Below are 64,158 nucleotides of genomic sequence, written 5' to 3' on the forward strand. Positions count from 1 at the left end.
ATAAGCTGTGTGTGTGTGTGTGTGTGTGTGTGTGTGTGTGTGTGTGTGTGTGTGTGTGTGTGTGTGTGTGTGTGTGTGTGTGTGTGTGTGTGTGTTTATCTGGAAGCACTTGGCTAATGGAAAAACGCTCGGACTTGGTGTTTTGTTTGTACACATCAGATTTGCTCTCACTAGAACATCTTCATCAGAGCCGGATTTTATTGGGATGTGGAGAAGTGTCTCTTTTTGTTGTCCCAGTGGCGGATTTGTTTTATTTATGAAGCCATTATTTGTGGCTTTGGACGCCTGAGGCTAATCTACAGTGACGTCTGTCCATGAAACGGTATACGTGCCTTCTGCTGGTGCTAGCTTTTCATTTGGACATGAAGCCTGTGTTGGTGGATTAAGGCTCCCAGCATGATTTCATACAGGCGGGAATATAAACTTAAAAACCTGTCAGTTATGATTAGGGCTCAGATTTTTTAGGTTGTTCTTCTAATAATTGTCTTATATATGGCTGTCAATGTTTTCCACTTCTATGGAGAGTGTGACATTTACTAATAATAGAAAAGCTCCGGGGTCGGATTCAGCATCGGGATGGTTTCATCACCGTTTCTCTGATCACTCAAAAAAATCAACCACTGACTTAAGATATTTTGTTTCTTTTCAGCAGGTCGTTAGTTGAAAGCAAAACACACTGTAAAACATTTGAAGGTGGTTTAACTTTGAGATGAAAGTCCACCTTCTGCCATGAAAATGCAAGAAAATTGTTTTGTTTTTGACTCAGAAATTAAAGTTCCTGAAGTTGATTTAACAACAAGAGACAAGTTGTCTAAACATTGGTTTTTAAGTTCATTAATCTTGAATTGTGAGTTTTAACTTAAAGCTGCAATTTAAACCAAATAATTATTTCACAATGTGCAAGAAACAAACAGTCCTCACCTGGTTAAAGAGCCACATTTCTCTGATATTTTGATTTCAAGTTAAAATAGCTACTTATTTTACTGCAGAATAATTGAAATTCTGCTGATTCTTGACAAGATTAGATATTTTGTTCTGGTTATTATTTGTTCTCTCTTTTAAAATTTGGGCTAATAATTCAACTTGAGGCTAATGCCTAAGGATAGATGAACTTCTTACCTGATGCAAACATTTAGCAACACTTAATTTATGGACTGTCTGTGATATAACACTATGCACACATGCTACAGAAATTACTGAAGTACATTCCTCTGGTGGCTGTAATTCATTGGTAGTCATCAGAGGCGGGTAGAGTACACAAAAACTGTACTTCAACGTACATTTTAAAGTAAAAAGTAGTCGTCCAAGAAATTACTCAAGTAAGAGTAAAAAAGAATTGGCTGCATAAGTTATGAAATGTTGAAAACTGATAACTTTCCTTTTTCTACACATTGCTCATATGAGTAAACCTTACATTGTTTCCCTCAGTAACAACTTACACACTGAAGAAGGTGGTTACTTGGTTTCACTCAGGAATAGACAGAATCTTTGAATTCAAGAAGCAGCCAGAAGACCTCAAAGTAAATTAGGATAAAACTAAAGTCCACCGTCTTTGTACTAATTCTGCCTCCTGTTTTTGCCTGTTTCTCCAGAGGTGGAACCTGAGCCAGCCAGGCCGCCAGGCGAGCGTCCGGCTAAGCGTCGCTGTTTCTGGGAGTACAGACGCTCCCGGGAGTCGGCCACGAAGAAGAAGCTGGGCGGCAACGTCCACTGGTCTCTGTCCTGGAGCTCCAGCACGCTGCCCAGCACGCTGTACCGCCGTGAGGGTGAGCAACATTTAGGAGAAGGAACAAAAAGGATACAACAGTGGCGACCCCAAGAGTGGGCCACGAGGGGGCCAAGGCCCCCTCATGAAAAATGTTGACCAGATCCCGGGATTCATTTAGTCATCGTCCTAAAGGAATGACTTATACATTTTGCCTAAATCATCTCTAGGCAAAAGAAAATAAAGGGGGTGATTTTTTTTTACCCTGCCAAATTCACTTTTTTCAAAGAAAAATTACTTAGTGACTCCAGCTATTATTTTGGTATTTTAGGAAAGTGACAATTTTTAGGTCATAGAAATTAATACAAGTTCAATCAAGACAAAAATGTAAAACCCAATAAATAAATAAATAAATGTATAAAATTAAATATTATATATTTGTATATTTATAATAAATAAATAAATGTATAAAATTATACATAATTATATATTATCATTATTATATATTCAAAATATAATTTTATAAATAAAAATACAAATATTATTTATTTATTTATTTGTTTATGTCTATTTTCATAGAGGTGCCCACCTCTAAAATCTTTCTATGAGCACCACTGGGATTTTGTGTGTCAAACTGGGAGCCAGTTATGAATTGTGATGAAGTAACTGGTTAATCAGTTGGTAATTGCAGACGTAATTACTGAGGTGAAACCAGAACTGTGAGTTTAAGCTCCACTAAAGGAAAGCAGCAAGAGTCTTTACACTGACAGCTGTAATCGCCCCGGTTCCTCCTTCTCACATTCAGCCTGTGTCCTACATGCAACTTTTATGTCAAGCTTTGAATATTTTAGTACTCACTGATAAGTGAGTCTTACATCAGACCCAACTGTTGCAGAGCATTAGCTTAGCAGTCCCTGATCTCAAGCACAAGGCAGTGTGATACAGGCCATTAATCTAATTTAGGTCACTGAAGTCACAGCCTACTAACGGCTGAAGTTCAGGGATGTTTTCACAGCTACCATCAGGGCCGGATTTAGAAAAATAAGGGCCCCTGGGCTGGAGCCAGTTTTGGTTCCCAATCTCAGAACAAAAAATAAAAAATATCTTTTACTCAGGCAAAATGCAGAACATTAACAGGTAAACCTACATATCTGCAGATATGATTTTATGGATAGTTGGTTAAAAATGTCTGGCAAATGGCACCATGTTGGTCACAAAACCCTAATATTCAAATATTTGAGTGTAGTTTAAATGAATGAAAATCGAAAAATATTTTTTTTAGAAAACACCACCTGCCAAAGGAGCTCATTACTTTACTGTAAAGAGTATTGTTTTGTAAAATTCACATTTTGCACGTTTTTACACGTCCATTTGGATCTCTACTGCTTCTAAAAACTGACCAAGCACTTAAAAAAAACAGCCAGTTTTTGGCAATACGTTCATATTTTTTGGTGTTGGGGAAATGAGCAGTTTAAAAAACAAATGACTGTTGAGTCATAATCGACAAGCACTTTGCCGTCACCTAGCAACCCCAGTGGAGCTCCATTACGTTTGGTCAGCTGGTTTTACCGCTGTACGTGGTGTACAATGGCTGCTGGAAAAGACAAGTGTTTTGTTGTTGACTTATACTTACTGCATTTTTGTTGATTGTGCAGGAGGCCCACTTCTGCTTTTCAAAGATGTACAGATTGCAGCCATTTTAATGTGCGAGTTGGGTTGAGTTGGGTTGCGTGGCAAGCAGCAGCTTATTTGCATTTAAAGTGATAGGACACCCCAGAACATCTCAGAATAGACGGAATGGAGAGTTAAAACCTCATTATCTAAGAATGATTTTGTGCAAAAAATGTAATGAACATGCTTTGTAAAGCCCATAGACCTATACCAGCTCAAGGAAACCAAAACCACCATGTAATTTCTTTGCAAACTGCTAACAGCAATTGACCTAATATTAGTATTTCTATATATTTTAAATTTGTGCGCCCAATTCTTTTAAACATCAGAGGATGTGTGTTGTATCATCATTTCATCAGGAAGAAAGATTCTGATGCTTTAACAATCAGGCCACGAGTTGATTCCAATGTTCCTTGTTCAGGCAAGAAAGGGCGCCGCAAAGCGCGAAAGACGGACGCCAGCGACCTGACGCCCAACCCTCAGAAGCTGCACAACATCGGGGAGCAGCTGCAGAAGCTCAACGCCGCCATCAAGGGCATGGGCCCAGTCAACGACCTGCCCGCCGTGGCTCGAGCGCGATCCCGCAAGGAGAAGAACAAGCTGGCGTCCAGGTGAGACGATCCTCACTGTGACGTCGTCTGTGGGGTTCGGGGGGTTTCCATCTGATGTAATTTTTAAATATTAAATGTTTGATAATTTCATCAGTTACTCAGCAGGTGAGTCGACTTTTTACCAAATACTTTAATACTCTTACTTGAGTAATTTCCATGTTTTACTTTTACCTTTGTAAAAATATACTGAAGTAGTGCTACTCTTACTTGAGTTGAGTACAAATACAGTATATTTACTTAAGTAAAGTAAAAAGTTGAAATTACTCAAGTAAGAGTCAAAAAGTATTTGATACAAAGTCTATTCAGGTACTGAGTAACTTTTACTGTGGATAAAAGTGCAAACCCCGCGTTCAGGTTTGTTAAGGCAGCTTTTCTTCTGTTCAAAGTTACTTAAGATTGAGCTTTTCCAACAGAATTGGAAAAGATGTCACTCATATTTCTTCTGAAGCCTAAATATGTTGAGATTTAAGTAAGTCAAATGTTGATATCATCATGAAAAACGTCGGGGGAAGAAGAAACAATGGAGAGATGAAGCATGAAAGGAAATAAACCAGGCCGGAGTTACAGACAAGAAGAGACAGCCGGGTCATGGGAAGTTCATTTCTGCAGTAAGGGAGGGGCAAAATTCAGAATTTGGGTCGGTAATAATGTAGAGCATAGAGATTCCAGGCTCATCTTTTACTCTCACACAAAAACCTGCATTAAGACATAGTGCTTTTGTTGAAAACTTGCTTCTCTTTTCTTTTAACATGTCAGCGGGTTCATGTTTTATGTGAACATGCAGGTATTTCATGTGAGAAGAATCTTGTCTTTTTGTGAATTCGTATTGTGGCTGTCTGATCTGAGGTCAAAGGTCAGCAGCATAATCCTGACCGCTTGCAGTCCTTCCCTCTGGTGCTCAGTTACACCAAAGTAAAGCTGTTTCCTACTGTATCAGGGAAATATTAACTGTAACCTTTAGTATGTTCACCCCTTTTACTGGCCAAATTGTGTATTGTCATTGCTTAAAACAGGGGTTCTCAAAGTTGGGGTCGGGGCCTCCCTTAGGGCCGCGAGTATTCAACTTTGGGGTCCTCTTCAGAAATGAACCAAAAATGACAAGAACAAAGCAAATGCATTTGAGTAAAGTTGCAAAATGTGGAAAGCAGGACTTGAAAATAACCTGAACAGCAACATCTGGGCTGTTGATGCTGATTGTGTTGTGATCGCTCCACTTTTTAACTCACTATTCGCTCATATCCTCAACCACGTGTCACAGTTGTGATCGTTTCACATTTCTGTTTTGTCGCCTCAGCTAAGACCCGCCTCCTGGCTCTGATTGGTTGTTTCTAGTTGGCACTGGGAGAGGCGGAGGATCGCGATCGTTCCACAGATCATCTGTATCGTACCGACATAGTGACAGTTTCAACAAATATGTAAAAATTTAATTTAGTTTCTATTGTTAGATTTGTTCGTATAAACTTCCTCCCTGTAAACACAGAAGTATAAATATTAAATCTCCAGGAATCCTGAGCTATTATCAGCAGTTCTGATCTGCAAGTTGATTTAACTGAGTCATGGCTGCAAGACGGCAGGAAGCGCTCTGCTTTCTGAGGAGGCTGATCCCCACGAGGCTGCTCAATCTGTTTGTTTTAGTCTCGTCTTCAAACGCTCTGATGTCCCCTCCCGAGGACGGCGAGTCAGGAGAACAAGGCAGGGTTAAGGAACACCTCTTTGTTTAGTTTGCTTCTCCTGCTAAATCCCACCAGCTGCTCGGTAATGGGATCATGCGATGAAAGGAAAGCCTGTAGCGGAGTTAGCGGTTCCAGTGGATGACGGTCTTATTTCCCTCGGTTTCAGGGCCTGCCGGCTGAAGAAGAAGGCCCAGCATGAAGCCAACAAGATCAAGCTGTGGGGGCTCAACCAGGAGTACGGTGAGCAAAGTGGCCACTTTAATGCTCATGTTTTCTGCTGAGCCTGTTAAACGTCTTGAAAATCTATATTTGTGTTCAAAATAGTAGTGAGTAAAGCTTAAAACATAAACCCAGTGGAAACACTGCAGCCTCTGATCTAAATAAAACACGAAGGAAACTTTATCCTATTGATTCGTCCTCTGCAGAAAGTATATGGTAGGCTGTTGGGGTTTTTTTTATTTAAAGTGCATATTTCTAAAAAAAATGCAACCTTTAGGGCTTTAGTCAAACTCATTTTCATTTTTGGTCATATCTTTCAGTATATTTTAAGTTCTGATATGGTTGAAAATAGGATTTTTCTCATGTCTTTTCATAATGTTTGTAAGTTATTGAACCAGTTGGTTTAAATTTTATGTTTAATTCAACTTCCTTTGTGTCTTAAGAAATACCTTTATGTTTTTTAGGAATGTTTGTGAAGGATTTGCATAGTAACGCTAATGTGAACCACAGGAAAAATACTACAGTAGACTAATGGATCCTTAAATACACAAATACATTAATCAAGATCATGAGTTTCCTCATAGGGCCGGTCAGTTAGACTGGGGGGAAAAACTGTGCAAAGTTTTTTATTTTATTTATCTTTTTCTGGTTTGCTGCCATGATTCTAACACACATCTGATCTTAGAGCTTATGTTGCATTTAAAGGCGGCTTGGAAAACCACATTATGGGACGGTAACAGTGGATTAAACTGTTGTAATGGCTGAAAAGAGAGCAGGAGGCAGAGGGAACAGAAACAGGAGGTACTGGAGTTCATACTGCAGCAAACTGAGATAAGAACAATAAGTTAACTTTTTATTAATTTAGTCAAACCTCCAAGAGTTGAATAAACTAGAGTTTTTAGGTTTGCACTTAAAAAACTGAAAGGAGAAAAAGACAGGAGTGGGAACTATTTCCCAGAATGCTTAGCGGCATGATTCTGTATCCTGAGATGGAAGTGCGTTACATTGATCTGACTCTGGTGTTTTATTAAGGAAAATGTTCATTTTAAAGCTTGAGGATAAAGTCCTGATCACACTGAATGTTTCTGAGCTGAATTCATTGTGATGTTTAATAAAATTCATTATCAGGTCAGAAATTTTGTTCATGCAGTTTGAAACAAGAATTTAAATTATTCTGAAGTAAAACAAGTAGATATTTTAACTCGATACTGAGAGTAAAATAACAGAGAAATGCGGCTCTTTAATTTTTTTTCTTACATATTATGAAATAAATATTTAGTTTAAATTGCATCATTAAGTTAAAACTCACAATTCAAGATTAACAAACTTAAAAAACAACATTTAGACAACTTGTCTCTTGTTGTTAAATCAACTCCGTGAACTTTAATTTCTGAGTTAAAACCAAAACAATTTTCTTGTCGACTTAAATTGCAGCAGGTGGCTTTTGTTTTCAAGTTAAACCACCTTCACATGTTTTACAGTGTATAGTCTTAGATTGCATAGAGCAGCCTATTTATTCATAGGCAGAACAAACAAACAGGAAAATTAAATTCCTTCATCAGTTATTGATTCTGTGACGCTGAATCAGCAGCTTTCTGTCGGATCGGCTGGTTCTGTTATTGCAGATTGTAAATAATTCACCACAACCGCGGAGTGATTGGTCAACAACGCTGAACTATTTTGAGCACAACTGTGAAATTCGAAGCAAGACTTCAACCTTCCTCTAAATATGGACTCTTAGCTTTTTAAAGCCTCCTGAGTGCATACCCATAATCCTTCACTCTGTGTGTGTGGCTACAGTAATGCAGACGGTGGCACACAGACGTCTCCACAAAGCCTAATAGCTTTTATCCAGGCTGATCCTCTGACATGCAGCAGATGATGAGCGGTAGCTCGGCTAACATATGCGAAGAATCCGTCGCTGTAGTAATGAAATAAAAGGCGCAGAGATGCCATCTGCTTTGAAAACGCCCCGTTTAGGAAATCCACCCAGAGCAGAAAGCTGATAGTAACAGGGCCACTCCGGAGCATGTAAACACACAGAGTGAGGAAAAACCTGAGAAGTGTGACTTCACCTCCTTCCTGCTAATCAACACCTCTCCTCTGCCAAGTTTCCCGCCCGAGTCCTCCTCTTCCTCCTCTTCGTCCTCCTCCTCGTTTAGTTGAGCCTTTTTTTTTTTTTACTTTTTTTTTTACAGCCTAGCCACGTTCTGACTTCCTTAGGTTTCCTCTTCCTCTAATTTTTCAGCATTCCTCTCATTCCTGATCTTTGTCCAGCGTTTCTTTGCTTCAGTTTTGGCTTCATGAAATAGTTTGTATTTTTGGTAAAAGGCCTAAACAAACACAGCTAAACCTCACGTGGTACTTTGCTTCCTTTCGCCTCTCCGCCATCGTTTCAGAAGTGAGGGGGACAGAAAATCCTGGAAAAACAAGAATCTTCAGACAATAAAACGTTTTTTGAGGATGTGAATACGGTTGCGGTTTTCGAAATGGGCAGTTGAACTGGAAAATAAAATATATCTTATCAGTCAGCTGTCCCCAGAACAAGTTTGCTGCTACTTGTGTGCATGTGTAATGGAGTAAGTTTCCCTCAGTTGATTTTGAGTACATAGAGACAACATTACCTGCTTTCTACTAAAAAAAATCTGATAAAAAGATTAAATAAAACCCCGTTGGACCTGCATTTTAATTGGTTTACAGTTTGACAAAAGGAAGAGCTTGCAGAAACCACAACTGTGTCTGCATTTGTATTTCAAACAAATAGACACAATTTATGCATTGTGATTAATTTAATTTTTAAATTTATGCGTGAAATATTCTGCCGGTGGAAAACTAGCAATTTTTAAATCAATTTTAAGTCATTATTGAGTTAAAACAATCTTACTAAACGGTACTTGTGATTTAGTTTTGCCTTATTTTAAGTGTACCAAGATATTTGCTCTAGAAACTAAGCCAAAAATGCTTGGTAATGTTTCAGCAGTGCATTATCTAGACCTGCATATTCAAGGATTCAAGGATTTTTTTTTTATTGGCATATCACACTGCAAAAGGTCCTCTTTCAAAAACAAGAAAGAGGACCTTTATTTTCTTAAAATAAGAAAATAAATTGTAACAGCAACAGCTTATAGTAAGAAAAATATCTTATCAAAAAAAAAATACAAGAAAAAAATCAACTTAATTTAAGATATTTTATCTTAAGATTTCAGTTTTTGCAGTGCAACTTTGTTTGTGGCACAAAATTCAAACACAGGTCCAATATTAAGAAATCTACCACACAAATAAAAAATAAAAATAAATAAAGTAATTTATGTGATATGTAGATATGCACATTACAAACTGTGTGTAAATAATTCATGAGATGAAGCTGAAGTCTGAAGGGAAGAAACCGTTTCTCAGGCCGCTGGTCTCCCTCTGGATGCTCCTCTTCTGCACTCTGGACACCAAAAGACATCAGAAACTTACAAATTCACTGCCTGATTCCGTGTCATAAATACTTAAACTTTCCACCAAAGACAAGCAGGTTACAGAAATTTTATCCCATCCGTGTGGAAAAAGCGCAGCCTGGCAGAAGATGTTTACTCGGGTCAGGTGACCTGACAGAAGGCGAAGTCAGAATCGCAGGCGGCGCTTATGTTTCGCCCCGTCAGCGGCAGAGTTAAACCACGGCCCGCGGTTTTGTAGATGCACAGAAAAGCAGCTGATGCAGAGAAACTGTGCGTGAGTGAAAGCCGAACCTTTGTTGTGCAGACGGGGAGACACTCAGCTGACTAATTAGAGAGAATCCAGTTTGGTGCTGGAGGCTCTTCCCGCCCTGCAGGGGGATTAGATGCAGTTTCTGAATGTGATTTGTGGAGCAGCCAGATGTCAGCAGCTGCACTGCTGCGCTCCTGTTACGTCTTTCTTCCTGCAGTGCAGACATATGTCAGCATCTTCCTGCACCGCGTCGTTCCTCTACAGCACATGCGTCAAACTCAAGGCCCGTGGGCCAAATCCGGCCCGCCGTAGCTTTCTATGTGGCCCTCCAGATTCTAGACTAAACACTAAGTGTGCTTAAATATTATGTAATCAATCAAATCAATGCAGTTTTTATCTGTTTACTGCCAAATTATATCAATCAGTCCCTCCAGTTTCTTGAGAATTATAGTGGAAATTCACACAAAATCAACAAATCCCCGCACTAATACATAATTTGGAGTTTGCTGCAGATTATGAATGCCTCAATCTTAATAGGTGTCAGATTATAGTCCATAATCTACACAGCGAGTAATAAAAAGTCTAATTTATTGTTATAAATAAGCGCAAATATTTCCAAATTAGGGGCTGCACAGTGGCGCAGTTGGTAGAGCTGTTGCCTTGCAGCAAGAAGGTTCTGGGTTCAATTCCCGGCCTGGGGTCTTTCTGCATGGAGTTTGCATGTTCTCCCTGTGCATGCGTGGGTTTTCTCCAGGTACTCCGGTTTCCTCCCACAGTCCAAAAACATGACTGTCAGGTTAATTGGTCTGTCTAAATTGCCCCTAGGTGTGAGTGTGTGTGTGCATGGTTGTGTGTCCTGTGTGTCTCTGTGTTGCCCTGCGACAGACTGGCGACCTGTCCAGGGTGACCCCGCCTCTCGCCCGAAACGTTGGCTGGAGATGGGCACCAGCAACCCTCCCGACCCCACTGAGGCAAAAAGGGTGCAAGAAAATGGATGGATGGATGGATTTCCAAATTAGTACCCAAACACTTTGATTTTCATTACAAAAATCACAAAAAGAATCACGAAATCCTGGAAAAGATGCTCAATAATATTATTTAATTTTAAGAATTCATTGATGTTTTAATAGTATGTGAACAGGTTTTATCAATACATTCTGGCACAACCGGCCCTTTAAGAGCATTCACGATCTTGATTTGGCCCAAAGCAAAAATGAGTTTCACACCCTTGATCTACATTTATTCAAGATTCACGATTTACTTTAAAGACAATGGAGAAAAAAATTATGTTCCCAGTAAAAACACAAAATATTCCAAAGTTTTTCTGTCTTGTTTCTACAGCAAATATCTCACTGCACTTTAAATAAGACTTCTTTTAAGTCAATAATTCTCTAATATTGTTACAAAAAAATACAAATTTCACTCCCAGATTTTTCACTTACAATGCAGGGAAAAATGTTTTGTTATAAGTGAAATGACCTGACAGTAAAACAAGCAATTGTTTAAATTTTTAAAGATTTATTTACTTAAAACAAACTCATAAAAGTTGCTTGTTTAGTTTGTCTCATTTCAATGGTACTAAGATATTTCCACTAGAAACTAGACGAAAATACTTGGTCAGATTTTGTGTTTCTGTTGCTCAAGCTCATAAATACATTTTTTAAAAATGACAGTGTAGTTAAAAAAATAGACATGTTTGACAGATAAATACTCATATTAATGCATAATAAAAAACACATAAAACGGGCAATTTTTGCAGAAGAGAAATTTTGATTGCACTGAAAATTTTACTCTTATTTTATACAGGTCATCTCATTTGATATAAAAACAAAAACACAGAAACAGTACAAGTAATTAAGATTGATTAAATTTAAATAAACTAATAAGAGGTAAAAATAGGGTCAAGTTTCATAAGAAAATTTCTCTTTTTCTGTCTGAAGTATTAAAAATGTTTTTGACAGTTTTGAAGAATGTGATAATTTTTACAAAAAATACCTTCAGTCTGTTGGACAGAGAAACCAAAGGTCACAGAAAGGATTGAAGACAGAAAATGAGTCATTAAATAACGTTACAAATTGTTTCTGTGGCTGCAAACGGGTTGCAGTTTCGACATGCAAGAAGAAGAAATTGACCTTTATCCGAGATTTCCAGGAATCCGCCAGCATTTCCCAATCCAGGATCTTCCACAACAGACCAACAGAATAAATTACAGGAAATCTTCTGCTGTAATCTGCTCTGGTATCTGCTGAAGTCAGATGCAGGTCATTCTGCCCCCCATCAGTTTCACAAAACGACCCGAACGTTGGTCATAGAAAGGTCCTGTTTTATTTCAAATAACTGCCGTCAGCTTTTTATGCTTTTTCCATGCGAGACGGGAGTTTCTGCAGGTTTCTTGTTGAGCTTAAAGTGGAGAAGAGTTTAGATTGCTGCTTAACTTTAGAAAAGCTTTCGATCTGCTGATCATTGTCTTTGTGCCCTGGATAATTAATTCAGAAAGATTTCCGGCTTCATGTGATTGTTTGTGTCGTAGAAAGTTTCTGTCAAGAGTTTTTCCGCGCCTGATAGTCCGGTAGACTCGGTTCAACTGGTGATAAAAGTTGCAACATTTGTTACATTTTCAGCTGGAGTGGTTCGCTTTCACACTGCACCGTGTCAAACGATTCAAACTAATTCACCTAGTTCACCTCCACGCCAGTGAACAAAACGGCACAAAAACCTCAGAAGAAGCAAAACTTCCTTTTTCACAGAAGAAACATAAATGAAATGCCGTCAAATTTTAGCAGTTGCAGGTTTTCTCTTCTGGCTTTGGTAAAAAAATCATGAGCCATTTCTCCTGTTAGCGCTAGACTCTTATGTTTGTTTTGGTTGTATTTACCCAGAATGCCCTGCGCTACAGTCCGTTTCCTGCTTCTGGAGCAAGCTACTTGGTATTCACATATGCATTCAAACAGCGCCAGGGTTCACTTGAACCAAACCGGGACCAAAGTTTTTATCACTGACAAAAGAGAAGCCCTACTGACCGCATCTTGTGAAGAAGGAGGTTTTGCTCGTGTCTTCTTCTGGGGTTTTTGTGTCGTTTCCTTCAGTAGTTCTAAGTGTAGCGCCACCTCCGGGTGAGGAGGTGAACAGGTTCTTCACTTGGTTTGGATTGTTTGACACCTTGCAGTGCGTAAGCGAACTGCACCACCTGAAAATGTAACAAATGTTGCAGTTTTGCCCTCTAACCGAACCGACGCCACCAGACTCTCAGGAGCGAAACCACCCTGAGAAACTCGTCTTCAGAATTTGACCTTTGCTCACCTTTGGATCTCGATATTCCATGTTTCAGAAAACCTGTTGGGAGCCCTGCTGCGGATCAAGGAGGTGATCCGACGGCGGGTGGAAAGCAGTGAGGAGGAAGACGGAGACGAACGTGGAATGACCCAACGTCTCGAAGACATCCTGAAAGAGTCCAGCGGTGAGATGCTGGAATGTTCCCAGATTCATCATCTTAGGTTGTTGTTGCTATTAACAATGAAAATCTGGCACATTCTGCAGATTTGGCATTTTAGAAATATGTTAAAAGATTCAAATAAACAAATAATTAAATTCTTTTTTAGATAAGGAAATAAGTGTTTTATTTCCTAAAATGCTATAACTTATTATTCCTTTAGTATTTTCATTTGTAGCAAATATTTTATCTAACATCAGCGTTTGGAAAGTTCAACCATTTCAGCGCAACATAAAATAAATACAGTGTCGCGCTGATCTGGGGATTATTATCTTTACAGAGTTTGAATCAGGTGACGCTACATTTATGCCACTTGAGGAGCGCAAGGTTTTTTTAATGCAAAATGTTGTTTTTTTGTTGTTGTTTTTTTACAGTTTTGGCTTAATTACAGCTTTTGGGTTCACCAAATGACCCATACTTAGAGTTTATATCTGTCAGTTAAGGATTAACGATCACTAAATTATCTGATGATTATTTCATTAATTAATTGATCAGGATTAATCTGTTTTATTTAAATGCGAAATGCAAAGTTTTTGGTCTGAGGCCTTTGTTCTTTCAGCAAATGACCTTTTTAGATTTTATATGTCTTAGTTAACGATTTATCAATTACTAAGTTAGTTGATGATTATTTCATTAGTTGATTAATCTGATTAATCATTTAAGACTATGTTTTGTAATTTTCTGGTACAAGTAAATTCTGACAGTTATTTCAAAAGTAAATGGACTTTTGTAGATTTATTAATGATTAATCAATTATTAAATTGGTTGATGATTATTTTGTTAATCAACTCTTCACATTTAATTTCTTCAAGTTCTTTTATTACTTTTAAAAGTAAAATGTGATTTTTTTGGCTTACAGCTTTGAGTGTTATTCTTTCAGCAAATGCCTTTTATCAGTTAATGATTAATCGATTACTAAATTAGTTGATGATTACTTCATTAATCAATCGTTTCAGACCTAGTTTTTTTGTTTTAAATGCTAAATGTAATTTTTTGGTTTAACTTCTGCTCTTACTCTGCTGTACTTTCAGCAAAAGGCCTTTTTTTTAAAGTTTATATACATCAGTTGATGATTATTTTGTTAATCGATTTATCACAATTAATTGTTTCCACCCTAGTTTTTTTTTTCACTTTTAAATGCAGAATGTAATTTTTGTTGGCTTTCAGCCAATGGCATTATTTTGAGTTTATATTCGTCAGTTAAGAATTAATTGATTACTACATTAGCTGACAATTACTTCATTAATTGATTCATCATGATTAATCTGATTAATCGTTTTGGCAGCCGCAGTTTTTTTTCTTTTCTTTTAAATGTAACATGGTCATTTTTTACTTGGAGTTCTAGGAGTGTTGTCTTTTAGCAAAAGGCCTTTTTTAGAGTTTATTAACGATTAACTGATTACTAAATTACTTGACCATTATTTCAATAATCGATTAATCAGATTAATCGTTGTAGCCCTAGATCTGTTGTTCGTTTTCTTTCCTTCTTGCTTTAATTGGTGTCGTCTGTCACATGTAGGTCCCCTAGTCGCTGGGCGGACCAAAGACTTTGTGCAAAGGATTCTGGATGCCAGCGCCAGCGGTCAGAACCAGCGTAAGGAGTCGCTGCAGGGCGGAGACGAGGCGGCGGGTTAAACTACCCAGCGCCTGTGGTTTTTTTCTCCACGTCTTCCCATCCCAGCACCCACCTGGCCAAGCACCTCCTCTGCTCTCACCCTGCGCACATCGGAGTGAGAGCTGAGCCGAGAAGAGGCTGGGAAAGAAGAAACCAAGACGGGGGATTGTTTCCATCCTGCTCTCCTTCAACAGCAGCTGCAGGCTGCACCGCAAACACCACCAGGCTAGAACTGCTGCTGATGTCTTTACTGTCCGTCTGCGTGTGTGTGTGTGTGTGTGTGTGTGTGTGTGTGTGTGTGTGTGTGTGTGTGTGTGTGTGTGTGTGTGTGTGTGTGTGTGTGTGNGTGTGTGTGTGTGTGTGTGTGTGTGTGTGTGTGTGTGTGTGTGTGTGTGTGTGTGTGTGTGGGTGTGGGTGTATGTGTAACATACTGTATGAGAGTGCATAGTGCTTCTGTTTCCCTCCCTGTGCTGTATTTGTATCCCATTGTGCCTATGAATAGACATTGCACTGTTTTGTAGATAGTCGTAGTTTTTGGCGGGTGAGTGAGCCGAGGGCACGGAGGCATCCGAGGACACAGGAAGCTCAGAAACCAGGAAGTGAGAGGAGCCCCGTTTCACAAAACAAAGAGGTGGATGGATGTGTTTTCTCATTCCTCTGGGCTCCGATGAAATCACTTGAGGGGCCCGGAAACAGAGGCCCGTTTGTTAGAGAAACCTCTGGAGCTTTAATAAACCGCCGTCTCTCCGAAGTCACTTTTCTTTCAGTTCGTCTCCACTGCATCAAAACGAAAGCAGAGCTAAAAACGAAAGTGAGAATGGCACCTTAATTTAAGCTGACCAAAGACAACTGTAACTACTGCAATGCTGAAGCATCACAACCAGACCAGCCGCGTCACAAACCCATCACAAAAAGCTATCAGAATACTGTGACTGTTGTCATATTTCTACAAGTTATTTTTAAGTCATAATATTAAAACAGTAAAGATGCAGTTAGGGGTAGGCGTTTATCGTATGTTTACAAATTTTGATTTATTGTTGGTCACGATAAATTTCAGTTAATGCTAAAAAAAACTGACTGAAATGGTGTTTTTACTATTTTATCCCATTTTTTTCCAACAGCAGAAACAAATATCAGTAAATTCAAAAATCTAATGAATTGCAGCCTCCGTGTGCAGCTTAGTGATAAAAATCAGACGTTTATTTGAAATAGGAATATTTTTCATTTGTGGCGCCATCAGTTCTGTCCCTTCCAGTTACCTAAAGAATAATAAATAATATTTTACCATCTTTTTTATGGTTATCACAATATTAGTACCATAAAATCTAACATCACCAACCTGATGCAATATCACCAGAATAAAGTCGTTATTGAAGATGTTTCTTTCTTCTGTTGTGTTTAAAGAATCGTTTCCTGCTACTGATAATAATTTTATGCTGCTGTTAAAAATTATTTTCTTATTGTACCAAAGTATAACTTTTATTTTTTTTTATTTTCGTAGAAGTTCTCATAAAATGTCTACTTCTTTCTCCTAGTGTTACAACCTTGACTTTATTCTCTTATTATTTCAAATTTATTGCTATACAATTTTTTTTCTTATAATATTATGACAAGAGAAGAAAACCCTTCAGTTTCTAGCAATCGATTAAATTCGATTACAATTTTTAGGGTTACATTGAATTCAAAAACGATTTTTAATTCAGAAATCAATTTTTTTTACTCAAACAGTTTTGCGATTGTTTAAATTATGTGACTTGTAAGAAGAAACGACAGTGCAATCAAATGTAACATTTATTTAAAACAACTTCCATCAGTTTATATTTGCACTAAAATAATTAAACGACCTGTTTCAGGTTAGCTTAACTTCTTATTCAATAAAAAAATACCAAAGAATCATTTAACTTGAGTGCGGTGGCCGAGCGACGCGTAACGCGATGTTTAGCTTATAAATAGGAGCAACAAAGACGCACAACTGAAACGCAGAATGAGTTTGTCTTCATCGAACGAAGTGTAATAAAAGAATAAACAAAAATATGCAAAGAAAATGAATTTAAAACAAAAGCAGCAGAAAGAAGCTTATTTCATATTTGAGCGTTTTGAATCGTCTGCACCTGATTGTAACTTTATCGATATGTATTTTATTAGCCTGGCTAATTCTCCATCTGTCGCTGTGAAGCCTGATGCTTCTCCGGTTTGTCTGCAGTGGCTTCATTTGAAAAAGGGAAAACGTCTCCGCGCTGCCCCCCTCGCCCTCGGCTCAACCCCTGGCCTGGTTATGTAGCGCAACTCCCTGAATTGCAATGACCAATAGAGAAAACTCTTGTAGATCTAGACAGCAAATAAGTCTATTTTTTTGTTTGTTGCTGTCGATGTTTTGATTCTGTTGTTATCTTGACGACGACGCGGCGGCGGCCCACTAAGTGGGTGCTGCTCTTGAGGATTTTTGAAATCTGCCTTTGTCTGTGGTCTTTGCTGAAGCTGTAGACCAACCTGTCCAAGCTCTCTAAAAACTATTGGACACACAACAAAAAGAAAAGATAGTCAATGACCCTTTGAATTGCACTGTGGTAAGAGCAAATAAGCACCTTTGAGGAGGGTTTTAAATCCTCGAAAAGAGAAAAAAAAAAAGACTTTTTGGCACCTTTCTGCAAAAACAGATATCGATTCAAAGACTTGAAGGTGCCTGCTGCTTCCGAGCAAAAGACAGTTTGGGTTTGTCTCAGTATGGTGCTACTATATGATGAAAAATATTTTACAGAAATGCAAATCTAGCATGGAAGCATGAGGCAGTAACTGCTGACTGGGTTTTTGTCCTGCGAGCACACGCTGTTGGTGGCGGCTTGCTTGCATAATAATGCCTTTCTGAAGTGCCTGGAGCTTAAAGCCACAGGGGCCTGTGTTATTACAGCTGATCCTGATTCCTGTGAGCGTCACAAACCTCACCTGCGACTGCTGCGCCACGCTTAACGCTCCTGAGAAAGGAGAAGGAATGTCTGGTGTCTCATCGCCTGTCAGCCAAAACAGTAAAACAAAAAGGTTTCATGAAACCTGCAGTCTCTGGAACATCACATGTGGTAGGAAAGACGTTTTCTTCCTCCATAGCTGCTGTGTTCCAACTCGGTGTGCTCCCCTCCTGACTGAAAAGCATAGAGAAACATTTCCCCTCCTGCAGAGCTTGATGTTGGTCATTAGAGAGCTGTGGTGGAGGAGTTCATTACGCTGCAGGAAAGGCCCAAAATGCAAATTTAAATCTAATTTTTATTCATGCAAGTTTTTTTTTTCTTGGATGGAAGCAGAAATAATTAAGTGATATTATGATCAAAGTTATATTTGATATACACGGCATTCAAGTTAATGTGGTTACTGGATGGTGCTGGAAAATGGCTGGAAAATGTAAATATTTACATTTAAAAACAGCTTCTGGAAACGTTTAAGCTGTTATCAGGATTGGATTAAGCAGGTATTTACAGAATCCAGTGTTTATTTATAAAGGAAATGGAGGTTGGAGGCGGTGCATCACCAATAATCTTCCTGTGTCAAACGAATACCGGGAACGTAAATGTTTGCTACAAAAGTAAGGCAGTGCAGAAATCAATAAATCAGGACTCACCAAAGCCGCTTTAAGCTTTAATCTGATGTTTTTATAGCTTACAATGACGTATTAGAGCCAGTAAAAAAATAAAATCACAAGACTAAAGTAACAATATTTTGAGAATAAACTAACATGAGAATAAAGTCGCAGCTGAACGAGAAAAAAGTTACAATATTATGAGAATAAAACCAAAATAACAATAATGAAGTCACAGCATTACGAGAATAAAGTCTTAAAATTATGACTTTATTCTCGTAATTCGGTAACTTTATTCAATCTTGTTCTCATACAATTATATCCTCATCATATTGTAAGTTCTTGTACTTTTATTGTTTTTATTTTTTCTTATTATGTCCCTAATATTTACTAAAACGCCTGAATTCATGGCAGAGTTTTAAAGTGCTGCTCAGCCTCCAGCCATGTGGGAGTTTTAAGTTTCAGGTTCCAGTTTCTCCTGATGACTTCATTCCTCCACAGCCGCAACACAAAAATCCATCTGCTGCGTGCATTTATAGTTATGTGCCAAAAACTAAACAGAGAAAGAATAACTCCAGATTTACACTGTAAAACATTTGAGCTGCATGTAGTTGTTTCTGCTGTCTTCTACTCTTCAAGTCAAATAAATTTAAAGTTTTAGATTTTGAGCCTAAATGTGAGTTTGTGGAAGATAAACTTACAGCAGTAAGTTGTTAACTTTTTATTAATTTAGTCAAAACCCCAGTAGTTGAATAAACTAGTTTTTAGGTTAAAAAACTGAAAGGAGAAGAAGACAGGAGTGGGAACCATTTCCCAGAATGCTTAGCGGCATGTTTCTGTATCCTGAGATGGAAGTGTGTTACATTGATCTGACTCTGGGGTTTTATTAAGGTAAATGTTTATTTTAAAGCCTGAGGATAAAGTCCTGATCACACTGAATGTTTCTGAGCTGAATTCATTGTGAAGTTTAATAAAAATCATCATCAGGTCAGAAATTTTGTTCATGCAATTTGAAACAAGAATTTAGATTATTCTAAAGTAAAATAAGTAGATATTTTATCTTAATATTTTGAGTGAAATAATAGAGAAATGTGGCTCTTTAACTGGGTGAGGAGTTTTTTTCTGCATATTGTGAAATATTTGGTTTAAATTGCAGCATTAAGTTAAAACTCACAATTCAAGATTAATGAACTTAGAAAACAATGTTTAGACAATATCCATCCATCCATCCATTTTCTGTACACCCTTGTCCCTCAGTGGGGTCGGGAGGGTTGCTGGTGCCTCTCCAGCTAGCGTACTGGGCGAGAGGTGGGGTCACCCTGGACAGGTCGCCAGTCTGTCGCAGGGCAACACAGAGACACACAGGACAAACAACCACACACTCACACCTAGGGGCAATTTGGAGAGGCCAATTAACCTGACAGTCATGTTTTTGGACTGTGGGAGGAAACCGGAGTACCTGGAGAAAACCCACGCATGCACAGGGAGAACATGCAAACTCCATGCAGAAAGACCGGGAATCGAACCCAGAACCTTCTTGCTGCAAGGCAACAGCTCTACCAACTGCACCACTGTGCAGCCCTGTTTAGACAACTTGTCTCTTATTAAATTTACTTCATGAACTTTAATTTCTGAGTTAAAACCAAAACAATTTTCTTGTCGACTTAAATTGCATTTTCAAGGCAGCAGGTGAACTTTTGATTTCAAATGTTTTACAGTGTAAACATGGCAGCAGATTTTATGCGTCTGAAGGCATCATCATCATCATCATGCGGAGGGTTTTCGTCTCACCGACTGTTTTGTAACTTTGAATATCCCTTTAACGGGGAGGAGCCTCGGTTGGCGAGGCTTCTTGTCTCCGCTCACATTCCTCAGCTACTTTTCCTGAAATGTTCCTGTTTATGTGTGACTGAAAAGGAAAGAAAGGAAAAAAAAACACAGCACTTTTCTGATGCGGTTCTCCTGACGCTCACATCTGAGCCACAGACTCGCGCTGCAGCTCAGACCTTATAAGGACTGTGACTCTGCAGAAACTGGACAGTTCCTGCTTCCTGGTTGGATGCCACTGTCAGGCAGGGACACAGAGATGTAAACAGTTTGGAAATCTCAGATTCTCACATGCACGGGAAAACCGAGTCCGAGTTACATCTCCTAAAAATGTTGAGGTGACGGAGTGTGAAGCTGCTGAAATCACTCCTACGTTTGTTTATATTTGCATAGATATTGAACTGAGCTCATCGGTGAGGAAACCTGCTGCTGTTTGGTTGTTACCATCACAAAGCAACAGATGATCTGAGTTTAGGAACTACAGCAAACAAAAGAAATTAGTTCAGATATGTGAACACATCTGAACTACATAACTCTTAATTTTGTAAAAATCAATGTTAGTTTGTCCTGAAAGCTAAAGCTAACGGCTAGTCTGAGCAAGTCCAGTCTGAAAAACATCATGGTGGTTCAATCAACCCACATTTTTTTACTATTTAAACCTTCATCATGTTCCCATTGGGTGGTTATTTGGAGAGATGCCAGTGTTTATATACACAGGAAATGGAGTAGAAGGCCGTGTGCCACCAGTGATGGGGAAACAAAACACATATACACTGAAAAAAATAAAATCTCACCAAGTATTTCTGTCTAGTTTCCAGTGCAAATATCTCAGAACACGTCAGACAAAACTAACTTACAACTAACCTTTTTGCACAATGTGGGAGCTTGTTTTAAGTTCTGAATATTGATACGGTATTATTTCTACTGCAGATTATTTCACTTATAAAAACACATTTTTATCTCAAGTGAAATAATCTGCCAGTGGAACTAAAATTTTTCATCAATATTCAAGAATTATTTACTTAAAACAAGCTCCTATATTGTTACTTGCAAGTTAGTTTTGCCTCATTTCATGTGCAACAGAGATTTGCACTGGAAACTAGACCGAAATACTTGGTAAGATATTTTTATTTTTGCAGTGTAAAATGTTTCTAGTTCAGGAGTTTTAGAAGTTTTATATTTTCACACTTCCTTACTTTTCTACTAATTTCTTACTTTTACAGAAGAAGCTTTATGAGTTCAGTGTTTCACATAGGAGGATTATTGGTGGTGCACCGCCTCCAGCCTCTGTTTCTCATGTAGATACTCCTCTTCCTCTCTCCCAACGTGAATGTTGCTGCTTTGAAATGATTGATATTGGCTTTTTCCATCCTCTATTTTGGATTTACACTAAATAAAAGCACAAAGACAGTGATCTACTCCTAGGGCGCGTTCACAGCAGCCATGTTTAATCCGCTCCAATCAAATTCCAGTTCCTTTGTCTAGAAAGTTTGGTTCCTTTGGGGAGGTGTGAACGCGCAATCAAACTGCTGCGGACCAAAAAAAGCGAACTCCGGTCCTCTTACAAACCTCAGTCTCGGTTCGACTGAAGTGAACTCTGATGGGCTTTAAAAGCACGTGTGAAGGCTAAGCGGAACCAAAGACCGTTCCAAAAGCAGGAAGCAAACTGTAGCGCATGGCATTCTGGGTAAATACAACCAAAACAAACCAGACAGTTCAGCGCTAGCGGGAGAAATGTTACATGATCTTTTACCAAAGACAAAACAGAAATCCTACAACTGCTACTCCATTTTTGTTTACATTTTGTGAAGAAGGAATTTACACTCAGTGTCTTCTTCTGAGGTTTTCTTCCAGTGGTTTTTGTGGCAGCGCCCCCACAGGCAAGGAGGGGAACGGGTTTTTCAGTTGGTTTTGGAACCACTCTAGCTGAAAATGTAACAAATGTAGCTGCTTTGGTCCCCAAGCGAACAAAATCTAGTACCCGTCTATAACTTTTTAACAGAAAATCACCTAAAGAAGTCCTGAGCTCACCCCTGGTTGGACTGATGGCTCAGCGGGTTTTTAGCACCAGTAGAGCCAGTGGGCTGAATAGACATATCAGTAAGATTACACTGGTGGGACGCCACTGACCTCCGGGTGGCTGTCCCCTCTCTGCTCCAGCGCTCTCATTGTCACAGACGCTTAGGCTTCTCTGGTTTCAAAGGAGCCGCCTCCTCCCCCCCACGCTCAGGCTCGGCCTTTGAGTAGGAACCTTTTAATCCGCAGCATCGCCTCTGCTCTGACAGCTATGGAGGAGCGCTGCTGCCACCTGCTGCGATGGTGGTCCGCATCGCTGTCAGCTTAGACCCACGGCTCCTCGTGGCGTCTGCTGAGTTTCATCTCTGTTCCTGGTCGTTACCCTGAAACGCCTGGCATCTGTTTCTACGTCTTTCTGAAGTCAGATCGCGGCTTTAACACTTTGAACATTTTCTTAGTATTACTGTTGACTCTCTTGAAAGTTTAAAATTTTACCCAGTGGCTAATTGTTGGCGCATGTAATGCGCCTGCGGCCAACAATGACTGAACAACTTTATTCCGTTCCTTTAGTATAATTAGAAAACATAATGTCGACGTCATCGATCAGAACTTCTTCTGTTCGCTGATTGGTCCTGTTGAAATTCTACCGGAGACAATCCAAGTCAATGGGAGAAAGTATGACAGTGTGTTTGCCTCGTTGTAGATAGGAAACAAAAAGTAGCTGTAAATTTCCTAGAAAAGAAAAATGCTTTAGATTAATCTCAGAAATATTCTAGAAACAATTTGGACATTTCTGAGTTTTAATAGATGAAAAATTACACAGCAAAAAACTGGAAATCTGCACAAAAAAAGAGAAAAGTAAATAATTTTTTTTACTTTTGAATCTCAGACATTTCTTAGTCTTGTTTGCGAATTTCTGAGATTAATCTTGAAATTTCTGAGTTCTTTTCTAGCAAATTTTCACCTTTTGGAGCTCAGAAATGCTCGTTTTTCTAGAGTTTTTTGTTTCAGATCTTCGACTTTTGGTGACATTTCATTGCTTTTTCCATAAAATTTCTGAGGACAATCTCCAAATTTGAGATTTTAGCTTAGAATTACAAATTTTTTCTATCTACAATGTCCCTAATTTGCCCAGAGCCAAGATTAGAAACCAGGAGAAATGTGTCGTAAAGCAGAATCCAGCTGCTTTTCCGCTTAACTAACAGCATCTTCATTTTTTCAGTCTTTCCTTACACATTTCCTTCACCTTTCTCACCAGCAACTGCTTGTGAGTTTGTGCTAATTTGTGGCCAGAGTGTTGAAAACGCAGGCGCTGGTCCTGCTGATTACCGTGCAGGCAGGCAGCAGAGGCTCCTGGTGGCTTTAACCAGAACCAAGTCAGTGGTTTCTGTCCAGATGGACTGTGTGACGGCTAGCTGCGTGTGTCCTGCAGAGAGCGAATCATCCCAAAGCTGTTTGGTTGTCTGAAAACACACTGAACGGCGGGAGGGAAGGAAAACCGAGAATTAAACTTACATTCCACTGTCTAAAACTGTACAGCAAACGCGTTTGACATTACACCCTCTGTCTGTCAGTAACCAGTAATACAATATTCCAGTAACACATCGGACCTGGTAACACATTAACACACCTTTATGTACAACTTGTTCATCAGTAAATAACCTTTAAGAAAATGGTTGAAAGAAAAAAAAAAGTGCCGTACAAATAGAAGCCTAATATTTTTTGTTCTTGTTTTGTGTGAGTGTACTGTACACCTGTATAATGTATATTTTAATATTTATATGCAGCTGTTGTATTAAAGTATATTTTTAAAATAAAAATCTGGAGTTGGGTTTTTCCTGTGTGTTTAATTAAAGTCTATATTATGTGTTAAAGTTTGAATTTAATTACTGTTTAGTGATAATTCGAGAAGCACATTATGTGGAATTCAAAAATAAATAAATCCTTCTTGACTTGCTAATTTATTTTGAGGAGTTTCAATGTGTGAAACCGAGAGGTGAGAGTGAAGAAGAAGAAGTGCTTCATATTTAAGGAATCGGGATTAAAATGTTCACCTGGAGCTCAGGAGCGCAGCGGAGCTCCTCCTGCAGGTGTTATGGGGTACTGCACCCGCCTCATATTTCAATTACAAATAAAAATCGCTCCTCTTAGAAAATGTTTAGCTGATTTTTATAAACGCGGGACAAAAAATATAATTTGGACAGTGGAACAGTCTGGTTCAGCACTGGAGGAGAAAAATAAATTGTTATTGCTTCTTTTTATAGCAAGTGTGGGAAAAATAATATATTTCTGAGGGGAAAATATTCAAATACAAATCCAGAGTACTTTAGAATCCTTTAAAAAAAATAAATAAAAACTACATAAAATACATTACATAGTTCTGTCATGACTAAACCCAAGACCTGTAATGAATTAAAAATATTTTCAAGCTTAAATTTTAGATACATTAATTTAAAAAATAGATCCTGGTTGATAACATTTTGATTTTTTTCTATAAAATCCAAATGATCCTGTGGAATAATTCAGCAAACACGGCGACAAAACACCAGTTTCTCCTCGTTTTTATTGGATTGGAAATGTTTAAATTCACATTTATGTTACCTCAATTAAAAACATTAAAAAGGAAACACTTTCTCCTTACTTTCTAAAATTGCACAATGCCCAGCTGAGAGTAAAGAGCGGTCCTTTGGGAGGAGGCAAAATTAAGAATGTTCTCAAAAAAACTTTGGACTTTTCTGAGTTTGAAAAGTCAAACAATTCAGAGAATTTTTTTATTTTTTGACTTTTGAATCTCAGAAAATTTCATGTTTTTTTCTCTCACAAATTTCTGAGAAAAAAGAAGCAGATGAACCAGAAAATCCCCGTCATGACGGTGATGGACGTGAAAAAAGACAACAAAGAGTCAGAAGATGACAGAACAGCTTCTGTTTGTCCTTTAGCCAAACGCTGACCAGCGGGATCATCACCTGGATGAATCATTCCCGCGTTTCTGAGAGAAAACGACCAGATTGTCTCCAGACGGCAGAAGGAAAACGCCGTTCTCCCACTGTGTGGTCAACACAGAACACAACTTATCAGGAAGCGTTCCTGGCTCCATATTTACATCATCCATCAAGACAAGAAGCACTCACTTTATATCAAAACACAAACAAAATGCGGCCCATGTGGAGACTGGAGAAGGAAACGTTCTTTCCTGAGGGTTAGGCTTGTTTTCCTTAAACAAAATAAAACATGTTGGTGCCACAGACAAGTTCCCCACCAACAGCATCAGTTCACTGCAAAAACAAAACATTTCAAAGTATTTCTGTCTAGTTTCTAGTGCAAATATCTTGGTACACTTGAAATAAGACAAAACTAACTTACAAGTAACTTTTCAGCAATAGAAGTTTAAGTAAATAATTCCTTAAAGTTGGAGGTAAAGTCATTTTTCCACTGGCAGATTATTTCACTAATGAGACGGTTTTGCCCTGTTATGAGTGAAATCTGCCAACAGAACAAGGATACTATATTTAGTGACATGCTTCTGGAGTCAGACTTTGCTCTAAATGAAATGGATGAGGAGGAGGAGGAGGAGGAAGAAGAAGAAGATGGCTCTGAAAGGTCGTTCAAGTATCAGGGGGTCGTTTTGTTTTTGTTCTTTCTTTCCAGGGAATCTGGTTTTCGTTTCCGAAGCCTCGTCGTTTCTTTCTGCTGGAATGGAGGGAAATGAAACGGAGGTCGCAGACCGACGGCTGCAGCTGAAGGAATGATGGTCGCATGTCTTGGTCAACATAAGACAACAGCAATAGCAGTTAGAACAGCCCCGTCTTCCTAAATGAGCACAACATGGCCGACCCTCGTTGACATTTTAACGTTTAAAACGATGAAAACGACGGTAAAAGAGTCGGAACCGAATCTGGTTCTGATCTCTTCCTCCTTCTTCAGACGATGCTGTGGTCAGAAGTTTACATACACCCACTGCTGTGCACGACCTTAGATGATTTATTTCAGCTGTTTACTGGTGATAGAAGAATAAACAACTTCAGCAACAATTGCAACTACTTTGAATTAATTGTGATTCTGTTTGAGCACCACTAGTAGCCATTAAGAGGTTTCTATTGGACCACACTTCTTTTTATAAATGTTAGAACTCATTAAATTGCGTCCAAACTTCAGCCGTTCAGTTGCTGATTGAAGTTTTGCTTCTTTATTATTTAGTCAACATTATGTAATGCACCAGTTTGATGCTTCCAAATATGTTTATGCAAATTTGACCCAAAGATTTTTGTCTACAACTTCTACCAAGAAGAGTGATCAAATGTGCAGAAGCCTCTAAAGAACATTAAACCAGCGTGAAGGTGTGTGCTTATGTTTAAGCCTGTTTGAGTTAGAGGAAAACAACAAAATCAAACCTGTTCCCCTAATTTCTAATTAATTAAAGACTAACATGAATCATTAAAAGTTTATGCTGATGAGTGGATGCAAACTTCTGACCAGAACTGTTGATCATGTTAAGGAGTCATTAAAACTGAGGTTGTACCAAAGCCAGGTTTATAAAACACTCGTCCTGTTTGTGAAGGGAATGAAGATCAGAAAGAGGAAAAAACTCTGAAATGTGGCTCTGATGCAGCCGTTCAGGTGATTCTGTTCATGCAGGAAAAGAAGGTGAACCTGGACAACGTCTGCACCGCAGCGCGATCAAAAGTCTGAATATCCAGGCGACTTTGGCCTCTTGGCTCATCGGGTTTTGGACCAACTCCGTCCCGCCACGTTTTCCTCGACACCCACGGCGAGTTGAGGGCGCTGCGGCGCGCCGCCGCGTCTCTCAGGGCAGCAGCGCCTCTCCCTCCTCGACCCAGAGGAGATCCAGCACCTCCACCTGCCGCAGCCCCCGCTGGTGGATCCTCCGCAGGCGCAGGATGTAGAGCAGGATGGCCAGAACCACCACCAGGAGGCAGAGCGAGAACAGGTGGTGGTTGTAGACGAAGGAGGGCCGCAGCCAGCCGGGGTGGCCCTGCCGCAGCGACTCCTGCTGCAGATCCCTGCACAGACACAGCGGTACTGAAATATCCAATACTCCGATCGATTCCCAAATCTACGTTTCAATACTTCAATACTTCAGTCAAGTATTAACAAGAGCATGTTAGAAAGTAACTAAATTATTGAGATCTTGACTAAATGGGAACTACTTTTTCTTCCGCTTGGTAAGTGTGTGATGTGTGAGGACGTAAAGCCCAAACAGGGATTTATTTTAGTAGGGTTATTACTTCACACATTTTATTTTAGTTTGCAACGTTCTCACATATTGTGTACGACTTTTTGCTGTTGTTAAAATAGCCTGGCTGTAGTAAATGAAGCTGCTATGTGAGTTTTAAATAAACACACTACAGCAGTGTTTCTCAACCTTTTTTGGCCCAGCGCCCCCCCCAGCCTTCATCCAGGTCCCTCACCGCCCCCCACCAAAGAATTTGCAGGCTACTTTGCACTGACTATTATTTTATCATTAATATAACTATCACTATTGTAGATGTTTTGATTTTTATGCTTGTTTCTGTATTTATCATCAAAAATAATTTCCCAGAGAACAAAAAACAATTTGCAAAATGACTGAGCTCTGCAACATTAAAACATGGATAAACTGTAACTACATTAATCATAGCTCTTCTTCTCTTCAGTGTTTGTCAGTTTCTGGTGGTGCAGCTCTGTGCTGCCTTCAGGAGAATGGGACATCAGAGTATCATCCATAAAATTTCACCCACATGGCATTTATTGTGCAAACCAGAGCTTTCAGTGCACCGTGTTAACTCTATAAAATGAACGCTCTCTATCGTGGTGTCACTCATGGAGGGATTTCTTTATTTCTTTATTTAAATGGGTTCATTTTTCAGAGGGATACAAAGTGAGGGTATCGGGATTTTAGCTACCAGTAGCAGGAGAACGAAGCTGCGCCAAGAAGCTAACAGAAGCTAACAAACACTGAATAGAAGAAGAGCTGCCATCGATACAGTTGCAGCCAAGCATGATTTAATGTTACACAATACAGTTTTACCAAGTTGCTCAAAGTCTAAACGGGTATTGTTGTGCATTTAAGGTGTAAAGTTTACCTTCTACTAAACGCCCCCCATAGGCATCCCAGCGCCCCCCTTTTGTAAAAATGTCCGCCAGCGCCCCCTGCCGTCCTCTGAACGCCCCCTGGGGGGCGGTACCGCCCACGTTGAGAACCGCTACACTAGAGTGATGCGCCATGTTGTTTTTAGGAAGATTTGAATTTAGGACTCTAATGATTCCTCAATTATCTGCCTTGAAGCTTCATTAAATTGTGGTTTTTTTTATTTAGCGCTCCGTGTTCCGGCCTGGTGATTGATTATGTTGCGCAGCGATCTCACTTCCACCTCTGGGCTGTTGCTAAGTGCTAACAGCATAATGCCCAATTTTCCAGTTTGTTCAGTGAGGATTTAATTGATTGATGATAATGTCCAGGTTTATCATTTATGGGGGATCAATAAACATCCATAAAATAAAAATACTGATTTATAGACATTTTTTATAGGCGTTTTTGTGAGCATGATGATTGAATATCATGTCGTAGTTTTTCCATCATTTTGTCCAGGTTAACTTAAAAAGTGAGTCATTGTTGTTATAGGTTAATTCTCTATATAGCAGAAAAGTAAAAATTATGTACAAATATGAAAATCGGGCCAATGTTGATATCCGATATTAATATTGCTGTTATGGTAGAATTTCCCAATATTTCACTTTTTCTAATTTTTTATCTAATTACTCGATTAATCGTAAGAACAATCAATAGAATACTCAGTTACTATAATAATTAATCGTTTACAACAGCCCTATTTGAACTACAGCTTTTTTTATTTAACAGGAAAATTAAGAGCTTTTACACAAAGTATCGGATCGGCATCGCCAATACCAGCTTCAATTTTACTCAGTGTTGGATCGAAAAGGGATTCGGCGACATCGAACATCACAGACGGACGGATGTGAAGAGGCGGCCCTGCGTCCGCTGTAACGAAGGCAGCAGCTCTGACTTAAATACCTGAGAGGCAGGAAGCGCGTCTTGAACAAGATGGCCCCCAGAGTCCACTGCACCTCCTTGTCGTAAACGAGCTGCGCCGTTTTCAGGCTGGCGTAGTCGGAGGGGAAGCGGAAGCCGGAGTGCAGGACTTCATACATCCAGGCTGACTTGAAGCACTGATACCTGAGGAAGAGGAGGAGAGCAGAGCCACACCTGTAAAGTCAAGCCTGGGTTTTAACATCCTTTCATTATAGTTTAATTTTATTTTGTTGTGACTTACTTTTTATTTGTCTTTTTCACTTAGTTTTTAGAGTGTGTTTGCTACTTTTTATTAGCTACATGTTGTTTAGTTTTAGTTCAGTTGTCATTAGTTGTTAGTAGTTTTAGTTTTTACACCCTGGTTCATTTTTGGGTGCAAAATTCAAAAACATCAAAGTATTGTGATTATATTTACATCGACTGGGTGATGAATAATCAACAGAAGATACTAGTTTTAAAAATATTTTTAATTACTGTTGAACAACCAACTCATTGGTGTTTCTAACTTCTTGCAGCCTAACCCTAACCAGGAGGAGCATCGAGTGCCGTAATTTGCCAACAGCTGACGTAAACAGATTGTCTGTGAAAAAAATAATAGATTTCACATCAGTACGAAAGACTGTTAAATAGATTAATAAACACAAAAACAAATATTATACCCAATTCTACCTATAATTTCAGGATGTTTTAGTTAGTTTTAGAAACACGCAATATAGTTAGTTATAGTCTTCACCCTTTAATTACCATTTTTATGTATTTCAGTTAACAAAAATGTTTCCTTAATTTCAGTTTTTGTTATTTTGTTAGTTTTATTTCATCATAATAATCTTGGTTCAAACCTGCAGCCCAGGATGTTGATGTTCAACAGTTAGGAAGAGTTTGGATTTGTTGCTAAACTTTATTCCAAAGTGCAAAACATGTTTACTGAGCCCCACTGTAACCCAGCAATGATCATGCTCATGCAGGCGCTGCCCACATCCTGCCCCTCTCAAGCTTAAGATCGCAGGTTTGCTGCAGCCTAACGCCACTGGTGACCATGCGAACTAGCATTAGCATCCACAGCAGGTGCTGCAGGCTGCCTGGACACGGTAATACAAACAACCTGCGCTTCTTTTCTTTTAAGGTTTCAGTGTTTTGTTTTCCCAGTGAAACAAAGATTAATCCCACCAGAGCTGAAACGTGACAGAAAACACAGCGACAGCTGAGACTGAGTCAGCTGCTTACTTCAGCCTGGTGATGTCCGCCTGCTGGGAGAAAAGCTGATTGTCGAGACGCTGTTTCAAGGTTGACCACTTGGTGGAGCAGTAGTCCTGTTAAAAATGATAAAAATAGATATTCAGCTAAATAATCCAGTGCGCTGCTTGCTTATTTAGCTTGTGTGTGTCAGCACCTTTGCAGCCTGAGCGTATTTGTCGCTGCTGTACTGTCCGCCGATCCGCAGCACGTCCTCCATGCAGTAGAAAAACTCAGAGAAACCGTAAAACTCACTGTTGCTGAAGTTGATGGGAGCCTGCAGAGCAAAGCGTCAACATTTAGCCATCGCTCATTTCTGCTCCAGGAACAGATCAGAACAGACTGTTCAGTGAGAGGAACGAAAACAGCATGAAGGGAAACATGAACTGAGGGAACCTTAACAGACTTTATTCATATTCTCATGTTAAAAGTTCACATTTTCCCAAAAAGCAACAAAAAAGTCACAGCTTTTCCATAAATTTATGAGAATACTTTTAGACAGATGGATCTTCAGACAGTACTATCGTAAATAAAGTCTGTATATATAAATATTTTGCCACAAAATTCCAGAACAAAATAGTTAAATCGACCTTTATACTTTTCCAAACCTTGAGTAAAAATCCTGCATTAAAGGGGCAGTATTGTGTATTTTCCAGGCACAAATTTTCAATTTATGGCACAACCAAGTAACTGTTACCTTCACTTGACTCAAAAGAAATGTTACTTTGCAAATTGACGGTTTGAAATTGGGCCTCTGTCTCTTTAAGACAGCTCCTCTTTCCAACACACTGCCTTCGGAACGTCATCACAACAAAATCTCTCCATTAATGCTTTGACTTTGTTCTTAGGAATGTTGCACTCAAAAGTAGCTTGTATGATGAGTTTAGCAGACGCACAGTTCCACCAGCAGTTTGCTAATAGCTGCTGCTGCTGCTGCTAGTCTGAAGGGTCAGAGTGGAGGAGGTGCAGTGGAGGGATGAACTGTGAGGCGGAAACTCAGCTGGAGACTTGAGGAAAAAGGCAGCATTTCTACGAACAGTGGTTGTCATGGGAGATTAAAGGATTTCTAGAACATGCATAAAACATTTTAACATAATGTAAAGCTCAAAAAAAGTCAATTTTACATAACACTGTCCCTTTTACGTCCGACAACCCAAACGCACAACTGTTATGTGCCGTACACATTGATCAGTAGTACCTGGTAGATCCCCTGTGGAGACATGGTGCCGTTGTGGAGGCCCAGGAAGGGTCGTACTGCCTCCTGACACCGACTCCAGTCGCCGCGGCCCCGCAGGTACACGGTGTGGTTGCCCCGGGTGATGGTGTCAGACATGCTGACCGGAAGACAGGGGTCCAGGTAGGGCTTCTCCTCACTCAGGCCCGTCTCTGTGGCCAGAAACCTGAACAGGAACATGGAAGCATCACCTGACCTGGAAGCTGAATATTTCATCAGCACTCAGCCTGAGTCCTAATCCTGGTGCTACTAGGAAAATATTTTTGTTACCATATGTACAAAGTAGAGCATAACTGTGAAGTTGATGCATAAATGCAGAACAAATCAATGTGTGGACGTGCCATAATTTAGTGAACAGAAACAAACGTGAAATTATTATTTGAAGATTACAGTTTTCTTTATTACAGTGAAAATCAGGCTGAAAATCTAAGCATAGTGATGAACTCAGAACTGTACCTTCAAAACCACATAAAGACAGTTACAAAGCCGGCCTTCCATATCCTGCAGAACATTTCCAGGATTAAAGAACTAATGTCTCAGCAAAATCTAGAGAAACTCTACCGGGCGTTTATCTCTTGATTACTGCAACAATGTCTCCTTAGGTCTGTCCAACAAATCAATACTCCAGCTGCTGCTTGTGTCCTGACTAAAACCAGAAAAACGGAGCATAAATAACTAAATGGTTTAGCACCAAAATACCACTCAGATCTTCTGGGTCTAATCTGCTCTGCCCCCCAGAATCAGAACCAAACATGAAGAAGCAGAATTCAATTTTTATGCTCTTCTAATGTGGAACAAACTTCTAGAAAACAGCAGAACTGCTGAAACACTGAATTCCCTTGAAGCAAGGCTAAAAACTAGCTCATTTTAATGGAAGGTGAAGTAAAGGCAGCTCCTCAGTGATTTCCTGCTCTCTTACCATTGATACTATTTTATCAAACAGCACAGAGGAAGTTTCTTTGTGGTAACAAATCAACACCTTTTGTCTCTCACCTGTTTTTGGAAATTGTGCTGTTGGCCAGCTGGTCCTCGTAGCGCTGCCGGGCCATGTTGCCTCCGAAGCCCAGGAATGTGGTGACATAAACTCTGTAAACATGCTGCGTTTGCTCAACGTCGCAGCCGAGGTTAAACTCGGCGAGAACGCTCTTTCCTGCCTCCTCCTGGAAAACACGGGGAAGCGTCAAACTGAATCACAGGACATCAAACGTCTGGGTCGGACCGGTCCAGCTTCTGCTTTTCCTTACTTCTTGTGGTGAGCTGAAGGTGATGGCACCGGGCACCTCGTAGGCGATCTGCAGCGACGCTCCGCCCATATCCATGATGCCCACCGTGCGGCGCCTGCTGATTGGCGGCTGGTTTTCCGACCCAGTTGTCACCTCAACTGTTGCGTCCTCTGATTGACAGAAGATTTTTAGATTTTTTATAAAAATCGGTCATCGTCTCCATCTGATTACATTAATATCTCCAACTCACCCTCGTCAGGATGATCAAAGCGACCGAGGACAAAATTAATGCCAATCCATGCGTACACTCCTAATGTCGTCAAGGCGACAGGAACATGTCACCACAACAAGATGAGAAAATAAAACAGTCAGGGAATACACAGAAGTTTACAGAGCAACGTGCACCTTCAACTGTTTCTCTGTCTGCTAAGATGTGAACAAACATGGCAACCGTACCTTCCTGCTTCCCAGAGATGACCTCAGCGTGTGAACGGGAAAACAGGAAGTCAAACTCCAGAGGAACGTCCATGACTAGGTCCTCCAAGATGGCCGCCTGCTGGCTACAAAGGCACAGCTTTGAATTAAACACCGACGGTTCCAAGAGATGGAATATTAGCAAATAAAGACAGTAAGAAAACAGATTTTCGTTATGAACTAAGTGCTGGCTGAAACGATTATTTGTTTTAATCATGATTAATCAATTGTTGAAATAATTGTCAACTAATTTAGTAGTTGATTAATTGTTAACTGGAGTACACCGACTCAAACTGAAAGAACAACATACTCAGAGCAGCAAATAAGCCAAAACTGAACTAAATATATTATATATTTTATTATCAATATATATCCATGTTTAGAAACCTTCTGAAAAATGTGTTCCACCCAAAACTCCTCCGTTTTTGCTTCATCTGGTTCAAATTCTGTTTAAAAAATCTCCTGCTAAGCACCTTTTCCTAACCAATTATTAATGAAAAACACAAACAGATCAGCCTCACACTGTATTGATGTTAAGCAGAACAAAATGAACTTTTCACATGTTAATGGTAAAAGGATTGTTTTGTTGCAGATCCGTCCGTTCCTATAAATGATCAAATGTGAACTAAAGAAATATTTTATTACATTTTAGGCAGTAGGCCTTTTACTTTCCTATCTAGAAAGGGAATCTAATTACTTCTTATGCATTTTTAATATTGCATAAAAAATGCTTACGTGCAATAAGTCACATCTGCAGAATGTGACTTATTTTTTTATCTGATTACTCGATTAATTGTTTGACTTACTAAAATAATCGTTAGTTGCAGCCCTTAAGTAAACTAGTTAAGATTAGAAATAAATCTGCATTTAGTCACTGTAATAATTATACATTCATATAACAGGACAAAATGGTAATTAATTCTGGGTTTTGAGAGAAAGCTCTTAGTTTTCCCCTGATGTAGTGGGGAGGGGAAACTAGGAACCCTTTCTTTATACAAACACAGTAAAGGTTTTGCATATCACAAACTGCATTTTAAATATTTGTACTTATGCATTCAGTTATCTAGGTCTGGTCTGATCAGCAGTCGTCACTCTCTCTACCTGTCAGGCAGCAGCCGCATGCCAGCGGTGCAGAGGATGTAGAGCGGCGTCTCCTTATGTTTGCTTTGTGGGACGTGAGCAGCAGCAAAGCTGAGGAGAGGCTCCAGGTAGTCGCTGGCTTTTGTTGGTGTGTTTGCCAGAGTGGAAATACCTGAGGGAGAAAAAAAACACGCATTTTAAAACAACAAAAAGAAAACATCTAAAGTGTAACTTTGTTCATTATTTTGTGTGCACTTTGGATGTCAAGGTTTCCCCCACAAAACTCGCTAAGCCTGGTGGTTGAGGCGCTCGGCAGTCGTTCATTCAGCGATCCGCCGTGTTTTTAAGTTAAAAAAAAGTGTTTAAAGTTGACAGAAAATTTGTGTTAGTGGAAGATCAATATCTGAACACCAACTATAAAGTCTTAAAAAACGCAAACATTAAATAAAACTTAAATAAATAAGCAATGCTAAGCCTGGTGGCCTGCCAGGTTTATAATACACTGAGGGAAACCCTGGATGTTATACTTCTAATTGCACTGACTGAACAATTAAAGTTGTGTTTTAATATCATGTTGGTCCAAGCTTGTGAAGATATTGGTGTATTTTAGTTCCAGTGCAGAGTTATCAAATAAACGTGTTATTCAGTACATTTTATGTCTGTGTTTTAAAAAAAAAAGAAACGTCAAGTAGAGAAACGGTGATTATACAATTTCCTGGTCGGTTGCTGATTACCTGCCGATTCCGATTTTAGCCAATACTGATTTTTATGGTCTGAAATCCAGACATCTTCCTCCCACTACAACAAGGAAGTAAGTAAAGTACAGAAATAATGAAGCTGACCAGGTTTAATCTTTTTGACAACAGGTTTACTGTCGCTGTCCCTCATCTGCCGGATGTCCAGCAGGGTGTGTGGGTTCCCGTTGTGAGGGGGCCAGTAGTACACAAACACCCTGGAGCCGCTGCTGCCGCAGTCCACCACAATCCCATAATTCAGAGCAGAGTTGAGGATATCAGTGGCCTCCATGGACTCTTCAAGGGAGAGGTACCTGGAGGAAAGACGATGAGACATTCACACACTGCAAAAACACAAAATTGTACCAAGTATTTTTGGTCCAGCTTCTAGTGCTAATATTTTTGTTACACTTGAAATGAGACAAATTAACTTAAACGTTACGTTTCAGGCTAATTTTAAGTTAATAATTCCTTAATATTGATTGGAAAATCCTTAACTTATAACATAAATTAATTCATAAGCTGGGGAAATGACTTGTTATAAGTTAAATAATCTGCCAATGGAACTAGAACTTTTTCATCAGTATTAGGGAATTATTTGAATAAAATAAGCTCCTATAGTTAGTTTGGTCTCACTTTAAGTTTACTAAGATATTTGCATAAAGAAAATAGACCAAAAATACTTGGTAAGATTTTATTTTACAGTGCAGACATTATATCTATTTTAGGGCTGAAACTATTAAATTATTTTAATAAATCGACTATTTTCTTCCCACAGTCCAAAAACATGACTGTCAGGTTAATTGGCCTCTCCAAATTGTCCCTAGGTGTGTGTGTGTGTGTGTGTGTGTGCATGGTTGTGTGTCCTGTGTGCCTCTATGTTGTCCTGCGACAGACTGGCGACCTGTCCAGGGTGACCCCACCTCTCACCCGGAACGTTAGCTGGAGATGGGAACCAGCAACCCTCCCGACCCCACTAAGGGACAAGGGTGTAAAGAAAATTGATGGATGGACTATTTTGACAATCTAATAAAAGAAAACATTAGATGTCTTATTCACCAATTAGACTTTTTAAATTCAGTATTAGAAAGACTTTAAAATATTCAAATTAATTAATAATTGAATTCCTTTTTAAATCAGAAAACAAACATGTTATTGCCTTAAATGTAATAGCAGGACTCCTTTAATGGACGCCTCATCATTTGTAGCAAAGGATTAAAAAATACTAACATTATGTGAAAAGTTCAGCCTTTTCTGCTTTACTGACCATCAACAGCATCAGTTGATTATTTTAGATTAACTGGTTAATAATTGGATAGGGAAAAGTGCTTAAATAGGAGATTATTGTCTTTTTACCGAATTTGTACCGAGTTCTGTTTTTTTTTTATTAATCTTCAATGCAAAATCTATATATTTTTTATGTAATGTTGGCTTAATTACTGCTCTGAGGTTTTCGCTCTTTGAGCAAATTGCCTTTTTTAAGTCTGTATACTCCAGCTAACAATTAATCAATTACTAAATTGGTTGACGATTATTTCAATAATCCACTCGTCGCGATTAATTTAATTAATTGTTTCAGTCCAAGTGTATTTCAACTCTTTCTGAAGTCCAGTTGCTCAACTTCAATGTTTCCTTTCTGAACATTCTGCACACGGTGTGAGAAAACGGCCGATGTGGAACATCTGAGGTACTGGAAGTAATCTATTTATGTAGAATGATGAGAAACAAACAGATGCTTCTGCTTTTTATCGCCACTCAAACAAAAACAGGCTGATAAACAAACAAAACTTAAAGTCTCTCACTCTGCAGCTGCACATTTATGCTAGAAAACCTAAGCTACTGCTTTCACACGAATGCAGTTTTCAGAAATCTGCATTCAACATGCAACTCTCAAAAGCTCAAATTTCCTAGCGAGAGCAGAACTCAAAGGCAGCATTTCTTCAGTTCCCTCATCTCTTTAATTCCACATTTTCCACTCACTTCTTGACTCGGGCCCCTGGCCGGCGCTGGGGGCCCCACAGCTGCCTCTGGTAGGTCGCCAGCAGGAGAACGGAGGTGATGAACAGCAGCAGCAGGAAGAGGAGCCTCTGCTTGGTCGCACAGTTCAGAGACAGCAAGGACACGCTGCAGTACCAGGAGGCTGGCAAGCAGGACAGCGTGATCCTGCAGAGACGGAAAGCAGCAAAAACTGAGCTTCGGCTGAATTAAAAAAGGAAAATATACACGCCACACCTCACAACTGATCAGTTTGTTACCTTGCCATGTGTCCCAGTGAGGTGAAGCACAAGATGTCACAATCGTCACCTCATGGCGGCAGCAGTCGGACCGGGATCCTGTTGAGGAAAGAAAAACAAGACTCGACTAAGAACGTATTCATCCCATGAAGTTTAATCTGAATGCAAATAAACTGAAAACAGACAAGAAAGCCAGAACTTGTTATGTTCCGTTTGTTATGAAATCTTGTTCAGCACTGAGTCAAGCCTCCCATCATGGCTTATCTATAAACTATACAAAGCACAACCTGTTAATCAATGAAAAGGATTAATAAATGCAATACTTTCCAGAAGTATTCATACCATGAGCTTTTTCAGATGCTGTCACATTACGACAGCAATACTTAAAGTCATTTACTGTGACAGATCGACACAAGCCAAGGTTTGATTATGAATAAAGAAGATTACAAGGTTCCAGAATTGATTCTGTTGAACCACCTTTTGAATTTATAGCTGCAAGTAAGCACGTCGTAATAAGCGATTAATAAATTAATTGCCCATTAATTAAAATAAGCTCAATTACTTCCATTCTGATTTAATATCTTTTGAAGGGTAAATTTGTTTACACATTTCATTAAATATTTTCTTTTACGGTTTTTATCTCATGTCGATTTTATTTCTGTTTTACTTACCGTTTTTGGTTGTTGCATTTCATTTTGGATATTTAAGATCTCTTACAGTTCCAGTGTGAAGTGTTCCTTACTTAATGTTCTTATTATTGTGCCACTATGTATCACTTAAAGATGGTCTCAAAACAACAATATTATCTTCATTTATCGCAATCACTTCTGGGACAATTTATCATCTCACAAAACTTGTTATTGTGTCAGACCTATCTGAGTATGTCTCTCCCAGATTTGCATAATTGATCAATTCCATTAACCGGTTTCTAAAATCTGGCTTACACTACAAAAACAAATAAAACACTTTAAAGTGCAAGAAGAAAAAACAACATCTACCAGGCTGTTTTGTTGCAGATATGGCAAATTAATCTGACACATTTTAATAGGATTTTATGTAGTTTACTCACATTCACTGCAAAAACACAAAACCTTAAGAATTTCTGGTCTAACTTGTAGTGTGAACATCTTAATTTCAAGTTTACTAACAGACAAGTAACTGTTGTGCAGATCTAGGGACTGGGTTTTTAGGACTTTGTGTTATTCTAAAACTTCAAAATGCCGTCTGAACCTCTCTGTGTATTTGTTGTCCTGCTGTTTGAGGTATTTATTCACCTCTAACAGGTGCCTGACCAGAGCCTGTTAGACATGTCAGCTGTGTCTACAGAAGTGTTAGTCAACCCTATGCTGCATGCTTCAGGCTGCAACCAGGTGTGTTAAAGCAGGTAAACATCTAAAACATGCAGGTCAGTCTGCCTGAGGACCAGGGTTGGGAAAATCTCTTCTGCATAGCCTGTGACAAACCTTAAAATATTTTTTTTATGCATTTTGACTTCTTATTAACTTCTATAAAGCCAGGTGCATGACTAATAGTTATCCTATTGGTTTTTTCTCTGATTGATTCTCCCAGTTTAAATGGGAAGATGTTCAAATGCTGCTTTAGTTGAATACAATAGTCTCTCATTGATCCCACTAAACTTACACCAATGAAAATAAACATGTAAAAAAACAATATAAAACAACCGTGTATTAATGATGTAGCGAACATAAAATAAAATTTTAAATAGAAACCTGAACATCTGGGAGATTTTTTTAATGCAGAATAAATAAATACAGAATATGTTGATCAATTTTCTCCTTGAACTCTCTGCTGTGCTTCTTGGTCTTCAAGATGCTGTTTAGATTAATGGTGTCAAACAAACCTGAGACCTGGGTTTGTACAGATATTCGTGTACAGATTAAATTTATTTTGTTGATTTCTGATGGCCACTGGAATATTTATTTTCAAATTCACATCACACGTTTTACCTATCAAGATTTGGAAAAATCTTATAATAATAAATGACACTGTTACATAACAAAACGTAGAGTTAAAGGGTTATGAATACTTTTTTAAAGCACAGCATAGACATACCTGACTGAACAAAGTACATTCTGGACTGTGACACGTTTCATTTATTAGTCAAATCAAATCAATTAGTGGAATGAAATGTTGTATTAGTTTAAAGTTGAGATACTAACTGTTCAAATCTCTAACAAAATCGCCTTATTAACTCCCAAAATAAGCTCTGTGCGTACTGCCAGTAATTTCTGTTCGTGTTAGCGCAGCATGGCTTTATTGGTGTTGCTACTGTAGTATTAGCTCTGCTTTCTTCAGTAAAGGGCCTCATAAAGACGCCTTATATCGTGGTTACTAACCTACAACTGTTGCATGAAGGCAAAACAGGTGTCAGTCAAAACGGATCGAAGCCGATTAAAACGGGAGAAGGTAGAACTTAACACTCGTTTATACTTGTATAGCTTTATAAACTGAATAACATCCCTGCCGGCTAGCAGTGAGTTTATAAGCAACTGCTGTGAACGGTGTCCGTATGCTATCGGTAACAGTGGCATTAACCTACCTAAAGGAGCCTCCTCTTGCCAATGACGGTCAATTCCAGCAATAAAATATGCCACATGTTCCAGAATGGAATTACAAAAGGTAAAATTCAACCCTCTTCCTTCTGGGAGACGGTTTTAAAGGAACACGACGAACAGAGGAGGAGGAAATGACCGATTATGTACGGAGCTTCCGGTGACAGGCAACCCGTTGGCGACGTCATCCAATCCTTGTGGTGCCTTCAGGTACTGCAGTAATATTCAGGACTGAGGATATGAAAGGATTCTTTTTACTGTATTTCCGCGTACTGTTTTTGTTAAAGTATTTTAATATATAATTTTAGCTTAATATTATATTTATGTTTTTAATTGTGGAATTTTTAGCTGTGGATTTGTCTGTGTTTTGGTCGGCAATCGATATCACTCACGATCTCTCTTGGTCCCTAAACAACACACGTTATTAAAGGAATAGATCATAATTTTTGGAGCGCGACTCTGCTAAAAGGTTATAAGAAGGGCCGTGCAGAGACCACTAAAGGGGCAGGTGCTCAACAAAATAAGGGCACATCTAACCGCCTTCTAGGACAGAATATGAACAAACAGCTTTCAGAGTTTAATAAACAATGAGAAATAACAAAATTGTGAGATATACAATCAAAGCTAAGGAAAATCTCCATATAAAGCATACAACTATGCATATGTAAAATATTTTATTAGTAATTTCTTTCTGCAGGTCTATTTTGTTATAGGAAAGTATTGCCATATTCAAACCCGCAATTTAGCAAGATATGTAAATCAGAGCTAGAAAACCAGACATATTTTGTCTTTACAGAATTATAGTATTAAAAATATAAACAAGGGCACAATGCAACCTTTTAGTGGACTGTAATCTATAAAAGAGCTGCCTGTTTGCTTCACTGGCAGTGGAGATGAAGATGGTCCATTCAGGAAAGCAGAGCTGCATCAAACTTTAACGTGGAACTGCAGAAAAAAGAGAAAATTTAAACCAAAAATGTAATTGTTAATGCATGTCACCATGAGAAAAGCCTACTGAGTTTTGCTTAAAAAACTTTTTTCTCACATGACGTCATGGGCGGGGCCCAAAATCACAACAAAATATTTCTGCTGTGTGCAAATAAATGTTTATGTTTGGCAAATAACTTTTTAAGTTCATGAAACAAAAATGAGTTATTTTATTTAGAAAAAAGTTATTTAAACAAAACATTTTGTTTTTAAAAATGAAATCATTACAATTCCAAAAGTTTTGATTACAATTTTATTTTACTTAACTGAGGTTCATTTTTTTCCCCATTGAATAATTGGGGAAAAAATATATAACTTCATACTCTGCGAACCAGACCCTAAACTTACTTAAAGTCTGGATTGAGTTTTTTCCCCTTCATTAATGACACTTTTATTACATTCATTATATCTATCATGGTAATTCAGGGYGAGTTATTTTTAATTCTAAATGAATATCCTTGTTGGACTTTTATTTAAGTGCTATTCTCCTTCAAGATACATGTACCTAACGCTGGAATAAATGAAATGTACATTATGCAGCAAAAGGAAATTAGAAAACATATATCCATTATGGAGATGATAAGTTTTGGACGGGCAATGTGCCCTTATTAAGCAATACTGAAGAATGACCACGATACAGGGAAGAAGCTTTTAGTTATCTTGCTTTGCTAGCAAAGTCGTTAGCTATCAGCTAGCTAATAGCACAACAACAGCCTAATGTCTGTATGATAAAAATACTGAATCGATAGATAAGAACAGTTTCTCCTCACCTGGCTGTCTCCTCCCGCTCAGTAGTTCTTCAGAGAAAGGCAGACTCAGAGGCCTGTCAGTGTCTGTTGTATTTCATCACCTCTCTGCTTAAACCGCAACTCCGAGCTGAAGCAGAAACGATACTTCAACGTTCACCAAAAACGGTTTTTTTATTCACCAAAAACTGTTCTGTAATCTGGAACGTTCGCTACGTTGAGCGCCAGTTAGCCGCCTTATCTCACTGCGCGAGAGGCAACTGCGTCATGCTTCACGGGCAAAAGGTCAAAGGTAACAAAGTGACCGGGGGCTTATTATGTTGTACAAAAAAAACCCCTAACAAAAAACAAATATTTTTAGTACATGTTATTATGTGTCAGAAGAGGGCTTAGGAAATAATAATACCAAAGGGAAAAAAAAATTTGACCGAAAGGGCACTTGGGGGCAAGGAGCAAAAGGGGCAGGTGCTCAAGTCCCCCCCCCCTCTGCACGTGCACGTGCCTGGTTATAAGCAGGTAGTATCCTATCTACTGTGGATAACTCTCTTAAGATCATCAATACGTATAAATGCAGATTACTTGATCACAGATGTTAAAGCTAATGGCTCGTCAGAAAGAAGCCCAAGGCCAAATGGTCTGCCTTTGTCTTTAAATAACTCCAGTCTACAAGAGAAATGACAGCGGTTAATGCTAATGTTATTTAGCATTTTGAAATATAAGTTGTATGATCATGTGCTTCAGCAACAGAGGCAGTGCGCCACCAATGAGCTTCCTGCAGGGAAATAACACAATGAACAGAACATAACAGCAATCCAGGTCAGAGAAATTGTCTGACATAAAAGTGAAATAATTTTATCTGTGTAAGTGAAATTATTTTATTCATTTTTCTAGTAAGTAGTTATTCTGTTTGGAATAATTTTACATCCTATATTCTTGAAGATGTTTTACATGGGAAGATTTACATGGGCGGCGCTGCACCGCCTCCACCTTCAAGTTTCATAGATCTGCTCCTGCAACATGGAAGGATTCAATATTATTATACGGGACATGCAAAAACCGTGACATCCCACTGTTACAAAACCGTCAACGCCCACTTTTTAAAGCCCCGCCTACTTACCCAATCGAATTGAGTTATCTAAATATTGACAGAAATCTTATCCAATAAGATTCGTTTTTGGGGATGGTCACGCCGATCAACATTCTAATTCCCGGATCTTTTCAGCTGCCGCCAAGTGTCTGCCTTAACCGCCGGCCGGCGGGGACGAGGAGGTGAACAACCGGGAACATTACATCAACAGTAGGCCCTCCGGTGTTCTCGGTACAAACACATCTAACGGATTTAACACGTTCGCCTGCGTAATGGAAGCGGACGGGTTTGTCCCCTCCTCGACCCTGGAATCGCCAGCTGTTGAAAGGCGGGTCACGGGTACTATAGCCGCGACGGGATTTGGGATTCTTGGCAACAGCGTCTTGGATGCCACGGGGGGCTTTGTCGGGACCTTCACTCCGAGAATGACGGGGGAGCCGGATTTTATCTCCATGTTGCACCGAGCAACTCCCGAGCCCTCGGCCTCCGTTGAGCCAGAAGCAGACTATGAAGGACTGCCTCAAGGAGCAGCTAGCAGCACACACATGCTGGCTGGAGCTGTGGCTGGAATCATGGAGCACTGTCTTATGTATCCTGTCGACTGTGTCAAGGTACCACAACAATTATTAACAAAATATAGTGTATCTTGAAACTTTTTGGGGAGTTCGTTATGTCACGCTGTGCGCAGTCCCCGCGGTTGCGTAAAGCTGGAGTCGGTGTAGGCCGCAAAACAAGCCTGCTTAGTTGTTAGTTAGCTTCTAAGCTAACCGATGCAACCTTGCTAACTGAGGTCAGCTAACCGTATGACGCATAAAACGAAACACAGGAGAAGAAATTTATGTTTTTAAAAGCAATTTAAACCACTAGTATGCGGTAAAAATGCTAATTGTTGTAGTTTATGACGTTTAATGATCATTAGCAGTCACTAAATGTCTGTCCTCCAACATGTATGTAATGTTGTATGTAATGTAATGTTCCATCTCCAGCTTAAATCTTTTATCAGCCTCTCTAAACCCTGCTTGAAATCAAATTGCTCACTGTGCACACGCATACAGCATTTTAAGTTAAATACAACTTTTTGCCATTTAATTATTTTCAAGTGAAATTCGTGTAAGTACATAACGGGGGGAATTTGGTTTCGGTTTTATTTCTGAGGTTGGAGCCTATTAAAACTGATCAGATTATGAACACCCTTTTACACAACAGGGAAGCTAATCTGGAAAGTCCAATGTGACGAGATAGACAGAGGTTGTATTGGGTAACTGGGATTGAATAAGCAGCCTCTAGACACAGTGGAGACTCCAGCTGCATAAATTCTCCAAAATTAGTCATCATTTGATTATTTAAGTCTGTTGCTGTGCAGTTATTTTAAACAACTTGTGAGAAAATGAAAAGGGCAATTTCATTAATTACTGCTTCAAGCAATTTATATCACTTAAAACAGCACTTGGACTATTTCTGTCCATTGCCCAGCATGTTTAGACATTGAGTTGATTTATGTTCTATGAATACATTTGAAGCAAAGATGCTTAGGAGACAGATTTCCTAGAGGTGTTGCAGGCCACTTTGCAATGCCTCCAAATTGATCCTGCTATCTGTCGCCTTGATTACATATTAGAAAAGCTTTCGTAAAAAACTAAACATCTCTTCTTTTTGTTGTGGGTCCATGAATAAAATTGATCTTTTTGACCTTTCAAACATGTGATATTAGTGTTAGAAGTGACGGGCAGCTGTTTAATGTTGGTTATTGTACAGAACTATAAATGTGTTGACATTCAAGTTATCTTAATGTTACTATTTGTTTTTGGCTGAATTGCCTCAAACTTTTTCCCCCAATATTTACGGTGTATTGATTGATGTGCTTTGGTGCATCAATTTTATGATTCACAAATCTGTAGAAAACTTTCGACTGCTCGCTTAAATGCTCTCTAATTTATTTTATCATTATAGTAACTTATGTGTTTTTTGTCCACTAAAAGTCTAAAAGAAAAATACTTACAATGCTGAAAATGTCTATTTGGACGCCATTAAACCGCATAGTGCAAAAATCATGCAAACTGTTTATCAACTTTCGATTTCTAAGCTGAAAAAAATAGTTTGGTGAAAAAACGGAAATTATAAACATTTTTCTGTAGCTGAAACTTTAAATGAGACATAAAAGTTATTTTAACATTGAAGCAGAATGAGGAAGTTCCTCCCTAATAATCTTCTTTTTAATCATCTTTACGGTTTAAGGAAATCAGTCGGACGTGTTTTACCGTAAAACTCCACAAAGAAGCTTCCTGTTGGCCGTGGCTGCTCCGTTTTAGGGTTTTAGTTTCCTGTTGTCTTACGCTGTGAACACCCTGCCCTCTAACTGGGAATTTATCTGTAGTTAATTGCATTTTTCTAATTTTATCAGTTTCTTTGTGCCTTCAGAGATCATTGTGTTTGGCTAAGTAATTAGCTTTATTGAATTTTAAAGATGTTTGTTACTTTGCCTAAATTATTGACTAGATTAGCTCAGATTATACTTAACTGTGAGACTGGGTGAAACAAAAATATTGTGCTCTAGAGGCTTTTTTAAATTTCTAAAATAATTAAAGTCATCTTTTGTTTGAGCATTTCTCTTATAAGGAAGCACCTGAGTAACCCACAGTTTACTACTTGCTAATATGAGTAGCCTACTGATCTCTGTACTAATTAATCTCATTAAAGTGATTTGAAAATGTTTATTTTGAGTAACATTTTACTTAGACTACGTCTTCAGAGCATGTTACATGTGAAGAATTGCACTTTTAATGAGTAATAATAGTAAGTTTTAACATTTACTGTATCTTTTAATTGTCAACAAAGGTCTTTATGACAATTGTCACCTAAACACAGCTATTAATTTTAACTCTGCCTCGATGCTTTAACTTGTTTGTCTGAATATCAGTGATGAAACTAAGAGGTGAAACACTTTGCAACAGGTGACAAACATGTCCTGAATCTCTAACTTCTGTTTTTATTTTGTTTTTTATCCACTTTGTAAAGAAGTATGCAATAATTTGCTGTAGTGTTGGAAATCCACGTCAGTCCTCGCATGCTTTCCAGCTGTTCTTAGAAGAGGGGAAAAAAACCACAGATCTGATTATTTCCACTGCTCACATGGGAGATGTGTGATTCAGACCCGTTTTCCTACATTTTCACTGTTTTTCCAGCTGTTAAGTCATTTATAATGACGATGATGCCGCTATCATCAGCAAATGTAGAACAAAATGTCTGAGGAAAAAATGTACGGTAATCTGGGTGTTGCAACAGTTCAAAGTTCAGACCTTGATCTGATTGTTCACGAACCCGTCTGCCAAACGGCGACGAACTGAACCAGTGTTAACAGGTTAAAGTTCATCATGAGGGAAACTGATTAGGACAGAAGTATTTCTGTGAATTGGCTTCTAAATGTGCTTCCACTAAACTTTGAATTATAGAACAAATCAGAGGTTTTTATGTCCTGTTTTGAAAGATTAGAGAAGTTAAACATTTTTAGTCAATATTTGCAGAAAAAAATTTTCATTAATGTTCAGAAATACATGGATCCTGGGTATCCATGTGTGCTCACGATGCTGCTGTCATGTTTTTCTTTTACACTAAAAGATATTTTAGTGTAAAATATCTACACTAAAGATGTTTAGTGTAGATTTTCCTAAAATGTAATGACATGGCATTCTTTTAGTAATTCTGAACTGAGTGAAGCTAAAACTTTGCCACTTTGAGTTTTGACTAAAACATATTTTACTAGAGATGTGCCGATCAGGTTTTTTCCTGCTGATTCCGATCACCCATGAGGGCCGATACCGATCACGTAATTGGCACTACCGGTTACATTATGTGGAAAAAGGAACCATAAATTCACCTTAATTTAGACAAAAACTTGTTTTTAGTAACTTTTTCCAAGAAGAAAACTAAACAGGCATTCTGCAAATTGTACTCCTATCGATAATACTATCTTTAACAGACTGATAACATATGGAGGCTCTGAAGAGGCTAAATAATGCAAAGAGCCAAAATAAAACCTCTCAACATTGCCAAAGAAATTCAAGTATTAAACTTAATATTCAAAGGCAAATACAGGATCCATTACAGGATCCATTACAATAAACAATCCAGAGTTACTGAATGAAAACTTCCTGTTAGCATGGCGGCTAGCTGATTACTGCTAGCTTTGATTGGCTGTTTCTGACTGAGTGGAGTAATTATGCAGAGCAGGGAGGAGATCGATTATTTTTTAGAGATTATCTGTCTCATGTTAGGACAGCAAAAGTTTTAATACGTATGTAAAATACATTTTTTTAGGTTAGATGCTGCAGCTTTAAGCAGAGGTTCGGTGTGAGAGTCACTACCAGGTGGAGCAGAAGCGGCGCTCCGTCTGTCAAATATTACTACCTGTAGCGTAGCAGCTGTTCAACAGCGAGAGCAGAACCAGCGTCTTACATCGCAGCTCGAAGACTTAAATAATTTTGCTGGTCATTTGTTTAGCTTTCTGACCGTCATGCTAATCCGGGTGAGTGTTTGTAGCTGTGCGCTGCTTTACCTGCTATCTGATCCTCCATATGTCTTTTTACTGCAGTGAGCCTCGATGTAGCCAAACTCTGTCAAGTATGGCGCTGTTTTTATGTCGTATTAGCTTCGTCGTGTTGATGCGTTTTGACTTGCTTCAATTTTCCGCCGCAACACGCAAACTTCCCCATTCACTCAGTGCGTGTTATAGCTCCACATCCCTTAGGATTTGTTGCTGCGCGTTTGTGCAGAGTGAAGAAAAGAGGAGACCAGCTGCACAGGCAGGCTGAGAAATGAGGTGATCGGTATCGGCAACAAGAGCCAATGATCGCCAATCACCGATCATACATTTTTTCACGGAAATCGGCAGATTATGATCGGTGGCCGATCGATAAGCACACCTCTAGTATTTACAGGCAATCTTAAGTATATATTTGTTGCCTTATATTCTGCTCTGAATGTTTTATTTTCAGAAGATGGCCTTCTTTGACTCTGGATACTCCAGTAACAGATAAACCAATTGCTGAATTAGTTGATCATTCTTTCAGTCAATTAATCTGATTAATTGTTTCAGCCTTACACTAGTGTGTAAGTAGTTCAAACTAATGGTATCATACAGTAATGAGTGATAAATAAGCCTGCAGTGCTTCTTGCAGCTCCAGGTGGTTGTAAACGACCCATTAACGTCTGAGGAGGTGGAAACTTTTTCTGCCGTGTTTGATGAACATTTGTAGTATTTCTGCTGCAACGATTAAGCAGTAACGAGGAAACCGGTGTGATGGCGTCTGAGATGTGTCAGTCTGAACACTTCGGTTCCTTTCCTGATGCACCTGCTGGTCGTATCTCCAGGTTGCTTTTACGTAATTGAACGGCTGCTCTGATAGTCGCTGCAGGGTGTGGACAGAAAAGTCTCCTTCAATCCAGGTTTGATTCTGTTCTTGCAAAGAAATGATCAGTTGATTTTTAACAGTCACACGGACTGTTTGAAGTGTGCATCAATGCAGAAGAAACACAATGCAGCATATTTCATATTTCAGCCTGGACTATAAATGCTGACCAGAGCCCTTTGACCTGGTTCAGTTGCTACCTGTGAATCAAAAGTAACTCACAGGTCACTGGTTTGATAGCAGAAGTCACTGATTAGCGATGACGTTTCGAAAATGTTTTAACACATGATGATACAGCTCAGTATGTTTTTAGGTCGGGACTTTAACCTTTTGTGCTTTTAGACCACGAACGTCGGAACGTGTGTTTTCTTAGGGGGGTCCAGAGCAACTAACCCTAAAGTTCATGTAAGAATCAGAACGAAGAAGCGGAAATAAATGTAGACGCAAAAGAAAAGTTTAATAAAGGTTCAATTTAATTATTTTTACTGATTAAAGATTCAGTCTAAATCTGAACAACAATCCCAAGTGCTTCAAATCTTCTCGTATAAAGAGATGTGTAATTCAGGCCAGCAGGGGGCGGCATTGTACAGGTCTGGATTCAGGCTCTTTCATTATAGGAGCCAAAATCAGATTCTGTATTAAACAGCATTTTAAAGTTGGTATGAACAGATGTACAGACGTAATGTAAAGCCGTTTGGTTGATTTTCAGATTCATTGTGATGTAATGTGACCCTTGAGGTTTATTTAGGACCAAAACAGGGGGGAAAAACTAAATAAATAACAATATACTTAAAGTAATAAAATGTGAATGTACTATGAAATAAATGTACCAATAAATATGCTATTAAATATTTAAATATACCTTTCAAATGATAAAATTCAATTATAACATTTCACAATAAATGTGCATCATGATTATATCACTCTGTATTTATTAATTCAATTAAAATAAAGTGAAATAATTATGGGTATTTTGTAGGAGGGCTGGCGCTTTGACCCTGTTTTTTTTTTGTCTTGGTCTCTGTTTTAAGAGTAAAAAGATCAGGGCTTCTGAAATATTTTACACATTATTAATCTCTAAAGCGGTTTGACAAAAAATATCAGAATACAGTCATTCAATAAATTAAAATGTGCCAACATGTGAGGCTCATCTGTCAGATTAAAAGCACCTTTTGAAAATAACCGTAAAGATGGTATTTTGTTGTTGTTGTTTTGTCTAACCTAATTTAAATGTCATGTTTTCTTTAACTGTAGCAGAAAAACATAATTAACACAAATAAAGGCTGGAAAACCTCAATCTATTGATAAAGTTCCTGAAATGAGTGGACTTTCCAATAATATTCTTCTGCTTATTGAACGAATCTGTAAGTACATTTAAAAAGAGCAGTACTTTCCCTACAGCAGCAGCTAATCTGTACGTGTTTGTTGTGTTTTTCTGCAGACCCGTATGCAGAGTTTGCACCCGGAGCCGGGGGCGCGCTACCGGAACGTGATGGACGCCCTGCAGCAGATCGTACGGACAGAGGGGCTGTGGCGCCCCATCAGGGGGGTCAACGTGCTGGCCGTGGGGGCCGGACCCGCACACGCTCTTTACTTCGCTTGCTACGAGAAAATAAAGTTTTCACTCAGCGACGCAGTTCATCCGGGCGCAAACAGCCACTTTGCAAACGGTGAGATTATCCAGAAAGTTACATTTTTACTTTAATTTCAGATATTATGGAGGGAGATTCATCGTATTTGTTTATGATTTGTAGGTGTAGCAGGTTGTGCAGCTACTGTTCTACATGACGCCATCATGAACCCAGCTGAAGGTAAAAATCAATTTCAGCCTCTTTTTGTTTACATGACACACATACTACTTCAAAGTGTCTTTTCAACTTTCGAAACTTTTAATATTTCCACGTTTCTTCTAGAAAATAACTGGGAATTTTTGGCTTAAATTTCCTATTTTTAAAAGTTTTTTTTTTCTTTTTTCTATCTACAATGGCCCTAATTCTCAGTCGTATAGTTTGAACCGTTTCTCTTTTCTGTTCTGGAATTGCACGCAGCCATCTTTGTTTCTGTATCAGCTGACTCTGCGTAAGAATGACCAGTGGCGCCCTCTGCTGGCCATCCTTAAGATCAGCACCAAAACAGTAAAAGAAGGTCTAAGCAGACGGTATTAGTTTTGGTGAACTGATTTTCTTAATTTTGGGAAATCGATGATCGGCTGATAATTACATGTGAAGCTGATCTTATCTACCTCAGCAAATCAAATCAGACGCTTTCTCCTTCTGCTTTTCTGTTGGAGCGGTTTGACTGACAGACCAGCCTGCCAGGTCATGTCTGCACCTTAGCAGTTAACAATATTTAATGTATCCAACTCAGCAACTTTATTACTATATTTAGCAACATTTCAGACAAAAACTGGAAAATCGGCAGGTCGTGCTCTGTAAAGATCGGCCAGAAAAAAGGAATCGGTGCACCCGTAGTTTGCTTTCATTCTGTGTATTTTTCCGTCTGTCACATAAAATCAGACAAACGTGTTAAAGTTTGTGTTTGTGATGAGACGGAGTGTGTAGTGGTTGTGTTTCTCTTTCCTTCCTGGCCCGGAGAATCTTATAAATCCTGTCATTTCCAACATCCCTCCTCAGTTGTAAAGCAGCGGATGCAGATGTTCAACTCGCCCTACCGCGGCGTTCTGGACTGCATGGGCTCTCTGCTGAGACAGGAGGGTCCGGCAGCCTTCTACCGCAGCTACACCACGCAGCTGACCATGAACGTGCCGTTCCAGGCGCTGCACTTCATGACCTACGAGTATCTGCAGGAGCTGCTGAACCCGCACAGACAGTACAACCCGTCCTCGCACGTCGTGTCGGGCGCTCTCGCCGGCGCCCTGGCTGCCGCCGTCACCACTCCCCTCGACGTCTGTAAGACGCTGCTCAACACGCAGGAAGCTCAGGCCGTCCATGTGATCCCAGCTGGAGCGGCGGCGGCGGCCTCGGGTCCGGAGAGCCGCTACATCTCCGGGCTGAGCGAGGCGTTCCGGACTGTGTACCGGACCGGAGGCGTGCCGGCGTTCTTTAAAGGCGTCCAGGCCAGAGTCATCTACCAGATGCCTTCCACCGCCATCAGCTGGTCGGTCTACGAGTTCTTCAAGTACATCATCACGAAGCGGCAGCACGAGAAGAGGCTGCGTGGCGATCGGGACGGAGACAAATGAACCACATCTGGTGTTGCTAATGGATCCTCAGCATCGCATTCGGTTCACAAACGAAGGCGGGTTAAGGTTCTTAGTGCAAAAAAAGTCAACTTTATTTTGTTTACAGAAATAATGTGTAGTTCATATGAAAGCCCAGGGAAGGCAAGTTGACCTTCAAGTTGAGTTCAACTCGGCACCTGGAGGAAGCAGGAAGTTGTGACTCCAGCTGTGTTTTATTCTAGCGCTCAGCTTGATGAGCATCTCCTAAGTGGCTTTTTAAAGAAAAACAGGAAACATCACGCACATGTATAGGATGTAAAAGGTGCTGCTATTTTCTGACCACCAGAGGGCGCAGTGTTGCACAGCTGCAACAGAAACGACCCTGGAAACGCTGAGAAGGAGAGCGTTTGAGTTTGACCCGTTTTTGCACATTTTTGAATGTTATTAGCAGGTGGCTGGAAGTCGAACAGTTCAGAGCAAAAAATAAAGAAGTGAAAACAGGAAAAATATCAGTGTGGAGCCGACAGAGAGAAATGATCACTGGCAAAAGGAATGGGCCAGCGAGAGACGCTTGGTGTTGTGGTGTCACGGCTTTAACACAAAACATGATATAAATGCTTTTTTCTGATTCAATAATATAATTTTATCAGTTTATAAAACGACTCATTAGGGCTGAAATGATTCAAATCATCAACTAGTTTAGTAATTCACTGAAAAACAAAACCATACAAACAAAATACATTTTGCATTTAAAATGTAAATAAATCTATTTGTAAAAATATTCTACCCAAAACTCCTCGATAATTTATTAAGTTTACATAGTTATACCTAATATCTCTATGCTGAGATTGAAATTGAAGTCACAATTTTAGACTTTAAATCTGATTTTGAAAAAATTCATAGTTTCTAACTTAAATTCACTTTATTTTGGTGAATTAGCGTTACAAAAAAAGAGAAAACGGAACAAAATGCTACTTTATAAACCAATAAATTACTAAAAAACCTCAAACTTGTTCCTGGTTGATTTGAAGTCCTTTTCCTGATATTTAGGAAATAATTTCATCAAAAAAACTCTGAAAAGCTGCATTTGTTGTGTCTTTATTTAAATACATTAACTGGAGTTAAGAGCCGCTGTGAAAGGCCTACAGGGCCACTTCTGGGTCCGGAGCCGCAGGTTGCAGACCGCTGGTTTAAACCATGATGCTGTTTAATCGTTTAATGGTCGTCGATACGCCGGCCCGGCCCTACCTGACTTTGAAAAACGTTCTCTCTGTCTGTCTTCAGGATCCATTCGGTCTGGCACATTGCATTCTTCCTAAGTGAGTTTTAAACACTGTATTTATGTATATCCCACAAAAAAGGTGATGAGAGTCTTTATTTTTGTCAGTATTTTGTACTTGCACTACAGTAGCACTCACAGGCAGATATTTTATCCAATTTAGTAACAAAACCGCTCGCAGGATGAGGAAATTACTGATGCACGCCTCAGCTAGCCGCAATGCAGCCAGCGCACAACTCAACATGTTCTTGTTTTGAAGCCATAAACTGGACATAAGATGTAGAAAATGTATTTAAAGATATTTAACCCCCCCCCTGAAACTTTTATTTTGAAAAGAAATCTAATTTGTACGATGTGCTGTAAATACTCTGAGCTTTGCACCTTGACAGAAAGCCTGTATGTGTGGCGAGTTTTAACTCCTGGAAAGCCAAAGACTGAGAGCTAGTAAAGGACAGGAAGTAGTTTGTCGGTTGAACACACTTACTTACTTACTTACTTACTATGAAATGCTTGAACAGTGTTTGGAAGAGACACCTGTTTTTTGTGAATTGTAAATAAACGTGCTCAAGGCAGCTCCTCGCAGAAGCAGGGTCTTCTCTTGGTGCTGGCTGGCCAAGCGCTGAGAGACCAGAAACGCGTCTGCTTGTCTTTCTTTCCTCACCTTCTCTCCTGTCCGCAAGACGCAGCCACAAATACCCGACAAGAGGTTTTATCTAGCAGACGGCTGTTATTTTAGCCCTGCAGGCCGTCGGCTGCTTTAACACTTAATTTAGAAACACCAACTGCAGCAGGATGTTGAAGAAGGGAGGTAAGTATTTTAGAGCTTTCTTAGAGTTTATAGGGAAAAAAATGAGTGTGTTGCATTTTCCTCTTGATGTTTCCTCAAATGCCGAGTTGGTACTAACTACATTTACTTAAGAAAAAAAAAAGTATTTTTACTATTCTGTACTTTTTTACTATTCTGTACTTTTTACTTATGAAGTATTTTTACTCTTGAGTAAAATTTCTGGATTTCTTTGCCCACTGAATGAAAAACATGTTTTAGCCAAAAAAACACCAGACACACGCAGACCTGCAGATTTTGTTAGTTTAATCAGTTTTTTTATTGAAAGTGATTTGGAAAAATGTAATTTTGCCTGATTTTGTTATTTTTGGTTACTTGTATAAATTGTCATTTTTGTTCCTTAAAAGACCAAAATTTACATTTAACTTTATGTTTTGGTCAATCTGATGATGTAATTTGTAAACATTAAATTATTGATAATTTGATCAGTTACTCAGTACTGGAGCAAACCTTTCACTGGATACTTTTTTTTTACTTGAGTAATTTCTTGGACAACGATTTTTAACTTGAGTAAAATTATGTTGAAGTAGTGCAACTCTTGTGTACAATTTTTGTATTTCTGCAAATGACAATAGAAAATTTATAAATATGTGTGTTATTTGAAAGATGGATGCACGTGTGAGGAACCAAACGTATTTAATTCACTTTTTGGTCTCATGATGTTGCTATGGAAAGACTCAGAGTATTGATTGCATAAAGGAAACGAATCAAAATAATTTTTTGCGTATAGCTGAGGGAGTTGTACCTCAAACCATTGCAGCCGTGAGGCACTGAAAGCTGCAGTATGCAACTTTAATAAGAAATATGTTGCTTTATTTGTTAAAACTGTCACCATGTTGTGGCAGCATGTTCTGAGAAAGATAATCTGAAAAAACAGCCTCTGCCTTTTCCCAGTTTGCCCAGTGGTGATAAGAAGCAGCCAATCAGCCAGGAGGCGGGTCTTAGCGTTGTCAATCAAATCAGGCTCATTCTCCCTAATCCTCTCGCTGTTTGCTACTCTGCAGCTAGCATAGCCTGCCAATGCTTATGCTAGTTAGTTAGCATGACCACTGATGACGGCAGATGTACAGTTTTCCTACAAATGTCTGTTTCTCTGCCACATTTAGTAGCGAGTACATGAGATGAGTGACAGCGCTAAGACCCTCCTCCTGGCTCTGATTGGTTGTTTTTGCATTTTTTGCATCCCAGGGACGAAGTGGAGGAGACCGATCTTTCACAGATTATTATACTTTTATGACATGGTGGCAGTTTTGACAAAGAAACATATTTTTAATAATAGTTACATACTCTACCTTTAATCAGAGAAAATCCACAATACTTTCCAATTCATGCAGAGATTTTTTGGTGTTTTTTGTACAGTTGATGCAGGTTATTTTATATTCTCTTATATTCTGGCATTTCGTCTTTTATTACGGTAGATGTTTATCATTGATTGTTTTCAGCATTTTGAGAATCATCCACCATTCTGTCCTTCAGGACCTCGAAGCTCTGCAGCAGTTCAGCTGCCTAAACTTTCCTCCCTAACAAACTGTTTGTTTGGAGACAGTTTGAACTTCAACGCCTCACTGGAAACAGAAGGGAATCATTCAAAGTCAACATGGTTAAAAGGGCATGCGTCTCTGATTTAGATGCATTTAGTTGATCTTACATTATAATATGTTAGATCAGTGGTTCTTAACCTGGGTTCGATCGARCCYCAGGGGTTCGRTGAGTCGGTCTCAGGGGTTCGGCGGAGCCTCTGCCGCGGAGGTAAAGACACACTTGTGTAAAGTCGTGATGACGCCCCGCTTTGCCATCACTTGCTGCAGAGGATCACGTTACATTGGTTAACCAATCAGAGGATCACGTTACATTGCTTAGCCAATCAGAGGATCACGTTACATTGCTGAGCCAATCAGTGCTGCGGAGGAGCCCTGATTGAAGGAGCTCCACTCTCAGCATGGATTTGAACTTTTGTCTTTAATTATTTCAGCAAAACTCACAGTTTTTACCAAATACTGTAGCTTTCGGTGAACTTCTAAATCTGCTCGTTAGTCACATCTTTTTGGGCTTGCTACTGCCTCTAGTGGTGTGGAGGTGGTAACACAACTAATATAATTACATTACTAAATCAGAATACCGCAAAGTCTTTATTATTTATTATTAATTTTCATTCTCTTAAGAATGTAGAGCTAATTAAATGATCTAAACAAGACCTTAAAGTGGTTCCAGTTTCTCTTGATGGCCAACCTGTTGAAACTGTGGCAAATTTTAAATACCTTGGGACAGTCAGCTCAACTTTGCTGAAAACACAGACTCTATCTTTTAAGAAGACTTAGTGATCATGGGGTGACCCAACTAGACTCTAGTTGAGTCACCCCTATGTCTTGAATTTGGGGGAAAAAAAACATTTGTCACTACAGAAGGGTTCAGTGAATGCGCATATGAAACTGGTGGGTTCGGTACCTCAAAAAACGTTTGAGGTACCGACGTTTGTGTTAGATTATAAAAGCCTCTCAAAAGAGAAAACTGTACATTAGTTCTAGTTAGTAGATTTTATTAGTTTGTCTTTCCTTCTTTAGCCAAACTAATAAGTGTCATTGATCTGCTGATGATGATTTCATCGGATTGTAAATGATTGGGGGGAAAAAAACGAAAAAAGTGGTTTTAGAAGTAACATCTTGTCCTGCCTGATCTTTAGTTTCTCAAAATTACAGGATGCATCTAAATGGGATATAAACTACAATTCATCAAACTGATTTTTGTTTCCGTTTTACCTGCTCAACAAGTACAATTTTTATCAAATCAATTTATAATTAAAGATCCAAAGCATTAGAAGAGCTTCAGACTTTATCTTATTAAAAGCAAAAACAATTTCCACATTTTGGAGGATCATCTGTTAGTTGTTTCCTATTTTGTTGGCCAGATTTTGACCATTATTGTTTTGTGGCCAGGGCCGAACAAGGTCATGTCAAGCGCCAGAAATGGACCCCAGGCCACATTTTGGACAGCCCTGAATTAAACCGTCGGCTTGGTGAGCTGAAGTAAAGTATCTTTGTTGCTGCTCTGTCAATAAATCCAAAATAATTGCAGACGCTCACAAGAAACATGCCAGGATTCAAACCCAGAGCTTTCTTGCTCAAAGGCAGCCCCAGTTTGTTTATGTGAAACATTTTCCCTGTAATCTTGGAATTCCTCAGGGTTCAGTGCTTGAACCAAAACTCTTTAAGTGGGCTTCCATTGTGCATTAAGAGCTTTGTCTGTGTTTTTGTGCTGTCAGCCCCCAGCCTGTCAGAGGAGCCGCTAACGCAGCCGTCCTGCTGCAGGCTGGAGCTGCTGCAGGACACGCTGACCATGTTTACTCATTCTGCTGCTCCACGCATGCATTATCTGCATCTGCTGCTGCCATTTTCTGTCTTTGGTTTGTCTTTTTCTTTTGATTAAAGTTACATATTTACTGGCATTTTGGTTCAAATGTGACACAATAACATGTTATTTTGTTAACCTGTTATGCTTCCTTGCACAGGTTGGGATTCGTCTGTGGGCTCTACAATGTTAATGAGATTTTTGTTTACTCAGTTCTGCAAAACAAAACAAAAACAAAGGAAACCAACAAAAAGATACTGTAAACTAAATGTTTAGTTGACCCGTAGACATAGCACATGTAATCAGATTTGGGTAGTTAGTAACTACTAGTTACTAGTTACATTTACTTGAGTAAAATATTTGGATTTTCTTCCCACTGAATGAAAAACAAAACATGTTTTAACCAAAAATTCACCAGACAGAGACACACACCTGCAGTTTTTGTTAAAGTTTCTTAAGTTTTTTATTGAAAGAAAATGATTTGAAAATTATTATTTTTTTGCCTGATTTTACTATTGTTTGTAACTTTTATAAATTATTGTCGTTTTGGTTCTTAAAATATCAACATTTCCATTTAACTTTATGTTTTGGTCCATCTTTCTAAATATTAAATAACTGATAATTTGATCAGTAACTCAGTAGTTGAGTAGACGTTTCACTAAATACTTTTGAGTGATTTCTTTGATGGCTACTTTTTATTTTACTTGAGGAAAATACCCTTAAGCTGCGCTGCACTTACTTGAGTAAAATGTTTGTGTCCTCTGCCCACCAGCAGACAATCCATTTCCATCTCCTCCATCTTCCAAACACAAACTGTTAGCATGAACGTAAACAAAAACATACAATTTCAAATTAAACTCAACTGACTTGACTTTCCCATAAACAATCGTTTTAGTTTCTATATCAAGATGCCTCGATTAAAGGTTGATTTTTAGCTATTTGGTTGAAGTGGGAGTGGATTAGCACGGCCTCCATCTTGTCTCTACATCAGGTCCCGTTTCCTCCTGGCGCCTCGTGTTTGTTGTGGTTGCCTCTGGCCTACAAGCAGAAATGTCGTCTTTTCATGTCTGTCAGCTCAATTTACCGCCCTGCTCTGCTTCCCCTCCTCTCTGCTGCTGCTCAGCGGCAGCGGCGTGAATGTGAGGGGATCCATTCAGTTGGGCGGAAACGCCTCAACAAGGAAGGTCACGGCCTTGTCTTGGAGGCACATGGCGGCGTGCCTGGTCAGAGCCAAGGTCAACTCTATGCAAGCGTGTATCGCTGCAGTACAAAGACAAATGAGGTAAAAAAAAAAAAAAAAAGACCCTAATCACGTTCTGAAACCCCCTGAGTTGATAAATTAGACAAAAGGTTTGTCTATGTTTAGTTCATAAAGACAGAACATGTTGAGCTTTGCACCAACACACACTTCACCTATAAGTTTGGCATGTTTTGTATGAATCTGTTTGAAAATACAGTTCTGGAAACAGAAAGTGCCCACTGCACTGAACCGTGATGAAAACCTCCCGGTTATTTCACCAAACATTGATCTCTGAGCCGAGTTAAAACATCAGTGTTGTTGTTTCTAAACGACTATCAACTTGTTTTCTTTGCATTATTTGATTTCTAATCATTTTTGTTATTTTGACCATTTCACTTTTCTGCAAATAAATACTACATTTTTGCTTGGAATTTTGGAGGTCTGATAAATTTATGATCTGATAATGAATTTTATTAAATTCAGCTCAAAAACATTTAGTCTGAGCAGGACTTTATCCTCAAGCTTTAAGATAAACATTTGCTTTAATAAAACACCAGAGTCAGATCAATGTAACGCACTTCCATCTCAGGACACAGAAACATGCCGCTAAGCATTCTGGGAAATGGTTCCCACTCCTGTCTTTTTCTTCTTCCAGTTTTTTTAACTCTAGTTTATTAAACTCTTGGAGGTTTGACTAAATTAATAAAAAGTTAACACAACTTACTGCTGTAAGTTTATCTTTCACAAACTCACATTTAGGTTCAAAATCTAAAACTGGATTAATTTATTTGACTTAAAGAGAAGAAGACAGTAAACACGACTACATGCGGCTCAGATGTTTTACAGTGAACCTTTAAGCTTATGCCACTTTTTCTCATTTATATTTCTGATTCCAGAATTTCCAGCTTTTGCGAGACGCGTATTAACGATTTTTAGTCAGACCCACACACACCACAATTTATGGGTGTTATTGTACGCAGTGACAGTTTAGGACAAATCTCAGTGGGTAGCACTGGATAAACATGGTGTGGTTGTGTATCTTCCCAGAAACATAATGTTTTAGCCCCAGAAAGCGGTACCACTGAACGGATAAATGTGGATCACAGGATAAATATTTAGATTTCTGGGGCTGATGGACGAGCTGAAGCCGCTCCGTTGGCCGGCCTTCCTCCCATCTTCCACCCCAGCACACGGGAAACGAGTTAAAAAACACATTTCCAAACATCCCCATTCATTACAAAATCTATTAAGCTGACGTCAAAATGCATTACACGTCTAAGGCCTGAGACAGAGAAGACACTGTCCAGCCTCCACTGAGCACTTCTATAAAGGTTTTGCATGTGTCAGTTTTTCAGATTGGTGGATATCTCATTGTGGAGCTCGACTCCCACAGGCTGTGATCATGGAGATCAGCTCAGAGCTTTCTCCACTGACGCTTAGCAGTTGGCTGCTGATAAGCTCCTCACTTTATATCTCTGTATTAGACTGATAATTCAGAGCTTACAGACAAATCCTGGTGCAGATCAGGTCCAAGGCTGATCTAAGACGGACACAAACCGCCCTCCCAAAAATAAACGAATAACCTTTTGTAAATGGAAATCATTGTGTTTTATATTCAGCCTGATGTTGCTAAATCAGGGGCGTCAAACTCAGTTTTGTTTTGGGCCAAATGAAAATCTGGCTGCTCTTAAAGGGCCGGTTGCACCAGAATGTATTGATAAAACATGTTAAACTGTTAAAATATCAATAAATAGCTGTTTGTTTCAGCATTCAGTAAGTGTATCTTATAATACTGAGCATTTTTCACACTAATCAGTCCATCCAGGATTTTGACTGCTTTTTTTTATTTTGTGGTGCTAATTTAAGAATATTTGAAGGGAATTTTTAAGATTTCTGTGCTAATGTGTGAGGCTAAATGTGACTTTTTGTTAATCGTCGTATTGGTCACAGACGACAGCTTGACATCAAGTAAGGTTGAGGTAGCAGCCACTTAAACCCCATGTTGTTGCCTAATTTTGAAAATAATCCGCAATAAAAATAATTCGGATGTTTTGCAAAGTAAAACAGAACAAAATTCAGCCTGCAGATGTACGAAGTTCAATCGTGACAAATAAAGTTCGTGGGGTTTATGTGCTTTGAAAGTAAACAGTGTAGCTGCTTTTGCCTCCTTCATCCTGAAATCTCAATCCAGCCAGTCGCTAAAAGGTCAATGCCATCAAGATTTATCGCTGCTAAGCAAAAGTTCAAGTTCAGCCGTCGCATTCTTGCAGAACAGCTTCATCCTTTCCAGCCAAGGCTCTGTGAGCTGCAGTCACATGTGACCCTGAAGATCCTTAAACCAAAAATCAGACAGAAATTAACTATATTTTAAATGAAGGCTGTAACAAAAGCTAACTCGTCTAGTTTTATCGGTATCTTCATAGGACTCCTGCAAATAGAGCATGCTATTATTACAAGGTTACTTTTATTTTTCAAAGCAATACTTTTCATTTTCGACAAATATTGTAAAGATTTAACAAAATGTATCCATCGGATTGTTTTTCATTAAGCTAAAACCAGCCAAAAGGTGCAGCATTATGTAAAATTGACTTTTTTTTTTGTTTTATATCACATTATAAAGTCATTCCCTCATCCAAAACATACCTGGAGTGTTGCCTTGATCTTTCATGCATGTTTCAGAAATCAAAACGCCTGGGTGGACTTAGCCCCACCTACAAGGCACAGCACCTCCTCATAGCTGCAGTTTCCATTTTCTGAGCTTCCACCTAAAAGCAGCCCTCCCCTGTGACTCTCCCACTCAGCTCCTTCAGACTAGCCACCAGCAATTAGCAAACACCTGGTGGCGCTGTGCCGCTGCTGTGCTCATTATAGGAGCTACTTCTCAGTGAAAAGCTGGTTAAAACTTTGCTAAAAGGTTAATAGAGGAGAACAGAAAGAATAGAAGCTTTTTAAAGAGACAGAGACTCAATTTCAAGACATTAAGTCATATTTGATATATATAGCATTTTTATAAAAACGGAAGTTAACATGGTTACGTGATTGTGCTATAAAGTACATGATACTGCCTCTTTAAATGCTACTTTCATACTTTTTTTTCTCTTTGTAACCTACATTTGGTTTTATTTAGCTTTTTTTTAAAAAACTAACCAACTGACAAAAGAATCTTACTAATATTTATGTATTTATTAAAATTAACATCAATTGTTAAAATATTTTTCTGCTTATATGGGTTCAATGTTTGCTACATGAACTCTTGTCTTCTGTATCATCCAGAATGCAGATAATTTATAGATTTGCTTAAAAGATTTCTGGTTTTCTTCCTAACGGCAACAAACAACCTAATCAACAGAAAGAAAAACAGAACTATTCCACTTTATTCTGATTATTTATTTTTCAATTACTGACATGAACATTAAACGGCAGTTTTACAAGGAAAAAAAAGTTTCCCTTAAAAAGGAAGTTTTGGCGTTTTTCATCAGAGATCCAGTTTCAGCTCTGCAAAAATCTTCCTATGAAAACTTTATTTCATGTTACTGCATAAATTAATACGTCATCAGCATAAAATTGTATTGCTGCAGCAGCTGGATTGGTTGGGTTACTATTATCTGCTTTCTCTCCAACACTGCAAAAACACAAAATCATAGCAAGTATTTAGGTCTAGTTTCCAGTCCAAATATCTTAGTACACTTGATTAAGAGAAAACTAACTCAAAAGTAACTTCTAAAGATATAGGAGCTTGTTTTAATTCAATAATTCCTTAAAATTGATGAGGTATTGGCTCCAATGGTAGATTATTTCACTAAAATCACGTGGAAAAAAATCAGTTGTATGTGAAATAATCTGCTAATGGAGCTGGTACATTTTCATCAAAATTAAGGCATTACTGACTTAAAACAAGCACATATTTATTGCTGAAAATATATGTTTAAGTCAGTTCTGTCTTATTCTAAGATATTTGCAGTAGAAATTAGACCTGAACTAGATGGTGAGATGTTGTGTTTTTGCAGTGCGGCCCTGGTAGCCGGTTGTTTCACAGGGAGCAGCGTTTCAGCACCTCTCTGTGTCTCTGTTTGAACGCTGCCTGTCCGGGCCTGTCGGCTCTCAGAGCTGCAGCCTGTTGCAGCTCATTGACCACTGATGGCGGGAGTCTCGCTTAGAAACTAAGTAATGGTACGAGCCGTTTGAGTGCAGCTCATACGGAAACCCGCCCAGCTGCAGAGCATTAAGTGAGTCAAGAAACGCGGTCCAAGCTGATAAAGAGAGCCGTGATCTCAGCACTTACTTCATACAGCAGGCTAACAGATTTCCTCAACCAGACACTTTTACCATGGTTACACAAATACAACCCCTGAACGGTGAGCTGGAGCTGCTTGATGACTCATACTTGGCTGATGCGTGACTGCACTGTATTACTGAGATCATGCAGAGTGCTGTTTGGATAGAGTTTGCATTGCACTTACTCTCTGTGCATGGGAAATTTATTCTTTTTTTAAGGAAATCAATCTTTATCACAATCATTTTGGCTTACGTGTGCCAAACTCGAGGCCCGGGGGCCAAACTTGGCCCGCTGTAGCTTTCTTTGAGGCCCTCTAGACTCCAAATTACATCAGTAAGTTCTTGCAGTTTGTCACAATTCACACAAAATCAACAAATCTCCACATTTTTCAGATTTTACTGCAATTTTTTTCTTAAAATTGGTCAAAAACATTGAGTTTAAGTGCTGCTGCTTCAGCTCCATAGCCCATGATTGAAAAGGCAGGTAATAAAAAGACACATTTAACCTCATACATTAGCATAAGTATCGCAAAAATTCCTAAATCACAAAATCTGTGATTTTGATCGTAAAAAAACAAAAACAAAAATTCCTGGAGGGACGGATCAGTGTGAAAAGATGTTCACTATTATTTAATTTTAAGAACCACTTATTGAATGCTGAAACAAACAGTTATTAGTATTTGAACAGTTTAATGGTTTTATCAATACATTCTGGCCCTTTAAGAACATCCAGACGTTTAATTTGGCCCAAATGAAACTGAGTTTGTCGCCCCTGTTTTGGCGCTTCGGTGTTTTCTCACACTGCAGCTGTTAGATGTAAGATTCAGAAAATTATATGGCCGGGAAAACTTTCTCAATCTTGATGTAAATATTAAGAAAATCATGTTAACGCTAAACATTTTTCCTGAGTTGTGTCAGCAAGAAAGTGGGATTTTCAGCTCCACACCCCACATAACCCAAAGTCTTTGAGAACTATAACAGGCATTCAAAGCCAGCTGCAGGCAAAGTGATAACTGGTGTGTGAAAATGTGTGTGTGCTCGTCTGAGATTTGTGTGTCAGAGGGCGGCTGCTGAAAAGTAAACAAATCAGCCTTTCTGCAGCAAATGATACACTTAGTAAGACCTCTTAAGTGTGTAAGGGCTTTTAAAGCATCCCAAGCCGCAGCCAGTTAACACCAATTTCTATGATTATAGTTCAGCAAGAACAATAACTCCTAGTGATGCAGCTGAAAGTATTAGTTATTGTAAGATGATGTGGAGTTAAAGGAGATCAGAATGATTTGCCGGGTTTCTCCCTGTGTTTGGTATGACATAAGTCTAGTCACAGAAGAAAACTTAATTGGGTGTTGAGCGAAAAATTGTTCGGTGCGCTCTGGTGGGTTTTATTTTTGTTAGATTTGTAAAATGTGTTGCAAAAATGTGTTGTATATGAGTCAGTTAAATAAAAACACTGCAAGATACACAAAAAAGGAGAAATTAATTAAGAGAAAAATAAAAGTATGTAATAAAATAAAATAAAATACTCAAGTCCTGGAAAAAATAAAATAATAGGTTTTAGAATTATTTTTACAGAATTTTTAAAATGCATTTATATAAATTGATATAAAAACTAAATATATGTAAATCATTTTAAAAATGATAATTTTTTTTATTTTAAAACAATTTAAAATATATATATTTTTAAATAATTTATAAAATACATTTTTTTAATTAATTAAAAAATATATGCTTCTACGGAACTATTTCTATATACACTGCTCAAAAAAATAAAGGGAACACTTAAACAACACAATATAACTCCAAGTAAATCAAACTTCTGTGAAATCAAACTGTCCACTTAGGAAG

The 64,158-nt window shown here is 38.8% G+C and overlaps 3 protein-coding genes across 8 annotated transcripts in view; 2 read left to right on the forward strand and 1 right to left on the reverse strand.

Moving 5' to 3' along the window:
- The window catches only part of LOC103470055 (CREB3 regulatory factor-like), a 31,661-nt gene extending 16,653 nt beyond the window's left edge, over window positions 1-15,008 (forward strand). For all 5 annotated transcript variants that reach the window (XM_008418191.2, XM_008418200.2, XM_017306955.1 and 2 more), the window contains 5 exons: window positions 1,593-1,766; window positions 3,798-3,987; window positions 5,827-5,900; window positions 12,901-13,029; window positions 14,582-15,008. In XM_008418191.2, coding sequence (XP_008416413.1) covers window positions 1,593-1,766; window positions 3,798-3,987; window positions 5,827-5,900; window positions 12,901-13,029; window positions 14,582-14,697 — 683 coding nt within the window. In that variant the 3' untranslated portion in view covers window positions 14,698-15,008. The remainder of the gene's footprint in view (window positions 1-1,592; window positions 1,767-3,797; window positions 3,988-5,826; window positions 5,901-12,900; window positions 13,030-14,581) is intronic.
- Window positions 15,009-26,596: 11,588 nt separating this feature from the next.
- LOC103470073 (ectonucleoside triphosphate diphosphohydrolase 7-like) lies at window positions 26,597-40,101 on the reverse strand. Of its 2 annotated transcripts, XM_008418217.2 has the most exons (14): window positions 39,912-40,100; window positions 37,373-37,450; window positions 37,098-37,280; window positions 35,226-35,431; window positions 34,405-34,555; window positions 33,286-33,389; window positions 33,080-33,139; window positions 32,851-32,999; window positions 32,600-32,766; window positions 31,571-31,772; window positions 30,530-30,649; window positions 30,364-30,449; window positions 29,122-29,283; window positions 26,597-27,109 (listed from the first exon to the last, which is right to left on the reverse strand). In XM_008418217.2, exons 2-14 carry the CDS (start codon window positions 37,378-37,380, stop codon window positions 26,893-26,895), a joined length of 1,815 nt encoding a protein of 604 aa, XP_008416439.1. In that variant the 5' UTR covers window positions 37,381-37,450; window positions 39,912-40,100; the 3' UTR covers window positions 26,597-26,892. The 2 variants fall into 2 exon arrangements, with proteins under 2 accessions (XP_008416439.1, XP_008416447.1); XM_008418225.2 differs by lacking the exons at window positions 26,597-27,109; window positions 29,122-29,283 and adding an exon at window positions 29,591-29,719 and having other exon boundaries at window positions 39,912-40,101.
- Window positions 40,102-42,859: 2,758 nt separating this feature from the next.
- LOC103470085 (mitoferrin-2-like) lies at window positions 42,860-53,243 on the forward strand. The gene is made up of 4 exons (XM_008418237.2): window positions 42,860-43,355; window positions 49,591-49,819; window positions 49,904-49,960; window positions 50,783-53,243. The coding sequence occupies exons 1-4, from the start codon at window positions 43,017-43,019 to the stop codon at window positions 51,349-51,351; spliced, it is 1,194 nt and encodes a 397-aa protein (XP_008416459.1). The 5' UTR covers window positions 42,860-43,016; the 3' UTR covers window positions 51,352-53,243.
- The last annotated feature ends 10,915 nt before the right edge of the window (window positions 53,244-64,158 follow it).

Source organism: Poecilia reticulata, linkage group LG1 (genome assembly GCF_000633615.1).
Source record: "Poecilia reticulata strain Guanapo linkage group LG1, Guppy_female_1.0+MT, whole genome shotgun sequence".
Lineage (NCBI taxonomy): Eukaryota > Metazoa > Chordata > Actinopteri > Cyprinodontiformes > Poeciliidae > Poecilia > Poecilia reticulata.

Excerpts from the sequence above, each read along its gene's own strand:
- LOC103470073 (XM_008418217.2), bottom strand. Across the intron at positions 33,000-33,079 it reads CTTTGATCATCCTGACGAGG|AGGACGCAACAGTTGAGGTG; the intron begins GTGAGTTGGAGA and ends TCTGTCAATCAG. Across the intron at positions 31,773-32,599 it reads AGCACAATTTCCAAAAACAG|GTTTCTGGCCACAGAGACGG; the intron begins GTGAGAGACAAA and ends GTTCCTGTTCAG.
- LOC103470085 (XM_008418237.2), top strand. The coding sequence starts at position 43,017 with ATGGAAGCGGACGGGTTTGTCCCCTCCTCGACCCTGGAATCGCCAGCT. Across the intron at positions 49,820-49,903 it reads AAACAGCCACTTTGCAAACG|GTGTAGCAGGTTGTGCAGCT; the intron begins GTGAGATTATCC and ends TATGATTTGTAG. Across the intron at positions 49,961-50,782 it reads CATCATGAACCCAGCTGAAG|TTGTAAAGCAGCGGATGCAG; the intron begins GTAAAAATCAAT and ends ATCCCTCCTCAG.